This window comes from Lactuca sativa, chromosome 7 (assembly GCF_002870075.4).
Source record: "Lactuca sativa cultivar Salinas chromosome 7, Lsat_Salinas_v11, whole genome shotgun sequence".
Lineage (NCBI taxonomy): Eukaryota > Viridiplantae > Streptophyta > Magnoliopsida > Asterales > Asteraceae > Lactuca > Lactuca sativa.
Genome location: NC_056629.2, coordinates 91,854,060 through 91,926,148, shown reverse-complemented (window position 1 = coordinate 91,926,148; position 72,089 = coordinate 91,854,060). Strand labels below are relative to the sequence as shown.

The following is a 72,089-nucleotide window of genomic DNA, read 5'->3' as shown; positions in this document are numbered from 1 at the left end:
AAAATCATTGTTGGCTGCCATAGGAACTCAGTACCTACAAGGAGCTTAATCCATATTAGAATCCGAACTTTCACACATTGTGGCTGTTGGGACTTGAACCCTTGACAAACATGGAAAGGTAAATCACAATGTCCCCAAGAAAGGTGGTGCTCAGGCTTACAACCTAAGATGTCTCCTATGACCTATAACCAACCACTCATGTTGGGGCTTAATCCATCACCATGGTGGTATATAAGTGTGTGAACAACCACAAATTCAATTATCGTCACACAATCATACATAAATTTATATAACCAAGTTTCTAATTGGCTCATTAAAATATTAATACAATGTCAATTAAACAAAGTTGCATGAAATTCTTGCAAGAGAAAGGTGTTTTAATCGCATTTAAGGGGGCCTTCTCCCTCTCTTTCTCTCGTGTACCTACCTGTTCGGAGAGATTTACCCACTCATTCCGTTTTCCACTTGCATATGCGTTTCTAGCCTGCAGTATATAATGACATTGAAAGCTTAGCTTATATGCTAGAACATTAATGAAACCCCAAAAGCGATATAAAAAAACATTATTGCCTGCTCAACGAGGGACTTTTGGATTTCCCAATGTTGATTTGCGTTATGCCTGTACTTCTTATAATCGTCCACTTCACACACAAACAAATATCAAAATTACATCAATTATTAAACACACATAAATGGTCGGGGCTTCTTTTAAAATACTGAGCCTAAACCTAAGAAACCTAAAGTGGATTGTTGAATTTTCAGAAGCGAAACCATATTTATATTTTACTTACTAGGAATATGCTGCTTTTTTGCGGTGTCTTTTGAAGGATAGTCAAGTTTTTGCATGTGGGACCCTTTTTTTACTACCTTCACCCAACTATCTGGATCATGTAATGCACTCTTTCCTTTAGAGTCGCGAGTGTGTGACCCTTTTTTTACTATCTTCACCCAACTATCTGGATTATGTAATGGACTCTTTCCTTTAATTTCCCGAGTCTGAGTCTCTTCAGAGGAAGTTCCGAGGCCAATAAGAACTTCACGCCAACTCCTAAAAGAAAATCACAAACAGTCAAAGTAAGCTGCTGGACTACTTTTCACAACATTGATAAACATCAAATCTTGATTTTTTTTCCGATGACAAATAAATTCTAATAAACTGATTCACAAATCTCCATCTCAAAGCCATCCAAATGAAATTTTATTAACACCAAAATCATCTATATCAACTCAAAACACCGTAATATATTAGATGACGAATTAATTACAACCTCTTGAATGACATATTACCCTCCTCGAGATCACTATTAGATGATGACGCAATGTAAGAAGCCCCACCAAGTAACTGTAACAAAGGATTCATAGCCATAAGGATATATTATATAACACAAAAAAATTCATGCACTATTCTTAGGCATATTTAAAACCATAAGAATAAAAGTCATATAATTTTAAAGATACATAAAGAGCAAGTTACTTACAACGTAACTTTCTTTAAGAACATCTGTAACAACTCCTATGTTTGAGTTGTGTTGCTGTCTACTCTTCGAAAACTCAAATGAGGGCTTAATAGGAGTTAAAGCAGGCCATGTCTGAAGATCATTATTAGATGACAAAGGTAGGTATGACTTTCTACCGGGCTCCTGTCACAAAGGATTCATAGTCACAAGAATATATTATTAGATAAATAAAAACTTATCATCACCAATTTCCAAAAAATTCATGGTGATCATGTATCATTTCCAGGCACATGATTAAAAAGTAATATAACAAACTTACATGTATGCCACATTTTTCAAAATAAGCTCTGACAGGTTCAATCGTTGTGTTTGAGTAGTGATATTGTCTATTCTTGGAAAGTTCGGATGAGGGTTCACTTAAATCAGGCATTGCTTCCAATGTCTGAAAACAATATGAAAATTAATTGAGTGACGATCAAAGATGACTAGAAAATGAAGAAAATAACATATAGTTTCACTCACCTTCAGAACCTCAGCGAGTGCTACCTCATAGGAAGAATTCATTGATATATCTGACACTATCCTCTGTTTCTCCATACTACCAGATATATACGAAACATCAGAGTTTGAGCACGAAGCATCATTATCTGAGAAATCAAAAGAAGTATCTGTCCAATTATCATCGTCACTCAAAAGGGTCGTTGTATCTGTCAATACTGCAGCATCAGCATCCTCTTCTACTATGGTAGAGTTAAACAACACACTCTCTTCTGTTTTCATCAAACTGCTAAAAAGCTTAGATTCCTCAGTAGTCTGACCAAGTGTAGGGTTTTGGCATCCAGGTTGCTTCAAATTTGAAATTGGTTGGCTTTGTTTCTTGCCTCTTCTCTTATTGCTTTCCTTATGTGGATGACCCATTAAGAGAAATGTTTGTTTGTACTAACGGTTTGTATACACTGCAATTTATATAAATCCTATTTTTTAGAAACGAATTTTAATTCTATCATGTGTACGATTTAAAAATGAACGTGTAGGCCAATTCAAGTAATTCTGTGAATAGGTCCTACATTAAAATTTTGTCTTTTTGTCTAGACTTTCATATATAAAAGTATAGTTCACGATTTCCTACAAAAAGGTGCATATATTTCACTTCGTACTTGCCTTTTTATCCTAGATCTAAAAACAATTCAATAATAACTTCAATAAATAGCTAAAGTAACACCAGATCTTTTTATCCGAGATCTACAAAAAATTCAATAATAACTTCACTAAATAACTAAAGTAACACCAATCTTTTTATCCTAGATCTAAAAACAATTCAATAATAACTTCAATAAATAGCTAAAGTAACACCAGATCTTTTTATCCGAGATCTACAAAAAATTCAATAATAACTTCACTAAATAACTAAAGTAACACCAATCTTTTTATCCTAGATCTAAAAACAATTCAATAATAACTTCATTAAATAGCTAAAGTAACACCAGATCTTTTTATCCGAGATCTACAAAAAATTCAATAATAACTTCACTAAATAACTAAAGTAACACCAATCTTTTTATCCTAGATCTAAAAACAATTCAATAATAACTTCATTAAATAGCTAAAGTAACACCGGATCTAAAAGAACTGAAGGAAAAACTGATTGCACGAAAAACAATCAAAAATCGCTATTTTGGAAAAAAGATACTCACAGTCTTGCAAGAACCAAGTTGTAAAATCCCGAAGCCGGCTTAAATTACAGCGATCGTGTAGTGAATCGAAAGCAGAAATCAAAATGGTATTATCACCGGCTTGAATTACAGAGATCGTCTAGTAAATCCAAATCAGAAATCAAAAAGGTATTAATCACACTACTTAAAAACTTTATGCAAGTCGTTGATAAAAAGTTTTCACCTGAATCCGTGATTCGCAACTGATCATTCCACTTGGTTGAAAGCTGAAAACCAGAAAGTTAATAAGGCTCAGATTATTGACGATGATTACATGAACAGAAACGAGTGGTGGGAAGCTAAGAAGAGAAGAAGACGAGAGCGTCTTATGGGTTTCACCGGAGGTGAGGGCGGTGGAGACTGGCTATGGGGCGGCTAGGTCGCAGATAGAAAAGCGGGAGAGAGAGCAGATAGAAAAGAGGGAGAAAAGAGAGTGAGAGATGGTGTCGAATGTAATTGTGTTGGAGAAGAGAGGAAATAGAGAAATAGCGGGCTCGGCTCTGACTGAGTCTAACTCCAAATTTTCACGCCATGAAGAAGCTGAATAGGCACAAATAGTGTTTTTTATTTTTGTCTTTAATCGTATATCATTTTTTTTTGTTTTGTTTTCTATACTAAAAGGTATTATTTAATATATATTTTTTAACTTATATGAATCCTCAAATACTTTTAACAAATATTATTTAGTATTATTATATATATTGTTATTATATTTTAATATTATGTATTATTAAATTATAATAAAATTATTTATTTGTATATATATTATATATATTAGGAAAAGGCCCGTGCGTTGCACGGGTAAAAGTTTAGTGGCAAAAATATAAAAAAATAAAAATAAAGTGTCAAAATTATAAAGAAGTAAAAATAAAGTGTCAAAATTATAAAAAGGAAAAATTTGTTGAAACTTTAGTGGTAAATTAGTAAAAATAAAATATCAAAACTATAAAGAGGAAAAGTTGGTTGAAATTTTAGTGGCAAAATTATAAAAAAAGTAAAAATAAAGTGGTAAAATTATAAAAGAATAAAGAAAAAGGGTTTAAAGAAGTAAAAGTAAAAGTTTAGTAGCAAAAATATAAAAAAGTAAAAATAAAATGGCAAAATTATAAAAAGGAAAAGTTTGTTGAAACTTTAGTGGCAAAATTAAGAAAAAATAAAAATATAGTGCTAAAATTATAAACATGAAAAGTTTCTTGTTGAAACTTGTCATGCACAATTTTAGTGGCAAAATTATAAAAAAATAAAAATAAAGTAGTAAAATTATAAAAGAATAAAGAAAAAGGGTTTAAAGAAGTAAAAGTGAAAGTTTAGTGGCAAAAATATGAAAAAGTAAAAATAAAATGGCAAAATTATAAAAAGAAAAAGTTTGTTGAAACTTTGGTGGCAAAATTAAGAAAAAGAAAAAATATAGTGCTAAAATTATAAACATGGAAAGTTTCTTATTGAAACTTGCCATGCGCCTTAATATATATATATATATATATATATATATATATATATATATATATATATATATATATATATATATATATATATATATATATATTCGTCAATATCTATTAAATAAATCATTGGTATGTAATTGGTTAGAATTACTTATACATTGTATGATATATCTCACTTATAAACATGCTAGAATGTTTTAATTATTTTAAAATGTATTTAAATGTTCATATAAAGTTGAAAATTAAAGATTATATTATTCGGCATATAACTTTTAAAGTTTTTGGCTTTAGTTTTTAAGGAAAAAAAATAAAATAAAGAAAAAGATTTGTTTAGCACCACCAGCTTTTAACTTTTTAATTAAACAAAAAATTTTAAATTTAAAAGCTACTTCAACTAACATTTAATAAAAAACTCTTTTACATTTGAACAGATTGACTTAAATAACTTTAAAATAAATAATTTATATGTGTATGTTTTGGTAATTATCTTATACGAATAAATATAAATAAATTTTTACCAATTATGATGTATTTACTCTTTATTTGAAACAAAATATATCTTATACAATTAAATATAGATACTATAATTTAACAGCTATAACATCTTTATTTAAAATAAACTTATCGACCGATTTTATAAGTTTTTAATCCTCATCCATTTTGAACAAATAAATAAATATTTATTAAATGAATTTGTACACTAAAATTAATATCATACAATAATATTATTTTTTTAGAAAGTCAAAACACTTGTAATATATAAAAGATGTTTGGCATGAGTTCTTACAAAACTGAAAAGTCTTATTTACGTTATTTGTAAAAAAAAAAAAAATCACCATTTACTAATATGCATGGAAAAAAATTTAGCAATTGAGAAGATTAACCGATGCACTTGGTATTACAATTTGGTTGATTTTTAACTTTTGATAATTGTAGCATAGAAAAATTAATTTATCATCATTATATTTTAAATTTAGTTAATATTCATGTCTTTTTATGTAATTTATATATTTCAAAATCTTTCAGCTACTTGTGTCGAACACTCTTATACAAATAAAACCTACAACTTATAGCTATCAGATACTTTTGTCGAACACTGTCCTTTATACGAATAGTTAATATCAATTAATATTTGTATATTTAATACTATATTACAAATATTAATTAATATGTCTGAAATATAACTAGTTAATTTAAACAAACTAGAAATATATAGACTTAAATGAGATAGACTAAAATTGATAATCGAAAGTGTGACTTTATCTTAATGTAAATAAATAGCATAACACCAAATTTTGTATTATACTAATCATTTACATCAATATGGTAAAATAAAAATAATAAAAATAATAAAAAAAAGTGGAATTAAAGAAAAAAATGTACAACAAGTAAAAGTGAAAAATAATATCCAAGATGCCCTTAGGGTTAAACTTAAAGTAGGTATTGTAACATTTGAGCATGAATAAGGTGTTGTTTGTTTTTTCTGAGTCAAAATGGCTGCAGTCTGCGGACCACATCTGTAGACCTCTGTAGTAGAAGAGGTGGACCAAACGTCTACAGTCTGAAAAAAGAAGAATGTTTGTTTTTTTAACATCTGCGGGCTACTAAAACAAACTGAAATCTAAATAAACTTATTTTTTTAAACTTCAAAGTGATTTTTTAATATTTTTATGACTTTGTTATAAATAATTAACGAATCTAGATCAACTTTTATGTATTATTGTATAAAAAATAAATATAAAAATGATATGAATTAATGTATATATTTGATAAAAGCCAACTTTGGTTGCAAAGTTATAATAAACATTATAATTAGTGATCAAATTTATAATTAGATCAACTTTTATGTATTATTATATAAAAAATAAAAATAAAAATGGTAAGAATTAATCTATATATTTGATAAAAACCAACTTTTGTTGCAAAGTTATAACTAAACATTATAATTAGTGATCAAAGTTATAATTAAATCCATAAAAACATACTATAAATATTTTCTCGAGAAATTGACGATACTGTATTAAATAATGTTTTACAAAATTTAGCAAAAAAGTATAAAAATATATTTTGATTCTTTTTCATATTTATATAAACTTCAACGATTATTATTGTAATAAATATTTATTTATAAATTTGTCAAAAATATCATGTTTGTATCGTCGAACGTTTTTTTTTAAGTTTTGTAATTTTTTTTCAAATTGTTTATCATTAATAAAGTTGGAAAAAATATAAATTAAAAAAAAAAACTTTAAAAAACAAAGATGTATATGTTTTTTTAGGCTAGAAGATGTATGAAGATTTTAGAAAACTCTGGTCCACATCTGCGCCAAGAAGAGGGCGCGCAGACAATTTTAGGTCTGCAATCTTCAAAAAAACAAACAGTCTACGAAGGCTAATGTCTACGCGTGGTCTACGGTGCAGACAGAAGAAGTCACACAGATCTACAGACAAAAAACAAACACTACCTTAAATTCGCCATGAGATAGGTAGCCTTTAGAAAAATAAACCTTCATAACTCATCTTTTTGTGGACTTTTGCAAAAAAAAAGAAAAGAAAGATTAAAAGGCCATCATTACTAATTATAGTTCCATGAAAAACGTCATAGTATCTACAATTATCACGTGCAAGTCCTCCATAACCAAAATTAAAAAGAAAAGAAGATAAATGATTCTTGACGAAGACCACATGTCCACATCTGAAAATTCAGTCAGATCTATTTGTCAAAGCCATCAGTGGTTGGACCCAAACATGCACAAATCCAAGATTTCCATTTTTGCTAAAGCCTATTTTTTGTGACATTTTCTAATATATCCTCAATCCAGTGAATCGTACACTTTTGTATACTTTCTTTAATCAACTTTAAACACCATTTTTTAGTTTTCCTTATATTGATAACTTCATTAAGCATTCAAGTATCGTTAAGAATTCCATGACATTCGACGAAAGTTGTTTGCTCATCAGTCATCACTAACAACTTCATTAATAACATAAGAAAGTCTATTAGCCAGTAATTTGGCAATACTTTTTTCTACTTGCAACCATTAAGACTTATAAGACGAAAGTCTTAACATACAATGGCTCAAAAAAAATTAAAAATCGAAGCAATAAAAGAAATGTTATAAATTACATCTTTTACGAGTGTTCTTTGAATTTTGGAAGTCCAAACGCAAGACTAATAATATTGGATTTCATAATATCCCAAAACTGACTTATGAAAGTGATATTATCATATTTATACATATTTTTATGAGTTATTTAATTATATTTTAGTTGTATTTTGGTTTAAACATAAGGATTTTTGGTACTTATTTGCATAAATTACATATTTTAGCCAGAAAAAGATATTTTTGAAGAAAGGGACCAAAATTGACAAAACTGAATGTTGGAGGGTGAAGCTTGCAAATAAAAATTAAAGAAGCCTCAAAAGCGTGTTTCAGGACAATGACCGCCGCGTGGTAAACTCTGGCCCATGTTGTGGCATTTGGAAGAATCTCGATTAAAGAATATTACCTTACCGACTATGATAAGGAAATTATTTCCACGACGTGACAAGCATTTGGTCACGGCGTGTTGGCTAATTTATGATAAGTTTTCCGTCTTTTTAAAGGACGAATTAAAAGGCCAAGAAAAGGGAATTTTTAGAGAGAATACTTCTAGAGAAACCCTAGAAGACCTGATTTCGGCCACGAGGAAGAGAGAAGAAGAGTGGCTAGCAAGAAATCAACTCAAGCATTCGATTTACATGAAGTTTAGTTTAATTAACTATTTGATTAGTTGTTTTTCTATTACAATTATGGGCTAGTACATGTGCACTCACAAAAGATCCTTCGGCCATCTTGCAACCAATGAAAGTATTCAAGGTTTCAAACCTCTCTTGCTTAGCCTGAATTTGAAACATGACTCTCAATTGTTCAATCATTTCAAACGCTTCATGAAATTCAAAAGTCATAGTTGCAAGTATGATGCAAGCCACTTCATTCGAATCATTAACATGTTTCGCCCGAGCATCTTTCGATGCTTTGGGAGCATTAGTTGGGAGCTCTTATGGGATAGGTTCATCAAGGACATAGTCCTTTTTCTCAATCTTGAGGACAATTCTCAGCTGCCTGAATCAATCAAGAAAGTTGGGTCCTTAGTTTTTCTTTTTCGAGGATGGATCGGATGGTGAGTGATGAGGTGGTTACAGTTGGGGTAGTCATCTAAAAAATAATAAGATTCATTTTAATATCTTTGATATGAATTATTTTCAAAAATAATTACCCTTCAAATTAAATTTAGAAAAGCTAAGATCCGCATCACCCAAAATAACTTGAGGAGGCGACCCACTACTCAAGTGATTTTGTTGATCGGTAGGTTATGATAAATAATTACAACTCTTATGTAATTGTAACATCCTGTTTCTGATCATACGCGATTAGGGTTCATGGGCTGCAAACCGGGCATGAGGGAGTCTCGGGGTTGTGACGAGTTGCTAGGAGCTTAGGGCATCTCTTCACCTATCCGAGGGTATGAGGTTTTGTCACACCCCAAAACCAAGAACGGCGGAAACATTTAGGGGTGGAGGACGTCATATGAAGTATCATAATAGTGCAAAGTAGTAAACAAGCAAAAACATCATCCATTGCATTAAAAGTAAAGTTTTAATACATGTGTGTTCTTTCATTGTAATAAGACACCAAAATATGTAATCAAAATAAAAGACGAGTCTTGTCTGTGCTCTGTCTTCTCAAAACCTGGTCATCGTACCTGTCTACTGGTGACCTGAGAATACAAGTTATTTTGAAAGTGTAGATCAGCATAAAGCTGGTGAATTCATAAGTATTTAAGTGTCATTACTCTGATTTGGAAAGCTGTTATGAATGCTATGTAAATCTTTGAATGAATCATTTGATACAAGTGTGAAAACCCTAGAAAAACCCATATTTCCTACTAGTATAAAAGTAGTCTTCTACCAAGACCTGAATGTTTTGAAAGTAACAAAGATCGTTTTTCCCCAGAATGACTAATATTAGCAATATATAGTCTACCTCGTCGTTTATGTGAACATATCACAAAATAAAAGTAATAGGGAAAATATAATCATTTAAGTATTATCCTTTGGTACTAGGATAAACACGACATAGTAAATGCCGAATAGTATTAACCGTAGGCATCCGTAGATGTGCATTGTCCTCTATAGCTAACAACAGGGGTAGGAACGGTGAGTCCCATAAAGGTACCTTTGTAAAAGTATTAACCGTAGGCATCCGTAGATGTGCATTTACCTCTGTTGCTAACAGTTGGGTGTCGGAAGGGTTAGTCCCGTATAGTATCCTTTTGTACTAGGATAGATAGATCTAATCTACACGTATAATATGTAATAGTATCTCATCATATAGTATCTAGGTACAAGTATCCATGTAAGTGTATCCATGTAAGAGGATCCATGTAAGTGTATCTCTTCATATAGCATTTAGTATAGACTCATGAATGAACTGACTTCGGTGTAATTCCTTGTAATAGGAATAACGTTTTGTATCCCCTAAACTATCCATATAATAGTTTACTGGAATGTATTTGATGTCCAAGAAGGTTTATACACCCTTGCTACTCAAGAGTGTGGGAACTGAATGAAGGATGAAAGCTATCGTATCAATACATATATTTATGAACGATAAGTGTATAGATATGGTTTTTAACAATAAGTTAAAGAGGTTTTGTAAAACATTTAAGAGTTTTGAACAATAGATAATAATGACTTGATGTCATTTCTTAAAACATTTCAAAAGTAAATCATTTTGATAACAAAGTATATCAGTCAAAACCATTGTATTTATCACATTTTGAAGTATGTGAAATCAGTTGGATGAAAACACAGTTATAAATCACAAGCGATTGATTCTATAACATGTTTTTTTCTACTTGTATTCCCCCCCCCCCCATTAAAGCATTTAAAATCATTTAAAACATTGATTAAGGGGTATGAACTCACATATAGTTGGTGGTTTGGATGAACGGAAGATGTAGGATGCTAAGTGTCAAGTGAGGACTTGTACACACACAATGATCCTAGTTAACATATAATAAAACATATATGTATCTAATTAGTCATTTAACAACTAATTAACCAAGTTAAAACACCCTAAGACATGAAAACACTTTGATTCAAGTGTTATAGGTACCAAAGGGTTGCATCTAAAGGTTGTATGGCATGGCATTGGAGTTTATGGCCCAAAGACCACTCCTTATGGAGTTTACGGCCTAAGGTCATTGCCCCCCATGAGTTTACGGCCGTAAAATCATGGTACTAAGTTCCATTTGGTGATTTAAGGTCTTACAAGTCAAGATTGAACATCCAATTATCAATTCCAACCCTTAAGATGGCATTAAGGGCACTATAACACTACCTAGTAGAGTTTACGGCCTAAGGACCCTTTCCTTAGGTGTTTACGGCCGTAAACTATTATGGGGAGTTGTTTTGATTGTTGTTTAAGGTCTTAAACACTTCTAGGAAGGATCAAGGTTGGCATCCAAGGCATAGGAAGGAACTAAGGTCCAATTTACCACCTTGAAAGGGGTTTACGGCCCAAGATCATCCTTGGCCATAAACTCCTTTGTTATATGGTTTCTTGATGATTTTCAAGTGTTATTAAGATCATACTAAGCATACAAGAAGCTAGGGCAAGTGCACTTACAAGATAGGAGCTCGATTGGGTGTTTAAGGTCCAAGAACACTAGTGTGTGTTCTTGGTGTTCTTGGTGTTTTGAAGATCTAATGAAAATCAACAATTGAATGGATGAAATGATGTATAATGACTAGGAGATAGGTTATAACAACAAATCAAGTCAAGTAATACTTACATTTTCGGAAGATCGGGTGAAGAACGGTATGCTACTTGAGAGAGAATGGCTTTGGTTCTTGAGTTTGGAAATTAGGAAATGAAAGAATAGAGAGTAAACTCATGCCTAAGGCATGAGTTTGCGGCCCTAAGAGAGTTCACGGCCCAAACTCTCTTTGTTTGGCCGTGAACACCAATTCAAGGTGTTGATTGTTCCATTACATTCCCGATTAACTAGAAATCACTTCCTTTTATCCGTCCGATTCGTGAATAATTAATTAAAATACTCAAATGGACTTTAAACTGGCTAAAAATTAGCATAAAAGTATTTAACTTTTAATTGAAGTGTTGGATTGTAGAGTTCGTACGAATGAAAATTTCGGGTTATCACAGGTTTGTGGGAATCGGGGTTATGTCGAGGAAGCGATGACAGTTTGATGATTTGGCAAGGTAAGTCCTTTAGTTGAAATTGATTGTAGCGGAGTACGTTGGGCGTACGTGTATGTACGCTTAGTGTACTCATGAGCATGACATTTAAGCTGAGCCACCTAGTAAGCTGGGTGTACTAGAGGATACGTTGGGCATACTAGGCACAAAAGAAAACCCTAATTAAGAGGAGTATCCATATATAAAGAATGAGATGGCCTCATTCCTGGCCACCATCCTCATTCAATAAACCCCCCCTAAACCCTAATCCTCGTTCTTGAGCTTGTGTGTGACCATTGTGAGCTTATAAGTGTTATTGTGGAATTTTTGGAGTAAAGAAGGAGCATGGAAGAGAATAGAGATGGAGTCCAGGCTTTGGATCTGAGCTTTTCTGTGGTTGGAGCATCATTTGGAGGTATAAAGCTCAAAGCTTTCACATTGTTTTTGTTTTGTGCATGATATGGTCCATTTTAGGGCTTTTGGTCCCAAAGCTTGAGGCTTTATGAGTTGTTGCACTCCAGAGCTCAATATTTGTCCTTTTAAGTGTTTCTAGTGGTGAGGATCCATAAAAATGAGGTCTTGAACGTGAGAATCAACCCATGCATGAGATCTAAGCATTTTGAGTTAAGAGAATAAGAGTTTTATGTGTTTGTGACCTTATCAGCCATGCAAAGGCTTAAAGTCACTAACTTTATGGAGTAAGAGATGATAGGGAGTCCAGATTTGAGAAATGAGTTAAGGTCTTAACGGGTTAAGACCAAGAGAATGGACTAAAGCAAAATTGGACGTACGCCCAACGTAAGTTCCAGTACGCCCTGCGTACTGGGTTAGAGTCCCCGAGCAGTTTCATGCATGCATGAGTACGCTGAGCGTACCAAGTGAGGTATGCCCCGCGTAACTTCACTGTGGGCTTTTGGGTTGGATCTTATCGTGAGCCATGAGGGTTGGGCCTGAATCTTTGGGCTTGTGAATTAGAGACTACGAGCAGAGAAATATTATAATTTTGCCTTGGGCCTTGTGTTGGGCTTGCCATTTAGTTTTGAGAGCGGGCTTCGGGTGAGCCCATTTATTATTGGGCCTTGGTGGGCCCAATGGGTTTTAGGCTTTTAATGGGCTGGTTAGTGGTCTTCCTTTAGACCTATTGAGTGAGAGTCTGGACTTAGTTTCTATGACAACCGTCAAATTTTGGTCAAGTCAAAGTCAACTAAAGTCAACAAGTCAAACCGGTCAACTCAACTAACCCTTGTGTACGAGGGCTTACGTTATGTATTTACTAGACAACTCGCTATTCTAACGAGAGATCATAAATCGAAAAGTGCGTAAATCTAGATCTCCTTAACCTAAAACTGTGGTACGTGGCGAGCCAAACCGATAAAACAATGTTGCATACTCATCGAGAGTATGCAAGATCCTTAAACAAGGCTTAACGGGGTTTACGGACCTTGCATTGCGAAGCCGGACACTCACATTCGTCACACACGAAACCGCTCTCAATCGTTTTCACTCTATCTCTTCTTATCGAGAATCTCTCCCAAATATCTCTTTGTATGAGAAATCTCTCCAAGAATCTCAAATCTCTCCCAAATCTCTCTAAGTATGTGAAATCTCTCCTAAATATCTCTTTGTATGAGAAATCTCTCCAAGAGTGTCAAATCTCTCCCAAATCTCTCTAAGTATGTGAAATCTCTCCTAAATATCTCTTTGTATGAGGAATCTCTCCAAGAATGTCAAATCTCTCCCAAATCTCTCTAAGTATGTGAAATCTCTCCCAAATATCTCTTTGTATGAGAAATCTCTCCAAGAATGTCAAATCTCTCCCAAATCTCCCTAAGTATGTGGAATCTCTCTCAAATCTCTCTCAAAATCTCTCTCAACTTTCTATAGTCACTCGGGGCATCCCGACCCTCGAATTTGGCAGAAACAGCCCAAAAACGGAAGTCTACGCGAAAAACGGACTTAAGGAGCCGAAACCCCTCTTAGGACCCGAAAGTCCTCTTAGGACCCGAACCCTTCTGAGCCGAAGGCTGCTGAACCGAACCTCACTCAAAGAACCAAACCCGAAGGCTCCTGGAACCGAACCTCGCACATCACCCGAACCCGAACCTTCGGTACATTTCGGGTCTGATCACATTCGCTTCTGAGACCGAGCCTTCGCTTCTGAGACTAGGACCGAGCCTTTGCCTTCGCTTCACACTTTTGGTTCGCCTATCTCGCCTCCGGCTCGGCATCATTAGGGACCGAACCTCGGCCTAGGACCGAGAGGTCTCGCTGGAAGTCCTTTTTCTCCCGGTTTTCGACTACGACTTCTTTTTAGCTTCGTTTTTAATTGTTTTAATGTGGGATTTTCACCCAAAACCTTATTTTAACATATAAGGACCCTTAATTATTAAATTATCACGTTTTTAAGGATAAAACCTTATCCAAAAGAGTGGGTGAAGTACAAAGGTGGAGTGTTGACTTTCCTTTATTTTATGACACAAGCCACCTCCATTACCCACTCCATGTCACTATTCCCATCAGCCCTTACCTAGTCACTTCATTGTGCTTTTCCCACCTTTTTCCAACCCCACAATTGGTCAAAGGCTAGAAAAGTCTCCTCTCTCCTCGTTTCTCTCATTTTCTCTCTTTTCACCAAAAAGATCAAACTCTTTTCTCTCTCTTATTTTCCCTCTCTAGAATTCGAGATTCAAGGGCTGATCTTGGGTTTTTCCTCCACATTTGGTAAGCAAAATCCATTCTCTTTATGATTATTTCACTTCTTTCTACTCAAATCATGGATATCTTACACAAACTCCATCACATTCTTGTTAGATCTTCGAACCGTCAAGTGATTCTTCAATTGTTCTTGGGTTGAACACTTCTTCTCTCCATCATCCATCTTCTGAAATCACTCAAGGTGAGTTCATACCCCTGCATTTTCAGGTTTTCTCAAGTTTTTAGGGGGGGGGGGGGGGGGAATACAAGTTAAAACACCAAGAACATAACTAAACTTTTCTAACAGCCTTCATCAGAAAAGTTCAACTCCATTCACGGACTGTTTTGGACAACTTAAACATTTTAGTTTTCAAAACTGTTTTAGGTGCAAGTAGTTCCACTTCTTAGCTTTAAAATGACTACTTGCACATCTCCACACAATTTTTCTACAATTTATGGTGATTTTTACAAAACAGTCTGTCTTTTCAAACACAAATCCGGACCAGTCTGTGAATATGAGCATTTTAATACAAGTTAAAGGCTTCCAAAAATCATGATAAAAATTATGAGTAAACTAGACACAATTTAGGAACTCTCAGAATTTACAGATCTAGTTTTCGACTTCGTATGATTTTTCTATGATTGTTCTAAAAAAGTGCAGAAAGGTTAAGAGTTAGTTAACAGCTTCTAACTTTCAAAACACTTTGTAACATGTTGAGCAAAGTGTTAAATCTTTGATGACTTCATATATTACATGTATTTCTTGTAATGATATATTTATATAATAGGAAAATTAGTTACTGAATTTATAAGAATCCTCCATCATAACCGTTAGTACAGAACAAAGCAAGATAAACATAGCTATATTGTACTATACATTTGACTTACATAGAAAGGGTTCTTATACACCACAAATAAGCATACTAAACTATAATAAGTATAGTTAGGTTGCATATACATTTCAAACATTTTGATAAACTATAATAGGTATAGTTTATGATCATTTACATTACAAAAGGTTTTCACACGAATAGGGTACATTCCAAAGTACCGGGTTTTCACATAAATGGGGTACATTCCAAAGTACCGGGATTTATACAAAAAGGGGTACAAATACAAAGTACCGGGTTTTTAATTAAAAAAGAGGTACAGATACAAAGTACCGAGTTTTATACAAGAAGGGGTACATATATAAAGTACCGGGGTTTATACAAAAAAATGGTACAGATACAAAGTACTGGGTTTTCATATAAATGGGGTACATTCCAAAGTACCGGGTTTTATACAAAAAGGGGTACAGATACAAAGTACCGGGTTTTTAACTACAAATGGGGTACATTCCAAAGTACCAGGTTCACATAAAATAGTTGTTATGATATTAAAACTATATTTCATCTAGAATTGTTAGACTTCAACTATAATCGTTGAGCGTGTATGCTTGAGTCATATAAGAAATTAGTCTTGATTGGCTTAGAATTGGTGGTGCCCGCCTCATCTCCTGTTCCTCGTTGGGTTGTGGACCTAGGGCAGACCCACTATATTCAATGTTTTATCTAACTTAAATATTATATAACTTATATACGTTGGACGATTATAGGGGAAATCTACGGGTCATTCTAGGGTTCATTAACGCATCATATAGGAATATTCTGTTCACACTTAACTAAGAAAATATTGGATTTTCTGGAAATCAAACTCTATCGATTTTACAAGGAAAACGGTTTCTACTTCAAACAAAACTCTTATGAACTCACCAACTTAATTGTTGACACTTTTTCAAAACTACTTGTATTCTCAGGAAATCAATGAAACAGGAAAACTTCAGCGCTTTGAGGATGGGACGTTAAACCGTCAACAATTTATTTTTGTCATCATAATGTAATTGATTTTGGAACATGTAAACATATACTTTGGTGTAACTTTTTCAATTATATTTATGATGGTTGTATTTACTTTAAGCACTATTATATACGTTGTTGTGATACTGTACATGAAGTCCTCCACCCCCGGACGTTTCCGCCATCCTTGGTTTGGGGGTGTGACAGTTTCTACATGGGTTAATTGTGGTTTTGGCTCAAAGTTAGAGGCCGGTGCGTAGCAGCAATGTTATAGGGGTTGTTCATCATCCAAGGTGAGTCTTCTCACTATAGATTACCTAGAGTGGTACTTATGTGTGACCGGAGGGTCTTATGTGTTTACATTGAGTATTACATTATCCTGCTTTATGTTGTATGTTATGCATTATGTCTTTGTGATTTATGTTATGCGAAGCTTTATAGACCGTACCAGAGGGTCCAACGAACCGTGGGACTGGAGGGTCCCACTGAGACAAATTGACTGGAGGGTCTTACAATGATATAGCTTCGAGTGGATGATGAGCTGGGTGTGTGGTATTTTGGGGAACTCACTAAGTTTCGTGCTTACCGTGTTATGTGTTATGTGTTTCAGGTTTTCTCAGAATCGCGGGAAGGCAACGGCTCGATTGTCCACACCAGAGAAGGAGTTATGATTTGAGGATCCTGGATTATTATTTTTTTTAAAAAAAATATAGAGTTGTGTTGTGTAAATAAGTTAAATGGAGTTTTCATGAAACGTGATATGAGAATTATATGATTTTTTGTTAAAAGAGAAATTTGTTTGAAAATTTACAGTGTTACAATAATTCTTAGATTTATGGGATCCAAAAACATTACTTTGTTTTTATATGGCGTGTTCATCTCATCTATACCTCAAAACTCTTATGCTTAGGTGATCTTTATCACATAAGAAATTGATCAAATCATCCATTTAAAAAACATGTGAGTTATATTTCACAAATTGTTAGCTGATCTTTATCCCATAAACAAATACTAAAAACACCTTGACTATTTTTGACAACTCATATGAATAAGGTGACCCTAAAATCTATATGAACTACACAAAAATCCCAAGTGATTTTTAAATAGATTGCATAGATTTGAAGTTTTGTAAATAAGAGTTTTTATCAATATTTTATTATGAGTAAATTACTGAAATCATCCCTGTGGTTTGGTCAAAATTGCACGTTTGGTCCCTAACTTTTTTTTTTGTACTCGGATCGTCCCTGTGGTTTATTTTGTTACGTTTTTCGTCCATGTGGTTTGATTTTGTTGCATTTTTCGTCCCTTACATACATAAAGTTAGGGACCAAACATGCAATTTTTACCAAATCATAGGGACGAAAAACGCAACAAAATCAAACCACAGGGACGATCCGAGTGCAAAAAAAAAAGTTAGGGACCAAATGTGCAATTTTGACCAAACCACAGGGACGATTTCAGTAATTTACTCTTTTATTATTCTAGAATTTTAAAACATTTTGTATCATGAATATTTCATGCATAAAATATTCCATGGTATATTTAAAATGTTCCAAAAACCATAAGGTTGAATTTATTTCATATAAAATTTTATCGGTTAAAATTTTAATTCGACGTTATACGGATTGGAACCGGTTTCTAACTTTGTTAATAAAACAACCTTTTTATTATTAAGTTATGGAGTTTATATTAAGTTTAAAAATATTTTAAACTTTTTATATCTTTAAAAGTTTGGCTACTTTAGAGTTTTATAATATTTAAAACTCTTTTTTAACAAAAACTCAATTTTGACATATTACGTTGAAACTTTTATATAAAACTCTAAACTCCAAGTTTGATGTTAATTTTTTTGTAAAATTGTTTTAGCATGGAAAACATATTTTCAACATTTTATAACAACAAAAATAAACATTACAAGCATGCATTTTAAAATGTATAAACAAAGCCATTTTCTAGTAATATTTATTGTGAGCCATCACTACAAATATTAAGTCATTTCCTAAAGGACATATTAGGATACTTCAAGGTCTTCAAAAAAGCTTCATGTCTTCATAAGAACTTCAAGCTCCATCTTGTTACATTTTATAAAAAATAAAATACAACTAGTCTAAAACTAATTTATTACATATAAAATGAACAAATGAAATAATACATATTTATCTATTACATCATCATATAAATAAATAAATACCAACCACAAATGTCCTAATGGCTTGTTTATATATAATAATTACATATCAAACAAAACAACTCTTTGTTTTTTCTAAGACAACTTTTATATAACCAAAATGAATGAAAAATGGTTATATAAAAATAAACACTTTTAACAACAAGTTGTCAAAGAAAACAAATATGGACATTTCTTTAGCCAAAAAGAAATCCATGCTTGTTTTCCAAAAACCAAATATTATTATAACATAAAAATCATTCTAGCTTTTAAAAGATGGCTCTGATACCACTGAAGAATTTTTGATACATAAAAAGATAGTTTTTCACAGAAACCGACAACGGAAACTTTTAAATTTATATAAATTTTAAGCGAAGGAACAAAACAAACCATCAAGGATCCTTTTAAAGAGGTTAGAATGATGTTACAACAACCATAGGGTGTTTAGAAAATACAACATTTGTAACCTTTGGACCCTCTTGGATTTGGGGTGTTGAAGTAGATGGCAAGAACAAGGAGCTTGTCTTTAAGCCTTAAGCACTTAACTAATAAGTGTAAAAGGAAGACACAAAAGATGAACTCTAAAACCCAAGAACTAACTTCAAGTGAGAGAGAGGGAGAATGCAAGAGAACCTACAGTTCTATGCATGAAATAGAGAAAGATTTTTTTTCTTCAAATTTTGTGATAAAACAACTAGCCTTATATAATGTGATCATGTTGTGTATTACATGAAAGGTAATGAACAAAATGGGACATTATCCAACATGGGGGACAAGAATGTTAGAGGTTGACTTTCAACCTCCTTGCCATGATAACCTACGGTTTTAAGGACAAAAAAGGTCCATTGGATTTTCTAGTTTGTTGTTTAGTCACTTAATTAACTAGCTAGTTTGTCAATCTTTGGTGAAAGTGTCCAAAACTTTGTACATGACTTATATATCATACCATATGATAAATATATATATATATATATATATATATATATATATATATATAAGCTAGTTAGTCTTTCATTATTATTTTCATAAAACAATAATTTTTCTCTAATTAAATACAAGAGTTGAATTTATTTATTAATTATCAAATACTTAATAAATATTCAATAAGTACCAACTTGATAAAGGTGTGACCCTATAAGATCATATATTATTAGCAATGTCACTCAATAATGATTCTTGGATATATATATCCAACATAATCAACACCAAATCCTAATCTAAAACCTTTAAACAACACTGATTTTCAAGATGAAGTCCCAAAACCTAAAATCAGTCATGAAATCCCTACATCGATGCAAAATCCAGAGGGACTGAGATATAGAATTGAAATCCTAGATTTGTGTCCTATCTTCTTTCTCAACTCTTGTAAGCATTGCTTATCACCACCGAAGAAGAGAGAAGAGTTGTCAAAATTTAAATCTAAGAATGGAGTATAGATCTGAAATCTAGATGTAAAAAGGGTTGTTCATGGCATGCCCTAAATCACATATTTAAACTGAAAAGACAAGAGAGGACAACAACGAAGGGAGTTGGTTGTCGATAATGATACAAGGTGGTTTCCCAAATTGAGAAAAAGGACAAGGAATAGAGAGAGAGAGAGAGAGAGATGAAAATGATATAAGTTTTTAAAATTTATAATTAATATAATTTAGGGAATGCCAATAACAACTCCCTTCGCTTTCGTCATCTCTTGTCTTCTCTATTTCAATATGTGATTTAGGGCATGCCATCAACAACCCTTTTACATTGAGATTTCAGATCTATACTCCATTCCCAAATCTAAATTTTGACAACTCTGATCTCTTCTATGGTGGTGATAAGCAGTGGTTGCAAGAGTTGAGAAAGAAGATATGACACAAATCTAGGATTTTGATTCTACACCAATCCTTCTGGATTTTGTATCGATGTAGGGATTTCATGGTTGATTTTAGGTTTTCAGACTTCATCTTGAAAAGTTGATTAAAGGTTTTGGGTTAGGATTTGGTGTTGATTATAAGTTCTAGATTTTGGTTCTAATATTAGATTTGGGTTTGAGTTTCAGATTTTGGTTATTGTATCAAATTTGGTGTTGACAGGTGGTGGTTGGTTAAGGTGCCTACGGTGAAAGGAGATAGTTGTCTGAATTAAGAAAGAGGACAGTGAATAGAGAGAAAATAAGAGAGAATAGAGAGAAAATAAGAGAGAATAGAGAGAAAATAAGAGAGAGAGAGAGAGAGAGAGAGAGATAGATGAAATTGTTGGATTAGTGTCTAAGTCCATAACTAATTTGGTATGTACTTGACCCGATGGTGCATGGTCCTTTTGGGTTGCCTTCACCAAAGCAACTTGATAGGATGAATTATGGAGAGAAAGGATTAAATATGATTTATTAATATATTATGAGAATAATATATTAAAGGAGAAATCATATTGTTTAATTAATATTAGTCAAGAATTAATTAGTAATTAGTTTTGTGACTAAAAGAGATTAATTAAACTTAAGGGACTGGAATTGTAATTATAAGATAATTGCAATTTGGGCCATGGATTGCCTTTTATTATAAGGTGGACGAATTCTATGGGGGAAGCCCATATGAAGTCGTCCAAGGCTTTAAGAAAGGGCTCCATGGGTTGCTTAGGGCTTAAGCAACCAAATTAGGGTTTCCTTGTTAGATAACCCTAATAGCCTTACTATATATAAGACCCTTATGACTCAAAAACGTGGGGAACCTCTTTTCTAGGGTTAGAACACGTTTTGGGCAGCCTCCATCCTCTCTCCTCTTCATCCTCTTGCTTATGGTGTTTGTGAACCATTAGAGGAGTGACACTTGTGACTCTAAGCCTTCCAAAGTCAATTCAAGGAGGAATTGGGATTGTTATTGCTACATAACAATCAAGGTAACATTATAAACTTATTCTAATATCTAATATGATTACTTGTATGCTAGAATTAGGGTTTATAGTCTTGGATTCAAAACATGTACAATAGAGAAACCTAGATCCAAGCATTAGAGTTTGTATGAGCACATAGGATGTCTTATGACCAAAACCCATCAGTGGTATCAGAGACTAGATTGGTTTCTATTGTATTGATGCTTGATATAACTGGAAAATTCGATTTTTTGGATTCTGGAGGTTGGACTCGCCGAGTCCATGGCTGAACTCACCGAGTCCATGCAGACTCGACGAGTCCAAGGCCGACTTGACGAGTCAACTCGTCAGATAGGCGGATTTTCGGGATTTTTACCTATTATGACTTAGGATAACTGCCATAATTGTTTAAACTTAATAAAATTCGAATTTTGTTAATCCCTTATGATTATCCTTGTCAAAATAAAAGATTTTGGTCATCTAATTAGATAATTGTTACCTTATTTGATATATGTTAAGTTATGGAAATTATTTGATTATTATCTTGCAAGAATTTGAACTAGATCTAATTAGATAACCACCAATTATAGTTAATTGCCTTATTTGAATTATGTGATCTAGAATATTCTTGCCAAAGTTTGGAATAGTTTCAAATTAATCCCTTTAGGTTTTATATTTTAAATTTGAACCCAAAAGTTTTGTTGTTTTGAAATTTAAATAGTTAAAACCCTAATGTTTTGAAAAAGGTTTCAAAATTTGCCCTCAAGTTTTGGAATTTAAATTTTGATTAAATAGTTTAATTTTGATGTATATTTAAATTCTAAACCCTAATGTGTTGAAATGTTTCAAAATTTGCCCTCAAGTTTTGGAATTTAAAAGTTGATTAAAAGTTTAATTAGGAATGTTAAATTCTAAAACTAGTATAGTTTTGAAAAAGTTTAAATCACACCCTTATGGTTTATTAATTAATTAAGGTGTATAATTAATAGAGATTTAATAAATCCATAAAAGTTTAGGTTTACAATTTAATCGAATTAAAAGTATAATTGTTAAATTAGACCACCTAATATTTTAAAAGTATAAAATACACCCTATACTATATAACATTAAAAGTCTAACATTATATATATATATATATATATATATATATATATATATATATATATGTATGAGTAAAAGTCAGTCTTACCGTTAGTAGGCCTCATTCACGAAGCTGGTCTATAAGGGGTGTTTAAGGAAATTGCCTATAAAATGGCGATTGAATGGGTATCCACTCTTACCCACCGCACTCTTGACTAGTGGAGGGTCGTTAGCCGAACGGGTAGGATGGGACAAAACCTTCCATTATAAGTATAATGAAATATAAAAGTAACAAAATGTTTTACAAATCCCCAATCTTAGTTACTTAGGCAAAGTGAATTGATGCAATTCCATGAAATTACACTTTGTGCCCTTGCGAAGACGTTAGTGGAGCGTGTGTGGTTTACCGGCACACTAAATGGTTCTAAACAAAGGTTGCAAAGGGTGACTCAATGTTGGTCATAATTCGGTGGAGCGTGTGTGGTTTACCGGCACATCGAATAGGTGACTGTAACATGTGAGGGCACCATGTAAGTTTGCATGGTTATTCACACCCGCTTTGTGATCCTCGGCATCCCAGTCACAAAAAAGAGGGGCATATCGAGATTTAAACATGCCATTGAAAGTTCAATGAATCTCAAAGGATCTAGGAGTTTTCATAGATTTAAAACTTAAATTTCTTTTTCGTTTTTCATGGTGGAAATTAGTGAATTGTCATTCACTTACCTTCAAATATTCTGCAATTAGGGTTACGGCATCCCTCTCCCGAGTTGTAGAATATTGTGTTGGGTCCTAGCCTTAGTATCTCATTTGGGTGATTTACTAAGGACTCAATCAATCAACTAACTTGAATTCATTTTCTCCCGTTTTATAGATGTCAAAGTTCGACAACTATGGTCTTCCCAAATCCCGTGGAACAAGCATTCCACATGAAGATGATATTCCACGATTCGATCGAGGAACAAGAAACCATGCTTCACTTCCTCCTCCTCCTCCAATTATTCTCCCTAACCCACAAGTTTAAAAACTTGAAAAGTTCAAGATCACTCAAGCCCTTTTGGTAAGTAAACATAAAGAAGGAAAGTTGGTGTGTGCACACGTCCTAGGGATGAAGTCACACATTGATAGGTTAAGAATGTTGGGATTTGTTGTCTGTGAGGAGATGGTTGTTGATTGGGTTCTTCAGTCACTTCCTAACTCGTATAGTGAGTTCGCAAGAGAGTACTATATGATGAACCGCGACGTGACCCTTATAGATCTCACCTATATGCTTATTGCTGCTGAATCATAATGGTTTGGTGCAATAGAAAAACAATGTTGATTGGTGAATCTGCCTTCGAGAACTCTATGGATATAGACAATGGCAACGAAAGACATGCTATGATCGAAAAGTTTGATCATAAGAGAAAGGCGATGTTTGAAGTAGTTCCATGTCCTGTTCCAAAAGAGTCAATTTGCTTTTATTGCCAAGAGAAAGGGTATTGGAGACGAAGCTGCCCCATTTACCTAAGAGATCTAAGAGATGGGAGAGTCAAAACGTATGGCTCTGCTTTAGGTAAAATCCATTGACTAACTCTTTTAAGCTTCTATTCTAATACATAATGTGATGAGATTACAATTGATGTTTTGTAGGATCGAAGAAAAGAAAGGAAGCTTAAGGGAAGAAGTGAGCAGAATCTAACCGTCAAAGAATGGATTTCGATCGCATTTCTCGAAGATTAGATTCTTGAGCTACTACTTTGAGTTAGAATTAGATTGCTAAGAAAGATGTATTAGCATAAGTTTTTCAATGAGTTGCATTGTAAGGACAAAATTTTTCCGCAATAAAATAAATTTTGATTTTAAATTTTATTTATTTATCCTTACAATGGCATGTATGAAAAATTGATGTTAAAATGTTTCTATTATTAGCAATAATGAATTTGGTTCTTATTATGTTATTTATGGAAAGTCGAGAATTTACCAAATAGGGAGAGTTTCTCATCGCTCAAGTTTCAATTGGACGGAAATTTGGAATCATGCAACTTGGTTGCATGATAAATGAGAAATTTCATATTTGGAAATTAGACTAATTCGTTGACAAGGTGTCAATTGAAGGACTAGGAGATCGAGTACACAAAGTTGCGTGTTGATCAAGTCCACCATAAGAGTAACAAAGATATTCGTCATGATTTACTAAAGGCTTAGTAAATACGATTATACTTACAAGATTAAGTGTAATTCTGAATTGATTAAAGGGTTTAGATCAATAGCAGAACGAATAAGAATAATCAAGTAGGCAGAAAGATAAAAGTTTCTCCATTCTAAGAAGAAGGGAGAGTACCTTTTATGTTTTATGATAGGTCTTAATGATTAAGAACCATATCTCAATTGATCCTCTAAGTGAAGTCTTAGTACAATTGTATGTTTAAGAAGAGGAATCAAGGATTGAAGAAATGGTTAAATCAAGAAGTCAATCATACTTCGTTCCAATAACAAGTCTTAGAGTTAAGATTGTGACATTGAGTGAAAAGGATTAAAGGTTTATAACATTCATCACTTGTGGAAAGTTGTGATGTCTTGGATAAGACAAAGACCAACTAGGACCAAAGTTATGAAGTGTTTTGTCTTGATAGAAGCTACACTAACTCTTGAATATTTATTTGTCAAGAAATGTTTTGACAAGAGAATCTTATATGTCAAGGAGTCAGTGGGAGTCTTAATGGTCTTGAAAGGTTTTAAGAACAAATCAAATAAACCTTATCAATCATCACTAGCACACGAGTTGAGGTTTACAACCTATCGTGAAGACATTACTTTGTTTCTATGCCAATCCAATCGAGTTAATTATGCATGTGAGTTCTATGAGTTCTCATTTTGAACGCATAAAAGGAAAAGCACCTTAATCAATGAAAGTTACATTGATAGGAAAGGGTGAGCTGCTTAACTACTTGGAAGACATGGTGGGCAGCTGTGCTACCATAAGGCAAGAAATCAAGATTAAGAAAATTCGATCCATAAGAGTTTGAATTTGTCGTAAACTTTGGTTTTGAAACATTCACATGGATAGGAACAAGTACATTGTTTAAATCTAAGTGTCATAAGATTTCCTCCTTCATGAAAATGATTGTGAGGAAATGCTTTCACTAAGACAGATTTTAAGAAGATAGTGATTGTAAAATTACATTCTCGAATTCGATTATGGTTACGGTATCCCTTTCCATAATTTGAATTGTGAGGTTTGGCAATTAGTCTTAATTGTTTAGACACACATATGAACTATCAAAGGCAAATGTGTATAAGTTCAAGAAACCTTGATAAAAGATTATCAAAGCACTAAGTATTAGAAACATGAACTTAAGAAATTCAATAAGCATTGTTTTTCTGAAAGTTAAGATGTTTATGAATACATGTCGAAGCTAGTGGGAGCATAAGTGTTATGTTTTATAATAATCATCAAGATAGTGGGAGCATAAAAGTTATGATTGTATGATTATTAAGGCACGTATTGCAAGTTGACAATATTAATTATAGAAAACAAGAGTCATACTTTGCAAAGTTGCAATAGTTGAAGAGTTGTTTTGCTATAATTAAGGGAGAGAATATTATGCTTCATTTCAAATCTAAAGGTTTAGGTTGAGAAATGTTAATAAAATTAGTCAAAGGTACAAAGTGTGTTCTTAAAATTTCGATTATGATTACGGCATCCCTCTTCACAATTCGAATTTTGAGAACATAGCAAATAAAACATTATGCGTCGTGTCCCATACGCTTCGGGTATAGGATCGATTGCAAATGCTTTAAATGTTTGACCATTCTAAAATTTTCCAAATGTCGAGCACATTTAGAGGGAAAAAGGACTAGAATCGGTTTAGACTAAAATAATTAAACAACTATCAAAGGACAATCCAAGTTCGACAAGGATTGGTCGCTTGTGAATAGTTGGAAGTATAGTATTGGAAAATATGGAAATGTTTCCATATTGGATGGACCATATCGGCATCATTACGAATAGATAAGATTCTATTAAGAATGAGTTGTCATATGGAACATATGGAAGTGTGTCCATATTGGGAATTGAATATTGAGAAATCTATGACTAGATTAGAAACTTCTATGCAAAAGGATGTTCAAAGAAAGTACTTTGAGTGAGAAGACATCACATCTATGGAATTGTCTTGTAACAATCCCCGATAGAGGACTTTGTAATATCATTGGCAATAGTCTTTGTGACTTTGGTGCAGTGACATTACGAAAGGATAGTTGCATAAGAATGTTAGAATCTAGCATATTCTATAAGTAGCAAGAATTTGATATTCTTTCACTTATGGAAAAGGATTTGGAGTTGTGAAATGAGAATGATTGGAAATGTGTTCAATGTGATCTATTTCACAAAGTAAGAACCATAGGTAAACATTGTGTGCATGCTAGGAGCATGGGACAAGTGTTGTAATTCAAGTAAGAAGTTGATTACCCGAAACGACAAATAATGAGTAATCAATATGGTGATAAATAAAAGGCATTTTATTTATACTCAAAGGTTTGAGGCCATATGGGATTAGTATTATTCTTGTGTTTCACATTTGCATGTTTTGACTTACAAAATAATTGAGTTTATTAAGAATAATCGAATTATTCAAACGGGCCACAGTCGTTCATATGTTGGAAGTAGATATGAAAGAAGACTGTCGTGAATTGGTGTGTGGATTGTCTAAAGAGCATTAGACATAAGCAAATGTTTGCTGCAACGTTCATGAGTGCTTATGAATATGATTTGAGCATTGGATCAAACCCACGCTTACTTGGATCACTCCATGAATTGTATCACGAGTGATTGGTGAGACGATAACATCTTATATTCTTGAAACCGAGATGTGTGAGTTGTATCTTGCAAATCGGTTGCACATTGATAATATGTAAACGCACCAGTAACTTGGTGTTATAAAACATATTGTTGTGTGTGATTCGGTGCGTGAGTACAAGCAAGCATTGTATCAAAGTTTATCCGTTCCTTTTATCCAAGGTAGGATAAAAGCGATATCTTTTGGGCCCCTCGATGATTTAGTGATGACAAACGTAAATGCTCGGCCGGGCTAGGGCTAATTTGATTTGTTCAATTAGTCTGTCGTCATAAATCAGAATTCGAGAAGTAGTACAAAGAGAATTATTTGAAATCATATCTCATTTTTATAGTTCATTTTCAATGTTGAATTCATAGTAAAATACACCAATACGTCTTTCTTTTATGCTTTTGTTCATACACATCGACATGGATGCTTTTACTATGGCTTCATTCATAAACCAAGAACAAAGCTACTAAGAATAGCAATATATAAACGCCAATTAAACACAAAGTTTTTATTAAACGACCCATGAATAACACTAAAGCACCAGTATCCCAACCTCTTTAACTCAATGAATAACACTTAAAGCTTCAAGAATAGGGGCAACACCTTCAAAGGGAATTCACATGAGTACTCTTCATCATATCCATATATTTTAAAATTTAAGAACAGGAGAAGTACCTTCAAATGATTTTGCAAAATTCCAAATTAAACTTACAATTATAAATTCAAAAATAGGGAAGTACCTTTAAATGATGTTTGAGTAACCAATAAATATGAAAAACGAAAGGTTAAAGCCCTCTTCATCAAATCCATATAAAAACCTGAAACTAAAAAATCAAAAGCTTTAAAAATGAAATAGATATGTAAACTGTAAAGATAAATACAAACAAACAATATGAAAATACTGAAAAACGCAAGATACAAATAGAGGATACGAACAAAAAAAAAAAACTTATCCCCTATATGCATTTATGATATTTTCATTAATTTTAGTGACAATTTAGTTTAAAAATGCGAAGGGAATAAAATCGGAATAGAAGTACATTTGATATGTCAGGCTTCTCAAAGCAAATGTATAAAATATAGTAAATTACTAAAATCGTCTCTATGGTTTGGTCAAAATTAAACGTTTGGTCCCTAACTTTTTTTTGCATTCGGATCGTTTCTGTGGTTTGATTTTGTTGCATTTTTCGCCTGCATAAAGTTAGGGACCAAACATGCAATTTTGATCAAGCCATAGGGACGAAAAACGCAATAAAATCAAACATATGAATGATACGACTGTAAAACAACATGTTAAACAACATGTTAGAGACCAAACGTATAATTTTGACCGAGACTATTTCAGTAATTACTCTATAAAATACAAATCTTGTCTCCCTCTCTAGTTCCTAAGAAAGAATTTATCATCTTTAATCATTAACCTTTTGAACCTCCACGCACTTGAAGAACATTTAAAAAGCGTCTAATGAGCCTCATGTTTGTCAGGTCAATGCTGCAAAAAAAAAAAAAAAAAAAAAAAAAAAAAAAAAGCTGTTAGTTACCTCTGTTAACAAAAACGTTCAGGTGAGTTCTGGGTGAGGATCAAAAAGAAGGTAATATAACTATACATGGGGACTGATCCAACTTCCTTCTCAACCTTCGCCAACAGCTACATGGTTGTGGTGATGGCGTTCAGAGTGTGGAGGTGTTCAGGATGGACGTGGTCGTACTGCCTCATAGATCTAGAAACGACAAAGCAAAACCCTATAGATTGTGAGAAATCTCAGAAGAGAGAGAGAGTGTGTGTGTGTGTGTGTGTGTGCATCTTCTTAGAAGAAAATAGGCATGAGATGGTGGGAAACAGGGAAGGAAGGAACACAGGGAGAAGAAGTCAAAAGCAACCACTGTATCACACACTGTAGCGAACACTGGAGCTTGATGTGCTCTTATCTACAGTGTAATAACATTTTGACAAAGTTTAATTTTTATAATGCTTATTTTCTTAGCTGCTTTTTCTTAGGAAGCATTAGATTCAAATCGATTTTGTTGTTAAAAAGTATCCCATATGTGTTTTAGGCTAATACGATAAAAACGTTAGGGCAAAGAGAACGCAAATTGGATTTTCATCAGCCGCTTCAGGAGGAGAAACTACTGTAAGTTCCACCGCAGCCACCAGCATGACAAACACAAATCCGGATGTGCCTCTTTCCGAGGAGGAACTTGAGAGGAAGAAGAAGAAAGAAGAGAAGGTATCTCCTTTTACTCTTTCAACTCCACTCGATTCTACTTAGGCTTTCTGATATTAACTTTGTATGGAGTAGGAACTCAAGTTCATTTTGTTTTCTTTTGTAATCAGGCAAAAGAGAAAGAATTGAAAAGGTTGAAGGCTGCACAAAAAGCGGAAGCAGCCAAACTTAAGGTAATCTTAGATTGTTAAGCAGTATAGTAGTGAAACTGTAATAATATTTGTTTAATGATGAATTGATTTAATTTATACACATTTAAGGCACAACAAGGGCCTTCTATCTCAAAAGCCAGTAAGAAGAAAACAGTAAGAGCAGATGCAAGTGAAGAGAATCCAGAAGACTATATAGATCCAGAAACACCTTCTGGTGATAAGAAAAAACTTTCTCAACAAATGGCAAAGCAATTCTCTCCTGTTGCAGTGGAGAAATCGTTAGTTTTTCTATGAGTTCCTTTTCTTTTACAACATCATTTAGCTCAAATTTCATTGATAAATACTTTTATAAGTAATCTTATTCCTTATTTGTAATTTACTCATTGCTAGATGGTATGCATGGTGGGAGCAGTCAGGTTTCTTTGAGGCAAATTCCAGCAGCTCTAAACCTCCTTTCACTATTGTGAGTCTCTAACACTTAACTTGTGATTTTCTCTGCTATTTCATAAGTTTCAATAACTATTCATAAACAATGATGTTTCTACTTTCTATAGATCTTTTTAGTCAGATTGGTTTTGGGATTGTTGTTTGTATAAAGCCATTGATTGATGTAATTTGGTTATGGGTGTCTTGTTTATGTGTAAATGCAGGTTCTTCCACCTCCTAATGTGACTGGAGCTCTACACACTGGTCATGCTTTAGCTGCTGCTATCGAGGTTTCATGACTTACCCTCATCTTTTATGAATTTTACAATTCTTTCCTTTTTCCAATTTTATTTGATATTGATTATCATTGTAGGATACGATTATTCGTTGGAGGAGAATGTCAGGATACAATACCTTATGGGTGCCTGGAATGGACCATGCAGGAATAGCAACTCAGGTTCAGTTTACTTTTTAAGGAATAAATATTACTATCATTACATAAATTGTTAGTTTTCTTATGTTTATATAACAAAGTTTCATTGACAGGTGGTAGTGGAGAAGAAAATCATGAGAGAGAGAAAGATGACACGTCATGATGTGGGAAGAGAAAAGTTTGTAGAGGAAGTGAGTATGAGTTCACATGTTATATTTTGCTTTCAAAGTGAAATTATTTAGTATTTATCATCAATTTGGAAGATAACATGTTAAACTTAACTTCAAAGATGTTGTATTGTTTTGGTATGAATGATAGGTATGGCAATGGAAAGAGGAATATGGTGGGACCATATGGAAACAACTCAGGCGTTTGGGTGCATCTCTAGATTGGTCACGTGAGGTAAAACCTAAGGGGTGGAATGGAATCGCTCATTCCGATGGAATGAGAAAAACTGCTTGTTTTGTATTATGGAATCCAATGGACTATTCATGAAGGAATATGATATTCCTTCAAAATGATTGATTTTTCTATCCATGATGAAATAAAAAGTTACAATGCAGCCTGTTTTTATTATGTAATCTCAATGATATAAATCTTTTTTGAAAAGATTCGAAATATTAGTTAAACTACTTTTGTATTTCCAAAGATAACTATAAGATATATTTGATATCTATTTTATTAGAGGTTTTGATGATCTTTCATTATGTTTAATTTCTTTTATGTATAACAAGCTTATAAATTTTTGTTTAATAATGGCAGTGCTTTACCATGGATGAGAAAAGGTCAAATGCTGTAACAGAAGCTTTTGTCAGGCTTTACAAGGAGGGTCTTATTTATAGGTAATATTCACATCAACAAATTTCAATATCATTTCAGTCATCTTTGGTGTTTTTTCAAGGGTTTTGAGCATTTTCCCTCAAGTTTTTGTTAATTGACAACTCATTTTATAATTTAACTTTTCGGATACTCTTTTGCCATTTCTTCAGAGACCTAAGGCTAGTCAACTGGGATTGTGTCTTGAGAACTGCAATATCTGACATTGAGGTACACCATAAATCCTTTTCCTCAACATTTATATACATCGATTACTTTCATTTTACATTTCTACCCCTGCATTTTCATAGATGGACTACATTGATATCAAAGAGAAGACACCTCTAAAGGTCCCTGGGTACAAAAACATGGTGGAATTCGGTGTTTTAACCTCTTTTGCATACCCTTTAGAAGAAAATCTTGGAGAAATCATAGTGGCTACAACTAGAGTTGAAACAATGCTTGGAGATACTGCTATTGCTGTTCATCCTGAAGATCCAAGATACACTCATCTTCATGGAAAGTTTGCCTCTCATCCTTTTAATGGCAGAAGACTTCCTATAATTTGTGATGCTATTCTTGTTGACCCTAAATTTGGAACTGGTGCTGTTAAGGTAATAAAAACCCTAAACCCTAAAAACAATTTTAACTCCTATCTTTTTGTTGTTTTGATGATGTTAATGGTGTTTATGCAGATAACTCCAGCACATGATCCGAATGATTTTGAAGTTGGAAAGAGATATAAACTTGAGTTTATTAACATTTTTACTGATGATGGGAAGATAAACAGTAATGGAGGTTTAGGGTTTGTAGGGATGCCACGTTTTGAAGCTCGTGTTGCAATAACTGAGGCTTTGAAGTCTAAGGTATTTAATACCTTTCTTAACTTTTTGTCACACCTTAAAAAGACGCGATTACCCTTCTTATCTTCCTCATCAAATATGCATACAGGGACTTTATAAAGGGGAAGAAAAGAATGAGATGCGTTTAGGTGTTTGTTCTAGAAGCAATGATGTGATTGAACCTATGATTAAGCCTCAGTGGTATGTCAACTGCAATGGTATTGCTAAAGAAGCTCTTGATGCTGTAATGGATGAAAATAACAAGAAAATTGATATACTTCCAAAACAGTATGCTGCTGAATGGAAAAGGTCACCTTCTTGAGTTTTTCATTCTACCTTTAAAATTTGATATACAACATTTAAACTTTATTAATTAATTTTAAATTTGAATTTTTTTGATTTTACAGATGGCTTGAGAATATTCGTGATTGGTGCGTATCAAGGCAGCTTTGGTGGGGCCACCGAGTTCCTGCATGGTATGTGACATTGGAGGATGATAAACTGAAGGAGCTTGGAGCATACATGGATCATTGGGTGGTTGCTAGGGATGAAAAAGAGGCTGAAACTGAGGCTAAAAAGGTCTTTTCAGGGAAAAAGTTTCAATTGGCTCAAGATCCTGATGTTTTAGACACCTGGTTTTCTTCAGGGCTTTTTCCTTTATCTGTATTGGGGTGGCCTGATGATACTCAAGATTTCAAGACTTTTTATCCAACTGTTGTTCTTGAAACTGGGCATGACATTTTGTTCTTTTGGGTTGCTCGTATGGTGATGCTTGGGATGAAATTAGGGGGCGATGTACCTTTCCAAAAGGTTAGTTAAGTTTTTAAAACTGTAACATCAAAATTTCAAGGTAAAAAATTCATTTTTAATACAATCAAAACACCCAATTATTTTTTAAACGAACACTTAGAAGTATTTCATAATAAAAAAGTTATCAGAGTACAATCCCAAAATCACAAAGTTGCGGAAAAACAGAGGTGTATGTGTTGATCAAGCCGGGTCCTTCCCTTTTGATCCGGAAGTATCTGAAACCATAAACAATAAACCGTATGCACAAAACTTAATGAGTTCTCCAAAATACCACATATCATATATACAATAGAGAATGCTATGTGCCAACCATAATCTTGCTATTATGTTATGAGTCATATCATGGTTTTTCCTTGCCAAGTCGGGGCCAAAACCCTAGGTCTCACAGACAAGTGCCAAGAGCCACTTTGTGGTCGTCCATGCAAACATCACAAAGACAATAAACATACATTCTACAACTAACAATCTACTTAACTGCCACGGTCCGGTCTGAACCCTGGTCTTGCATACAGATTTGCCAGGAGCCAACTCCGAATCTTTCATACAATGCCAAGGGTCACCCCTTGGTATTTCAGCAATACATAAGCCAATGAGCCAACATTGATGTCTTCGATTCATAGATACAGTGAGGAGACTCACCTCAGATTGTTGAAACCCACACATAACTCTCTGGCTGCAAATCCGCTAAAATCCCCGTGCTATCAATCACAAAATATTATCCAATTAATAATTGGATCCCGACTCACAATAATAGTCCAAATTAGGGTAAAAGATCTTTTTACCCTTTCTCGAACTTAGTCCAAGGCCAAGGCCCAATCCAATTTTCCAAAAAACCCAAAATCTAAAATAATCACCTAAAGCCCAATTATGGCCCAATTATCCAAATTTGGCCCAAAACCTATCATGGGCCTAATTCGAAAGGGACCAAAATATCCATTGGTCAACTTTGGTCAAACTTCTAGTCAATGGTCAAAGGTTAAAAGGTCAACAAATCAAGAAAGCCCAAACAGACTGACTATGCCCCGTATATGTAGTTGGTACGCCTTGCGTACAACAAGTTGACCCAGTACGCATTGCGTACCAGGAGGTGCCCCACGTACGCACACTACTCACAATCTACTTAGAAAAGGTCTTAATCCCTTAAGCCAAAGTGTCCAATACTCAAAGCTTGTTACAAATCATGCCTTAATTTGTAAAGTCGTGAGCTTTTACATGGCTCAAAGGGTCCCAATCCAAGTTTTAACTTTACAACTTCAACAAAGGAACTAATACTCATACATGGGTAGATATTATCCATCTGTTCTAACCAAAACTTTATAGTAGTTTTGGTTAGAACAGATGTTCTAACCAAAACTTCAGCAACAATTCTCTCTTCCCTCGGCAATCCCGATTGTTCTTCCAAACACACTTATTCAGGCTACTGAAGACTAGTCACAACATCCTCGTACTAGCCCTTGGACCGACCCTGAGATAACTGAAGCCGGTGCCCCACTGCTCCTCCCCGGTCGTCAGGTAGTCGACCTCCTTGTCGTCCACCTGAACACAATGAAATTATAACGGGCTTGCTCCCTATGGGCAATCCCTGAAGACGTGGCCAAACCTGCTACACCCGTAGCAACCCAAATCACTGAACAGATTCCGACAACGACTCAGAGCAATCACGGAACATGCGGAGTCCGCTCCGCAAGATACATCCGTCTGAAGATCTCTCAAAGATTCCTCGACCTGCTGAAGGCATCTGACAACCCTTGCTAGCCCAGAAGACAGCAGAAAAACCAACCCGAGATCCAACTTATCACGCTCCCCAAGCAGTATAAATTTATGATACCCACCGGAAATGGCCGAATATAGCATATCCGCAAACATCTGGAGGAATCCTCACCACCTCCTCCTGAGTTACCCCGACCACTCTAAGAACATGATGCAACATTTTCTTCCAATCCCGATGACAATCCAAATCCTTGGAATGAAACTCCCTTGTGCAGTTTCCGCAATCATTTCACTGAATCTCGAACCTACTGGCCTCTCAAAGGCTGATCTGAACTCTTGGGTCTCTTCCCGAGACTCCCACTAACTGCACATAACCTGAACCTATCCTCTCGAGATACTTCCAACCGATTTTCCGCCCTCAGGCTCTGGGATCCACAATGTTCAGGGTCTCGCTTCCCGACCCACTTACTAGCTCAATCGTCACGGCTACATTGCAATAGCTGGCAATCACTGTTCCAAATCGGGCTACTAACTACCCCCAAAACATAGTCTCTAATCCTAGAAGTGCAATAGATCGCACGATCACTCCTTGCCTCCTGATACAAGAGATACAAGGCAAACTCCAAAATCCTGGCAGTTCTTCTGCTAGCTGGCTCACCACCGGAGCCGGGACCAATCCCTGGTCCTTCCCCTTGCGTGCACATCCGCATTCAGCACATCAGATATCCCCACGGTCCAATCGTGACCAAGAATTCTCCTTCCCAGGCTTCTTAGATTCTCCGAGACTTTCCCCGATTCGAGTATGGATCCTGTACTTTCAGTAGTACGGGCCCAATACTACCTTCCAGACCTACCCATACTTTCCTCCAGAATCATCCCGAGTCCTCTAAGTCACCTACTCCAATGATTTACTAAATGTTTGCTAAACAGCAACACAATATCCACCGAAGCACCTCCTAGGCTCTCCTAGGTTCCCAACCCACCCAGTCCTCAGTTGCTGAAAGATTCCCAGTAATGTCAACTAGCTACCTCATGAATATAGACACATATAGCAGAGATCAGATATTCCTTCAAGTAAAAGACTCATCCCTAGAACGGTTGGACTCAAACAAGAGCTGCGTAATAGGGCCAAATCCATCACTCTGAGATTATCCGGCCTGTACACATGTGACCTAGCATATTCACTTAGTAGCTAGCTCACATTGCTAAAAGTCCCACAAAGCACAAAGCAAGCAGCATTCGGACAACGGAAAAACTAACCAACATATTTCAATTAGACAATTCTAACTATACATATAATTCTCAATCGGGTGACTCCTGTCACGAATCTCATCCTAGGCTCACCCTAGGGTAATCTCCGACCCACAAGCTATCATAGAACATTCAGCCCACATACCACAACCCATGCTGTCCACTTTCACCCTCGCTGTCGGCTGCCTTTATGCATGCAAATTGTACACAGAACAGGAAACGAGTCCTAATCGTATACAATTTTTAAAACATACACAATAGTTACCAATATAAATAATCATTCTCATTCTAGCATGACATCCAGTATCTCCAAAGCTACAAGCATCACATATCAGGCCAATCTATCGTTGACTTCTCAGCACTAGCATGCATGTCTACCAACTCATACAACATATACAAGCATCTCCCCTAGCCCTAACTAGCATGCGATTCTCAGATTCATAAATCAAATCATAATAGATAACAACTGTGAGTATCCTGGGAAACTTACTTGAGCTCGACTGATTGCATGCACAACACCCTTTCTTGTCTTAGAAATTCTTTAGTTAAAACATTTTCCTTTTGAAAATTTGACAGATCCTCAGTTTGAGTTCAGACACACCCGAAAGTATGTCCAAATCCCTCAAACTCAGGCTTTGATACCAACTTGTAACAACCCAAATATCAAAGGTAAAAAAAAAAAATTCATTTTTATTATAGCCAAACATTTATATCATTTATTTCAATCATTCCAAAACATCGTTAATTAAAAGCATTTATCAGAGTTCATCCCAAAATCTATAATTACGAAAATCATGGGTGTGTACGCTGCGATCAATCCGAGCCCTTCTTTTCCAAATCGATGATTCCTGAAACAATAAACAAAACTGTAAGCACGAAGCTTAGTGAGTTCCCCAGAGCATACCCACACACAATCATGTATAACATATCATACTAGCTAATCAGCTATACAGAACGCATAAACCATGCAAGCCAACACATAGGGAAGCCCTGGAAACCCTCCAGGGTCTTACTCCGGGTTCCATGGGAACCCCCACATGGTCTTAGCCCAATGCCTTGGGAACCCCCCGAGGTCTTCGACCTAGGATGCCAAGGAAACCCTCCAAGGTCTTATACCTAAGTGCCTCGGGAACCCCCCGAGGTCTTTGACCTAGGATGCCAAGGAAACCCTCCAAGGTCTTACACCTAAGTGCCCCGGGAACCCCCTGAGGTCTTTCATGCAAGCACAATCACAAAGCATATAAATTCACAGAATGGCTAACACATATATATCGTAACACATAATGGGCCGGCCTTGGTGCCTTAGACCCATTGGTATGGTGAGGAGACTCACCTCGCACTGCAGAAGCTTCCCGCATGAAATCATTAGCTGCTGCCTCGCCAGCTTCCCGAGCTGTCACTACCAATCATATACCCAATTAGCAATTGGGTCCATAGCATAATCCTTAATCCATGCATTGGGTGAAATGACCATTCTACCGCCGGTCCTGTATGATTCAAAACTAAGGCCCAAACCCAAACCAAAAGTCGAACACTATAATGTCCATAAATCCATCATTAGCCCAATTTTCCAAATTGGGCCCAGACCTTTCTAATGGATCTTATACTAAAGCCCAATATTCTCCTTAGTCATTAATCCCGACCCAATTGGCGCACGAAGGCCCACAACAACCTAGTCCAAGAATTGGCCCAACCCGAGGCCCATAATGCGAAGTTCATTTCTATATTGGGCCACAAGGCCCAATAGGCCCAACTATTCCATTATTGGCCTAAAGATGCATTCAGGCCCAACTATCAGTAAATCCAGGCCCAAAACCATTAGGGCCTAAACGTCCGAAGTCCACAAAGGCCCAAGTCCTCCTGAGAGCGTACGCCCAACGTACCTCTTCTGTACATTTAGCGTACTGAGCAAATGGATTGTACGTGCCGCGTACTACATAGTACGCCCAACGTACAAACAGCTCATGCACAAAATCCATTAAGTGCTTAATACTTGATCCAATAAGTCCAAATCATAGATCTAAGCTATACTTAACGTCTAAACCCATAAAGTCACTGACTTGGTGACTTTGCATGCCCCAAACAAACCCAAACTCCAAAAATGGCATTCTACTTCCATAAAGGTGACCCTAACTCAAGCATGAACCCATTAAGACCATCAAGATGGCAACTTTCTGCCTTAGGGACTCAAATAGCATCAAGGGTGGCAACCCCAAGCCTAAAAAATGGATTTGGAACCATAAAGCTTCAACCTTGGGACCAAAAAGAAACCAAAACCCAAAAATGGTAGATCTAAGAGATGAATGATCAAGTTCAAAGCTTTATACCTTCATCAAGCTGAAAATGAGTCCTAAAAGCCAGATCCATAAGCTCCTCCTTAATTCCCTTCCTTGCAACAAGTTCCATCTTCTTGAAAATGGGCCAAATATCTCAAGAATGGACTCCATAAGCTCCAAAATGCCACCATGGTTGCTATATGATGATTTCTAGTGTTTAGAGGGGTGGAGGCTGAAGATATTAGGGTTTGGTTATGATATAAGGAGTTTAAATAGGGTCCAAGACCCTAAAATAAGGTTCTGATCTAACGGAATTACACCCAGCGTACTCCAGAGAACCTTCGCGACCACTCCTGGTCATTACGCCCAGCGTAATCCCTTTTTCCCTAGTATGCCCCGCGTACTCGGCTAAGCCTGAAACCCACGAAACTTCCGAAGGCCATAACTTTTTCGTTACAAGTCCGATTCTGATGATCCTTATATCCACGGAAAGGTGACGAGAAGCTCTACACTTCTAAAAAAGGTCAAACCTTTCTTAAGGCCTTCCGAACAAAAATCCATTTTCCACTAAAAGCCCGAACTGCCACTTTACCGAAATACGCCTAGGTTCCAAAACACGAACCGACACCCAAATCACTTCTAATACATCACCCGCACCCAAATGGGCCTAAATCCTACCTTTTCAAAGGCCCTAATCCTTATGATGACCGATATACGGCCCACACCCTCAGGCTAGGAATCGATCAGAACAGGGTGTTACACCTTGAGTATGCCCGGTGTACTCAAATGCCACCCGTGACCACTTCCTCCATTACGCCCTGCGTACATAATGATTACGCCCTGCGTACTCATCAAAGCTTCAAACACTTAAATTCCAAATGGCCATAACTCCTTCGTTCTAAGTCAATTTTCGACGTTCGTTATATCCACAGGAAGGTAACGAGAAGCTCTACACTTCTATCAACTCATCCTCGCTTTAAGATTTCCCGAGCAAAAACCCAAAATTCATAAAGGTCCGAACTGACAATTTACAGTTATACCCTTGGGCTCCGAAACGCAACCGAACTCTCGGATCACCTAATAGATACTAACCGCATCCAAAAAGGGTCCAATTATCTCTTTCCCCAAGGCCCTAATCCTTGTGACAACTAATATTCGGGCCATGGCCCCAAATAATAAAGCGATTTAAAACCGAGTGTTACAACTCTCCCCACTTAAATTGGATTTCGTCCTCGAAATCGCGCTTTAATAACACCCAGCCAAACCAGATAACCTGAATAGCCCATCCACAACTCTGATACAGACGGAAGGAACAGATCTTCACATATCTAAAGTTAACCCCCGATGAATAATCCTTACTACCTTGTCCGAAATCCGAAGTTCTGAAAACCTGTCTGACTCCCTAACAGACAACTCGCTGCGAATCACTGACCATACATTGTTGCAGAACACTCTTACTTGACAAAAGACTTAGATAATTCTTCGAGTAAAAGACTCATCTCTGCAACGGTTAGACTAATACGAGAGCTACACAGTAGGGTCGAATCAATTACTCTGAGATTATTTAATCCAAGCTGCAAGTGACTTAACATATTTACCGAATAACAAGCGACTCCACCTTCGAGTCCCAAATCATTAATACCTCATCGACTTATCTTGTTGCCCCTTAGCCGCTTTCCAAAAGCAACCGAGGCCTCCCTGGTCCCAACTTACCTTCCGAATAACTGATTCACCAGATTTCCACCCGGTTGCCGAGACAATTAGTCTTACACTGTCGCACCACGCGATCCAAACGAAGGCCTCATCTTGACAAGAATTGTCCCAGCAATCTTGCCACTATGGCTCCGACAACCTTTTCGATGCAATCGATCATAACCAACCATCTACCGACGCCACGAAATCCAATGCTAAAAGTGAATGCTACATGACCATCTGTAGTCTTATATCACAATCGGCCTCATACGACCCACCACTTCCTTAATTCCATGAATGTTGTGGCCTTCCCACAGTCTCACAACCTGACCCACTCTGGTCTAATCCCTATCTAAAGAAATCTACAAGCCACATCATAGATTTTCCATGCCTTCACAGCTACATAAGAACCGGTGAATGCTATGGTCCATTCCGCAGTCTTACAACACTCCTATACCACTTACCCATCTGGTGAATGCTACGGCTACCCCGCAGTTTGACATCACTCATATACCACCCGCCAATCTAGTGAATGTTACGGTACCCCACAGTCTGACTTCACTCATATCTTACCATGGCCACCGCCCATGCTCTTACCGCTCATCTACCAATCCATCTATGCTTATCCTGAGTCGAACACACATCAGACTATACCCCAATCAGGTGTTCAGGTCATGCTTCGAACCACAAAGCCTTAATTAGACAAGAACAGACAGAGAGGCTCTAACACAACTCTCAACCTGGATCCATCAATATGCCTGCTATCCATCACAACGAAGACGCCCACCAGCTGTTGGAAGTTTCATGAACTCCCAACTTACACAATTTTTCAATCCAGACGACTATTAAAGGCGTCTCCCCTTTCGACTGGGATGTGAAACAGCTGCTTCACTTCTCCCCCCTGTCATGTATTGGCTCTCTCTTTTCGCTGATAGAGGAGTTAGCTAGTTTGCATTCCTCTATCTTCATCTATAATACTAATAGGAGACAATCACCAACTTCATCACTGCCTTCACTCATCCTAGTTTCACTCCTAATTCGGCTTCTGAAAATCTAAACGATTCTCCCCCGCTTGGATTCGTCGAAGCTTTCCCAACCCACAAAATTTGATGGATTCCCAACCTATCCTACTTCCTTATAATTTAAACCGTCGACAACCTGCGCTTACCAATATTGGTGTTCCATCACTAGCCAATCCCAGTGACTACACAACTCTTGAAATCCAGATGAACACTCCTCGAAATCTCAGCAAGTCCGACGACCCTAATCGCTTCTCATGATACAACACCCAAATCCTTAAGTTTTTTATGCTGGTGACAAAGACCATAACCCTTGCGATAAAAAAATTCCTCTAGCACTTCCAGTGACCAACCAAACTCGTGCGACAACCATCACCATCTTCTTTCTAACGCTCATTCCTTAGCAACGGTGGTGATTAAACCCAAAGGTTCTTCCATAGACGACCGTCGATCTCACCCAATCAAATGCTAACACAACTGATCTCTGACTTCATTGGAGAACTATCCTGCTAATCCGACCAAAGACCTTCCAACGATACTCCTGGATTGACCACATCAATGTACCAGAACAACAACCAAACAAACTGAAACCAGCTCAGATCCGACCTACCACTGACTCATGGCATGCAAAATGGCATATAACAATTCTTGATGATATACCCAAACAATAATAGAGAACTAAACCAAAGATAATGCTTACCCAAACCGATATAAAATCCCAAAGCGATATAATTACAGATAATAATCAAGAAGAAGAAAAAAATAACATACCGGTAATAGCACATGCTGGAACCCTGGCCTCCCCTGACTAACATTGCAATGCTCGACTCCTCTCTGCTGGGGCTCCTGCCCTGTCCTCACGACCATCAGTGATCTTCAAAGTAACCGGAGCAGGTGCACTCACTGTTCCACCCTTCAACATCGGACAGTCGGCCTTCTTGTGGCCCACTTGGTTGCAGTGAAAACATAACGGGCTTGCCCCCTGAGGACAATCCCGGCTGACATGACCAACCCTTCCATACTTGTAGAAGTCCATGCCCCTAGAACAACTAACATCATCGTGCTGCTTCCCGCACGTGCTGCACTGACCCCAGCCCTGTTGGCCCCTCAATCGTTGATCGGAAGTCTTTGGTCTCTTCGCAGGACCCTCAACTGTCTACACATGCTCGGGCTCTCTCTTCCCCAGATGCTCCAAATCGATTTCACGCTCTCGAGCTCTGGAAATCATATCATTAAGGGTCTTACACCCTAAAATACTCACGAACTCCCTAATGTCATCCCTCAGCATATCATGATACCTTACCTTCTTCATCTCCTCATCCGTTAGATATTGCGGAACCAATAAAGCTCTATACCGGAACTTGGCAGTGATCTTTGCCATAGTCTCTGTAGTCCGACGAACATCCTGAAACTTCCTCGCCAACTGTTGAACCTCAATAGCTGGTGTGAACTCAGCCTTAAACCGGATCACAAACTCATCCTAAGTCACCGTATCTAGGGCTTCGCCTCTCAAAGTGAAGTATACATCCTCCCACCAATCTCGAGCTCTATCCTTTAGAAGACAGGGGGCAAATCTGACATTCGACCTCTCGGGCTGAAACTCATCTTGAACACGTTAGCCATATCTGCTAGCCATCTCCTACTGGAAATGAGGTCCTTCTCTCCAAAGAACGCGAGAGCTCCACAAGCACGGAACTCACGGAAAGAAGGAGTGCGAGCTCCAACAATAGTCATAACCTCAACAATAAATGCGCCCAGACGCTCATCCAAAATCTCCTAAACCCCTTCCTTGACCGTTCCAAAGATCACAGGAGTCTGCTCCATCATACTACGGGTAATCTCCGACGAGATGAACTCCCGCATATACTCGCTAATCGACTCGGTACCTACACCTAATTCGGAACCAGAACCTGAATCTCCTTCCTGAGTGCCCATCACCATACTGAAAAACAACATGAAAATGATGAGCGTATCCGAGGATCTTTATCCCACAGGTTTCTTAGATTATCCGAAACTTTCTCCGATTCGAGTATGGATCATGTACTTTCAGTAGTACAGGCCTAATATTACATTCCACACTTATCCATACTTCTAAGTCACCTTCTCAAACTGATACTCCAAATGATCGCTAAACAGCGCAACTAAACCCACTGAAGCACTTCATAGGCTTTCCTAGGTTCCCGACCTCACCCTGCCATAATCTGTTGAAGTACTCCCCATAATGTCAGTTAGTCACTTACTGAATAAAATCACATGCAACAAAACTTAGATAATCCTTCGAGTAACAAACTCATCCCTACAACGGTTGTACTCAGACAAGAGCTACGTAACAGGGTTAAATCCATCACTCTAAGATTATTTAACCTATGCAACATTTGACTTGACATATTCACTTGGTAGCTAACCCACGTCACTAGGAGTCCTACAAAGCACAAAACAAACGACATTCTGGCATAAAAAAAATCTAACTAATGTGCCAACTAATCAAGCCATTCTATCCGATTATTTGAAAACCATACTAGCATGCAATCCTAAAGCTTAACAATCAGGCATATGAAGACATCTCTCCTAGCATGAAATCCTGAGCAGATCCTTAGCCCTAAATTAGCATTCAATTCTCATAACATATAATCATAATAGACATGTATGAGTATTTTGGGAATCACTTACTTGAGCTTGGCCGATTGCACGCATCACAACCCCTGTGTCTTTACAAAAGTCCTATTAGAAATTTCTTTCCTTTTACAAAAATCTTTTAAAACACGTTTTCTTTTCAAGAAACTTATCAATTCTTCAGTTTAAGTTCAGTCACACTCGAGAGTATGCCCGAATCCCTCAAACCAAGGCCCTGATACCAATCTCAAAATCACAAAGTTGTGGAAAAACATGGGTTTATGCGTTGCGATCAAGCCGACCCTTCCCTTTTGAACCAGAAGTACCTAGAACCATAAACAATAAATCGTAAACACAAAGCTTAGTGAGTTCCCTCAAAATACCACATACCATACATACAATATATGTCAACCATTGTTTTGCCATTATGCCATGAGCCATATCAAGGTCTTTCCTAGCAAAACCGTGGCCAAAACCCTTGGTCTTACAGACAAGTGCCAAGAGTCACCTCATAGTTTTCCATTCAAGCATCACAAAGACAACAAACATAGATTCTACAATTAACAATCTACTTAACTGCCAGGATCCGAACCCTGGTCTTGCATACAAATTTACTAGGAGCCACTTCCGGGTCTTTCATACAATACCAAAGGCCACCCCTTGGTCTTTCAACAATACATAAGCCAATAGGTCGGCATTGGTGCCTTTGACCCATAGATACAGTGAGGAGACTCACCTCAGACTGTTGAAACCCACAGATAACTCTCTGGATGCAGATCCGCTAAAATCCTCATGCTATCAATCATAAAATATCATCTAATTAATAATTAGATCCCTACTCACACTAAGCGTCTAAATTAGGGTAAAAGACCTTTTCTACCCTTTCCCGAATTTGGCCCAAGGCCAAGGCCCAATCCAGTTGTCCAAAAATCCCAAAATCTAAAATAATCACCCAAAATCTAATTATGGCCTAATTTTCCAAATTGGGCCCAAAACCATCATGGGCCTAATCTGAGAAGACCCAATACCCTAAAGGCCCAAAATATACATTGGTCAACTTTGGTCAATGGTTGAAGGTCAAAAGGTCAACAAATCAAGAAAGCCCAAACAGTCTGAGTATGCCCCGCATACTTAATTGGTACGCCCTGCGTACAACGAGTTGACCCAGTACGTGTTGCGCACCAAGAGGTACACCCTGCATACGCACAATGCTCACAATCCACTTAGAAAAGGTCTTAATCCCTTAAGCCAAAGTGTCTAATACTCAGAGCTTGTTCCAAATCATGCCTTAATCCATAAAGTCGTTGACTTTGAGATTTTTCATGACTCAAGGGGTCCCAATACAAGTTCTAAGTTTACAACTTCAATAAAGAAACTACTACTCAAGCATAGGTTGATATTATCCATCAAGATTGCATTTTTATGCATTTTAGACCTAAAACGTCCAGATCTAGGGACCAAACTCTTGGAGCAAACTCATTCTCATAAAGGCAACCAAAGAGACCAAAATATGCCACAAACCACCCCAAACTAGATCCACCCAAAAGAGATGACAAGATTAAAACTTTTTACCTTCAATATGTTGCAAAAGATGAGTAACTTCTGGATTTCCAAGCTCCACTCCAAGTGATGATTCTTCAACAAGCTCCAATCTCTTCAAAATGCATAAAAACACTCCAAGATTCCTCACAATAGCTTAAGAACTCGAAGATGGTGGCTAAGGGTCGAGATTAGGGTTTAAGAGGTATGGAGGCTAATAAGAGGCAAGGCCCAATGGATAAAAGAAGCTTAAATAGGGTCAGGACCCTAAAAATTAAAGTTCAAGCTGAAGGTAGTATGCCCCGCGTACCCCTGAGTACTCCCGGCGTACTCAATTGCCACTCGCGACCACTTCATCCACTACGCCGCACATACTCATCGAAGCTCCAAACACTTAAATTTCAAACGGCTGTAACTCCTTCGTTCTAAATCCATTTTAGACGTTCTTTATATCCACCGAAAGGTAAAAAAAAATCTCTACACTTCTATCAACTCATCATCGCCTTAAGATTTTCCGAGCAAAAACCCAAAATTCATAAAAGGCCCGAACTGACAATTTACGGTTATACCCTTGGGCTCCGAAACGCAACCGAACTCTCGGATCACCTAATATATACTACCCACATCCAAAAAGGGTCCAATTCTCTCTTTTCCCAAGGCCCTAAGCCTTGTGACAACTGATATTCGGGCCACGACCCCGAATAATAAAGCGATTTAAAACCGAGTGTTACAAAAACTATTTCAAATATAATGCAATTTTAGAAAGAAATGAAAGTAGGATGCTATCTATAGATACAAAATCAAATGAAAGTATGTGGTTTTTGACTTATTTCCCGCTTTTAGCCATATATCATAAATTTATTTTTTGCCTGAAAAAGACCATGTATTGTTTCATTTTTTCCGATCTAGCCCTTTGTTATTTTTTTTCAAAAAAATTGTAAATTATGAGGGTTTTTCGAGAAAAACTAAAAAAATTGAGCGTTTATTTGGAAGCATTTTGAAGGTTGGTTTTTTTTTTTTTTTCAGAAAAAAGTACAAAGTTGAAGACTTTTTTGAGAAAAATAAAAAAATACAAGGTCTTTTTTAAGCAAAAAATAAATTTGAGGTTTAATCAGGAAAAAACACAAAATATAAGGTCTTTTTTGAGATTAATCCTTCTTTTTAGTTTAATCTAAAAAAACCTTATATTCTTTGTTTTTTCCGGTTTAAACCTCAAATTTATTTTTTGTATTTTTTTCCAAAAAAAGCCCTCAACTTTGTATTTTTTTTCTAATAAACCTCTCAACCTTCTAAATGCTTCCCTTACAATTAACAACTTTTTTTGGAAAAAAATGACAAAGGGCCAAATCGGAAAAAATGAAAAAATACAAGGTTTTCTTAGGCAATTTTTGAGGTTTAATCTGGAAAAAACATAAAATATAAGGTCTTTTTTGAAATTAACCCTTCTTTTTATTACAACATTGTACTTGCAAAAATATATCCAATTGTAGCAATGACAGTAAACTCACTACTATAACTGGGTAGATTTTTCAAAGTATAATGTAATATTAAGTACAATGCCTTAATAAGAGTTAAGTTGAAAGTAGAATTCAGTAATACACAAATTATGAAAATACAAGGCTACTTTTTGAACTTATGACTATATCTTAGCACAAAGAACATGATTTTGTTTTAATTATTTGACTGTTTTTTTAGAATTGAAACAAGATATTAATAATTGTTGTATATAGGTTTATTTACATCCCATGATTCGTGATGCACATGGGAGAAAAATGTCAAAATCTTTGGGCAATGTGGTGGATCCTATTGAAGTCATATGTGGAATTACCTTAGAGGGCCTTCACAAGAGACTAGGGGAGGGTAATTTGGACCCTAATGAATTAAAGGTTGCCACAGAGGGGCAAAAGAAGGATTTTCCTAATGGCATTCCAGAATGTGGGGCAGATGCCCTTCGATTTGCCCTTGTCTCATACACTGCCCAGGTACAAAAATACCAAAATGCCCTTATCATCTATTTTTGAGTTGTTTGTATTCAAACCAACATTATTCCTTATGCATAATTTCAGTCTGATAAAATCAATCTAGACATACAACGTGTGGTTGGATACAGACAATGGTGCAACAAACTATGGAATGCAGTACGTTTTGCAATGACAAAACTGGGTGACAATTATACCCCTCCTTCAAAAATAGACCCAAACAACATGCCCTTCAGTTGCCAATGGATTCTTTCAGTTCTAAACAAAGCCACATCAAAAACCATATCATCTTTAGATTCCTACGAGTTCTCAGACGCATCAACTGCAGTGTATTCATGGTGGCAATTTCAGCTGTGTGATATCTTCATTGAAGTAATCAAACCTTACTTCTTTGGTGATGATGCAGCTTCAAAGGCTCATGCACAAGACACTTTGTGGGTGTGTTTGGATACAGGGTTAAGATTGCTTCATCCGTTTATGCCTTTTGTTACTGAAGAGTTGTGGCAACGACTTCCTTCACCTAAGCATTGTGAAAGAGAGAAGTCTATTATGATCTGTGAATATCCTTCGGTTGTTGAGGTTAGATTTTTCAGTTGTAGTTGAAGGTAAAATGTTAGTTGTATATATAATATAACTGTTACTTTTCACTTTTTTACAGTCATGGAGTAATGAAAAGATGGAATATGAAATGGAGGTGGTTGAGTCTGCTGTAAAATCACTCAGATCAATTAGAGCAAACATGCCTGCACAAGAAAGAAATGAAAGGTGTGGCTTTATTCAACACTTTCACTCTTTATACATCAAATATCTTGAATGAACTGAATTATGTAGCATTCTACTTTCATTTCTTATTGTACTTTGAAAATAATTATAGCAATACAATGCTATATAATCAATTAGTTTTGCTAAAGTAAAATCTCTTATTGTGTAAAAAGTTGAAGCTACAATATTGTAAGAAAAAAAATAAAGTATAGATGATGAAAGCTCGTTGCTATTTCTTGTGTTTAGCTCTTTTTGAAAAGTTTTGCTCCTTGTTCAATAATTGTAGATATAGCAAAAAATAAAGTTTTTCTCAAAAAGGAATATTAAATTTTTTTATTTTTTTGGGGGACAGGCGAGCTGGCTTTGCAGTTTCTAGAAATGCACAAACTACAGACCTTCTGAGACGTCATGAAAAGGAGGTTTCAACCTTAGCCAACTTATCATCATTCACGGTATGTGAAAAAGACAAAAATACCCTCGGCATAAAAAACCTTGTAACATGTAATAATATCTCTGACATTTTGGGGTTAAAACTTAAAATTGTGTTTTCAGGTTCTGAGTGAAAATGATGCTGCGCCAGCTGGATGTGCAGTATCAGTTGTAAACCAATCACTTTGTGTTTATCTAAAGCTTCAAGGAGCCATTGATGTCAAAAAAGAACGTGAAAAGCTCAATACAAAGTTGACAGATCTACAAAAGTAAGCACTTGAATCGAAATCTTTCCTTCATTTCTTTGACTTTCTTTGTTAAGTAGTCAACAACATATGTATATTAGGAAATGATGTGTCTTCCATGTTTGACTTTGACCAGGCAAAGGGATAGTTTGAACAAGGCGATGAGTGCTAAAGGGTATGAAGAGAAGGTTCCGGAACATATAAAAGAAGAAAACATGGCCAAACTGACCATGTTAATGCAACAATTGCTGTCTTGTGAGGAAGCTACTCAGCACTTTGAACGCGAAGTGGCTGTAAGAGCAGAGATCTAATACAAGTCAACCCTCAGATACAATTTTGTGAAATTATTTGTATTTTAACCTTGTTATGATGACATTTATATACCATGCTCCTATTTTGTTGAAGCTTACAACCACTAAATATAAAAATAGTTTTCTTGCTAAGCACACCACAAGGTGTAGTAAGAATTGTAGTTTCTATGACACCCAAAAAAAAGGTGGAAGAACCACGGAGGACAAAGGCTCACTCTTGATTAATTTGTTTTTTGTATAAAAGATGAGAATGGCCTAGATGTTCTATATAATTGACAACAAGCTATCCAATATGCTAATCTAAATTTTAGGGTCCATCTATCCCTACCATACTTCTAATCCATCCATACCCCTTAATTGTTATCCTAATAATTAACTCATAATTATATTACTTTTTTACTAATAATTATTAGGCAACTATAAAACTATAAAGTAATAATGAATACTTTTTTTTTTTTATAATTTACTAGGTGTGAGACCCATGTATTACATGGGTTTATTTAAAAAAAAATATATAAAATTTTAACAATTTGAAAAGTTTGAATTTATAAGAAAAATAAGGAATCTTTTGAATTATTAAAATTAAAGAGGCTTTAATGTATTATATACATTACATATATAAACCATTTCTAATAAATACCTTACATATATATTATCTTACGTATTAAATATGGAATTTTAATTTAATAAAATGAAAAATACAATAAAATGACAAGTGGAAAATAGAAAATTTAAAAATGTTAGAAAATATCATGTGTCCAAATGAAGGAGAAGAGAACATGTGGCAAAAAAAACCTTCATTTATTATAGTAGATTTATACTAGGTGTGAAACCCGTGAATTATACGGGTTGATTTAGAGAGATTAAACGTTAAAGTGTAAATAAAAAATATTTTTTAATGTACAAATTTAAAATAAGGAAGAAACATATTTCTTACAATTTAATAGTATATATATGTTATTTAATACTTTACATATATAAGTATATGATTTTAATTTTAAAAATTGAAACAAACCAAAAATTGACAAGTATATAATATTTATTTCAAAAATACCACAAAATGATAAGTGTCAAAACTCATGAGAGATTCACATGTGGAAAAAAAAACCTTCATTTATTAAGGAGGATTATTTATATGTAATTAAAAAAATTAGGATATTTTTTTAAAAATTTTGGTGCATTTTATTAAAAAACTATATAAAAAACTAAAATTTTAGTTTTTATAAATGTCTTTTACTAATAAAAATGCATTAAGGAATTATAACAAATATAAACTTAGAGGACTTAAAATGCAACATCTTAAGATTAACTCTAAATTTTGATGGTATAAAGAGCTTCTTATCGCCAAAAACCCTACTAGGAGAGAGAGAGAGAGAGAGAGAGAGAGAGAGAGAGAGAGAGAGAGAGAGAGAGAGAGAGAGAGAGAGAGAGAGAGAGAGAGAGAGAGAGAGAGAGAGAGAGAGAGAGAGACGAGGCTCAAGGTAGTTTGACGCTCCGACGACGTCCATGGTTGTCCGACAGAGAGCAACATCAAGTTCGGTGCTTGAAATTGGCCTCTCTCACGGTGGTTCACAATTTTCTGACGAATGGTATAAGGCGGCCGACATGGTTTCTGGGGTGTTGTTCGTTGGTTCATAGTTCTCTCTCTCTGTCTCTCTCTCTCTCTAACGTTCTTTCTGGTAGATCCTGATCATGGTGGCTGGTGACGGTGGTTAATGACGGTTATATGTCGCCGATAGTGTGTTGAATGCAGTGTCCCTCTCTCGTTTTGTCTTTTTCTCACTCAGTGGTAAAATCCGACGATTAGTGTCCGACGACAGTGGAAGGTTACCAATAGTTGGTTAATGGTGGTGAGTTTATTGTTGTTTTGAATTTTTTGTGTAAAATTTTAAATGTAGAATGTCCTTAAAACTGAAAAAGGGAACAAATCATAGCATCGCATGCATTGGTTAATTGTCTTATTGTTTGCATCACATTATTTAATGTTTTGAAAGAGTATATTTTGTATGGATTGGTTGGAATTATGAAAATGTGTTATAAAAATAAATAGTATAAAATCTGGTATAAAACATATAATGATTGAGGGGTAATGATAGGAAAAAGTAGGTATAGACAACAGTACCTAAATTTTAAAGGGAAATTGAGTAATTTAACCATTTTGGGTGTTTTTTAAACATATAATCTTTTTTTATGAAATGACCACTTGGTCTGGAATATGACATTTCACAACATATTTTAGACTCATTTTCAGGTGGATAGGCCATTACCTTGCCTTCAGAATTTCCATTCCGAACAAATTGTTCGTGCTCCACATCGGGAATTTGAAATTCAAATTCCAGAATAGAATTTGAAAAAATCTGGACCCTTGACTTCATTTTGGATCTTCCTCCAACCTTCCCATTCAATTTCGACGTGTGACCCCGATCCTTATTCTGATCTCCGACATGCAACTCCGACATGGAAGAAGACCACTACGACCCCGTTATTTTACGGGTATGTTCTTCGCTTCAAAAACCTACTTTGCTTGTTTGTATAACGTGCTTATTCATCTATAATTACTGTTTTGGAATGCATATGTAACGACGTGAAAATTTAAAACAATTTTTCATTTTTAAAATGCATACTCTTCATTACATATCGTATAAAAATCTCTTTTATTCAATTACAAAGTACAACTCCATTATTAATCCAGGATCATCTTAACTCTTTCTCTGGTGTGTGTACAATCAAGCCGGTGCCGTCCCGTGATCCTGAGAAGAAAACATGAAACACATAACACATAACACGGTAAGCACGAAGCTTAGTGAGTTCCCCAAAATACCACATACAACACATATTAGCTACTCGAGGCTATAACTCTGTCTGACCTTCTAGTCAATGTGTCTCAGTGGGACCCTCCAGTCCCATAACTCTGTGGACCCTCTGGTCCTAACTCTGTGGACCTTCCGGTCCTAACTCTGTAAACTCTGAAACATACATAGCATAAATCACATAGAAATAATGCAGTGTATAACATCATATAAATAGCATAGAAAATACTCTATCACATAACTCTAATTACCACTCTAGGTAAAGTATAGTAAGAAGACTCACCTCAGATGATGAACAGCTCCTATAGATGTTGTTGATATGCACCGGCCTCTATCTCTGTGCCAAACCCACAAGTATCTCAATTAGGAACTAGGTCCAACCCCTTACTTATTAGGTCTAAAGATAGACCACCTACCAGCCCATCAATGCCCTAAACCCATTGGGCCCACCAAGGCCCAATAATAAATGGGTCCCCACACGGCCTAATTCCCCAAACAAAAACGCAAGCCCAAAGCACATATATATACACTTCTCTAGTCTAAGACTCTATTGCATGAGGTCCAAACTCCAGGCCCAACACTTCAAGGCCCAATAAAATGCTTAGCCAAAAAAAACCCAGAAGGAGTTACGCGGGGCGTACCCCCTTGGTACGCTCAGCGTACTCAAGCGCCTGAAACTAATCGGGGACCTCAACCTACTACGTTGCGCGTTCTGAGACTTACGCCCAGCGTAAGTCCTAGGCTTATCCTTTCTCTATTTTTGGTCTGAATAGGTTAAGACATAGGCTCATATCACAGATCTAGGCTCTCTACTGCCTCTTAAGCCATAAAGTCGGAACCTTTAAGCCTTTGCATGGCTATAAAGACCACCAACCTCTCCAAACTCTTAACCTCTTTCCTCATTAAGTCCTTAACTCAAGCTTGTCTTAATATTAACTACCAAGACTGGATTTTTACGAACTTACAACTCATAATACACTAAAATAAGGCAAATTCTAGCTTATGGAGGCCATTTGCTCATAAAGCCTCCATCTTGGGACCAAAAACCCTAAAATTTGGTCCAACAAGCACAACACAAACATGATAAGGAAAGCTCTGAGCTTTATACCTCTAGAAGAAGCTCTACACTCTGAAGAACTCAGATCCAAACTTGAACTCCAACTTCTATCCTCCACAAAGACCTTCTCTTCTTCTTATCCATCATAAAAAGGCTCTTTCTAGCTCAAAACACTCACACACAACTTAGAACGATGATGATGCTCTCTTAGGGTTTCCCTCTGAAGAATGGTGGCTGAGGATAAGGCCATAGCATTCCTTATATAGTGCACAAGTCTCATTTAGGGTTTTGCATCTGGTCTGACTACGCCCAGCTTAATCATTGGTACGCCCAGCGTACCTAGCAGCGTCCGCGTCCAAAAACATCCTACGAGTACGCGCAGCGTACTCCTTAGTACGCGCAACGTACTCGCCTGCCACACTCTTCTTTTATGGACTAAACTTGACAACTTGGAGAAGAAGAAAGGTTAAATATATACACCCAAATTCTCGGATGTTACAACATAGAACACCTCTGAAATGAACTGAAAACGTTCTGGAGTTTAAATTACAGATGCCATTGTTGCAGGACCAACCAAAAAGCAATTTAGATGCTTGGGTATTGTTAATTTATATTGAATTGTAACACCCGTTCCAGGTATGAACAATTTTTAAATATCAAACCTTATTTTTGGGTGGCCACAACGTGGTGGAGCTTCACCACGACATGACGGTATTGATTTGGGTCGTGGATTTAAATGACTCGCTACGGCGTGGCAGATGTTTTTAGAGAAACCCCCTAATCTTTGGGCTTTGGTCCCTATTTAAAGAACATTAAGGCTAGGGTTTTAGGATCATTCAGCCTCCATCACCCTCTCAAGCTCAGAAACCCTAACACTAGCCTCCATTGCAATTATGAACTCATTCTTGGTGTTTTTGGTGATCTTTGAAGCAGAAGGAAGCCCTTGGTGTGGTACTTTACCTTGAAAGCATCATCTACATCAACTAGCACATCTTCTGGACCTTGGTGAGTGACCAAGACCCAACCTTTTCCTTGCTAAGTTGCTAGATCTTTACATTTTTTCCCTTTTCTTCATGTCTTGATGGGTTTGAGTGGCGAGATCTCATAAAGTTTGCAACTTTATGAATCTTTAGGCCATTTGGAGTATTTTGTGCTTTAGGTCTTAATAGGAACGAGTTTTGTTGTCATGCATGGATTTTTGGCCTTTAACCCTCATTTTGACCTAATAGGAGTTCAAGACATGCATTGGACATGAATGTCTGAAAAGCATGAATTTTTATGTTAGTAATGATGCTAGAAACCTTTATGGAATTGTTGGACAAGAGGTCTTTAAGATTAAGTTCTTATTGATTAAGCCAACTTGTGTTTTTGCCATTTTTGGACCTAGGAGTTGAGATCTTTATCTCTTGGTGGGTCTTAAGGGATAAAGTTGGAAACTTTATCCATTTAGACCATAGAATGGACCAGATCTGAGCATTGGAGCCCTTAGAATCAAAGAAAACGTCTTAATCCATTAAGTTATTAGGAATCCAGTGCTCACGGCGTGGCCTTAAGGTGTGAAGAGAAGGTTCCAGAACATATAAAGAAGAAAACTTGGCTAAATTGACAATGTTAATACAACAATTGTTGTCTTGTGAGGAAGTTACTTAACACTTTGAACGCGAAGTGGCTACAAAAGTAGAGATCTAATCTAAGTCAACCCTCAGATGACTGACTGATCATCAAGGCATTTATTGGAACAATTAATTGATAATAGTCAAGTTATGTGGGAACCGATAGGTTTTGAGCATAACAAACAAAAAATCATATGTGTACATGCAACCCTAATTGTTGATCTATGTTTTCTCTAGTTGAACATACAACATTTGAACACCAATTTGGAAACCCTAGGAAACCTATACTATTTTCGAAATTAACATCTTGGGTTAGAAAACATACATTTGATTGTTATTGAAGAATAACAATGAATCCCTTGTGTTGTTGAAGCTTAGAGAGCAAGCACCACAAATGTCGCGTCTCTAATGGTTCACACCCAACACTAGCAAGAATATGATAGAGGAGAGTGTTGGATTAGGTGTCTAAGCCCATAACTATAATTGGTATGTACTTGAATTGATAGCAGCACAGTCCTTTTGGGTTGCCCTCAAACCTAGCAACCGGACAAGGAAATTATGAAAGGAGAGATATTAATTTATTATAAGATTAATAAATTAATATAAATGAATTTATTAATATATTAAAATATTAATATATTAATTAGAAAGCATTATGTTTAATTAATATTTAACCAGAAATTTATTAGAATTAATTTTGGGGTTAAAAGAATTAATTACAAAGTGCAGGGACTAGTTTGCAATTATCTAATAGTTGAGTGGAAGGCTCTAGAACCCCCTTGGAAGAGGGTGGACGAAATCTTTAGGGTTCCCCTAATAATTTCGTCCATAGGGGCTTGGATAAGGCCCTTGGGTTTGCTTAGGCCCTAAGCAAAGGATAACTAGGGTTTCCCCTAAACCCTAGATCCCTCAGCTATATAAGGAGCCTCCTGGTTCACATTTTGGTAACTCTTTCTTTTGAAGAAACCCTAAGGCCGAGATTTTGCATACTCCCTCTCCCCTCTCTCCTCTACTTTCCTTCTTGCTAGTTTGGGTGTGATTCCATTAGAGGCATTACACTTATGGTGCTAAGCTTCCAAGAAGATCAAGATCAAGGGAATTGTCAATTGTTTGCTATAACAATTGAAAGGTATGTAACTCCTAACCCTAGTTTGTTAATTTTGAAATTAGCCTCTCTCCTCTAGGGTTCTTGTTTTACAATTCAAAGTTGTATGTTCAATAATTAAAACATAGATCCAAAGTAGGTTGCATGTGAACTTAGGAATTGTTTTCTAGTTTATTTGTTTTACCTAAAACCCATCAGTGGTATCAAAGTCATTGTTTTGTTTTTAAATTGAATTGCTACAATTGTTGAATTTCAAATTAGGGTTTATAGCTATTAAACCCTAAAGGCCGTTTTTCGATTTTTAGGGTTATGGATCAAAGGGTTATTGAAAACCCTAGCCTCCAAAGAACCCTAATCGAAATTAGGGTTAGGGTTTTGAAAACCCTAGCCTCCTCCCTTGTGAATTTCGAAAATATGCTATAGATTTTTGGGTTTTTGTTTTGGATAATTGTTACTTGATTAGATTAATTGGATAATTATCCTTACCCTAAATTTCGAAATTTAGAGGGATAAGGATTAGGATTAAATTAATTGTTTAATTTAATTGGATAATCCTTACAAGATTTAATAAATTAATTAAAAGATAATTAATAGATAAATATTAAATCTAAATAATTGGTTTATTTAAATTTTAAATTTAATAGTTTAAATTTCGAAATTTATATAAACCCTTGGAGTTTTAAAATGTTTTAAAACACACCTTATATATATTATAATTAAAAGTTTAATATTATATATGTATAAGAATATGGTCAGTCAAATCGCTAGTATGCCTTATTCACGAAGCTAATCTATAAGGGGGTATAAGGAAACTGCCTATAAAATGGTAGTTGAATGGGTGTCCACTCTCACCCACCGCTTCCTTGATTAGTGGAGGGTCGTTATCAGAACGGATTTGATAGGACAACTACTTATCATTAAAAGTATAATGCTATTAAAGAAAGTACTAGAACATTATTTTTCAAAATCCCAACTCTAGTTACCTTAGGAAAAATGTGAAAAGTATGCTAATCCATGAAATTGCATATTATGCTTTATTGGTCGTTAGTGGAGCGTGTGTGGTTAACCGGCACACTAAAAGGCACTAATAAAGAGTAGTAATGGGTATCTTATAATTATCATTTTGATGGAGCGTGTGTGGTTTACCGGCACATCAATAGTTAAAGATAAAGACAATAAGGTTACCAAGCACATTTGCATGGTTATTCGCATCTAGTTTGTGATCCTCGGTATCCCAGTCACAAATAGTAGAGCATAATCCGAGATTAAAACATGCCATTAAATAGTTTTAATGTATCTTAAAAGAACTAGGAATTTCACTTCGTTTATTTTATCTAATGGTGGAATTGGTGAATCGTCATTCACCTACCTTATGAGATTTGAACTTGGATCTCGGCATCCCATTTCTAAGTTGTAAATCGTCATAGTTGGATCCTAACCTTGATATGATACCTTTGGGTTATTATATTGAGGTGTCTTGAAATCTAACTAAAACTATCTTTCTTTTCAGATGTTTACTCCTGGAAACACTTCTGCTTCTTCATCCTCCAACCACAACTTCTCTTTGCTCAACATTTGCGCTAAAGTCGTTATGGATGGCTCGAACTATAACAATTGGATGCGTAACACCAAGATGGCACTCAGATTTGAGGACAAAGAGTATGTCCTTGAAAAGGAGCTCAAAGAACTTGATGAGTCCAAAGCCACTCCCGAAAAATATGTTGCCTACAAGAAGCACCATGATGATGCTACCAAAGTGGCATGCATCATGGTTGCAACCATGTCCCCAGAATTGCAGAGGTACTATGAGGACTACTGGCCTTTTGACATGAACAAGGACCTTATGGAAAAGTACCATAAGCGAGCTCGTCAAGAAAAGTTTGAGGTAGTCAAGTCACTCATGGCTTGCAAGATGAAAGAAGGGGAATCGGTTGTATCTCATGTGCAAAGAATGCAACGCTACATAGAGCGTTTGGTCAAGCTCAACATTCACTTAGATGAGGAATTGGCCATTGACATGGTATTGAACTCGTTGCCTGATTGTTATGGTCAGTTTATTTTAACTTACCATTTGAACAACACTGAGCAGACATTGGCCCAATTGCACAACTTGTTGCAGACAGCTGAGGCAGGGATGAAGGGTAAAAGTATACCCTCCACACCTGCCAGTGCCCCTATCTTGGCCATTGGACAGGGAAAGGGGAAGAAGAGGAAAGGTCCTCCCAACCAAAACTGGAAGAGCAAGGCTCGAGTTGTGTCATCTAGTAATGGCCCAAAGGCTAAGCCCAATGGTTCCACTCCCCATGTTTCTGATCCAAAAGAGGCCGTTTGCTTTTACTGCAATCAAAAGGGGCATTGGAAGAGATCTTGCCCACAATATCTGCAGGACATCAAAGATGGAAAAGTGAAGCCATCTTCGGCAGGTATTTACACTATTTCTTCTAAAAACTCATTATCTCCTAGTTCATGGGTCCTTGATACAGGATGTGGTTTTCACATCTGTTCTGATTTGCAGGGGCTAAGGGAAAGTGAGGAGATAGAGCGAGGTAGGATAAACTTGATCATGGGAAACAAGAAGTCATCACCAGTAGCCAAGATCGGAGTTTATCAACTTTTGCTTAGTAATGATGTTAGATTAGACTTAATAAATTGTTGCTATTCGTCTGAGATGACGAGAAACATTATTTCATTTCATGCATTGTTCAAACAAGGTTTTAAATATTCTTTTAATGATTTGAATGGTTCAATTTCTGTTTATAAGAATGGTGTTTTTATGTTTGAAGCTTTACCTTGTGATGGCGTGTATGAAACAATGACTTGTGTTGCTAGCTTAGGAAATAGTGTACTTAATATTGACCTGTCTAATAGTGTAGACAAGCCATGTTTGTGGCATTGTTGTCTTGGACACATTAACAAGAAACGCATAGCCCAACTCCAAAAGGATGGAGTGTTGGAATCATTTGACCTAAAATCAGATGATATGTGTGAATCTTGTCTTTTGGGAAAGATGACAAAATCACCATTCACAGGGTTTTGTGAAAGAGGTGAAGGTATGTTGGATCTCATACACACAGATGTGTGTAGGCCCTTCAGATCAACCACAAGGGATGCTAATCGATTCTATGTGACTTTCACTGACGATTATAGCAGATATGGTTACATCTACTTGATCAAACATAAGTCAGAAACCTTTGAAAAGTTCAAAGATTTTAAGCATGAAGTCGAAAATCAATTGGGCAGAAAGATAAAGATACTTAGATCCGATAGAGGCGGGGAGTATCTTAGCATCGAGTTCAACGACTATCTGAAAGAATGTGGGATAGTCTCACAATTGACTCCTCCTAGGACACCACATTTGAATGGTGTAGCTAAGAGGCGTAATCGAACCTTGTTAGACATGGTTCGTTCTATGATGAGTCGTGCCTCGCTTCCTATTCACTTCGGGGGGTATGTTAGAGACAGCCGCCCACATCCTCAATCTTGTCCCTACAAAGAAGGTTGCCAAAACACCTCAAGAAATATGGACAGGGAAAGTTCCCTCGTTAGCACATATTAAATTCTAGGGTTGTGAAGCTTTCGTAAGACGAGAGACTCACGACAAGCTAGCAGCTAGAAGTGAGAAATGTGTTTTCATTGGTTACCCAAAGCAGTATTTTGGATATTTGTTCTACAGACCTAGTGAGAACGTGGTGTTTGTGGCTCGAAGAGAAGTCTTTCTAGAAAGAGAGCTCATATTCAAAGAGGACAGTGGTTGTACCATTGACCTTGAAGAGATTTAAGAGTCAACCAATGAAGGAACCTTAGATGACACTAGCACTCAACCAGAGGAAACAGTTCATGTTGAACCGGTTGATAAATCATTACCTCTTTGAAGATCCACTAGGGTGAGTGTGTCACTTGAGTTGTATGGTTTTCATATTACTTCAGATGGTGACACAGTCATAAGTGACAGAACACTGGTAAACTTAGATGAACCAGTCGCTTATAAGGAAGCAATGGCAGGCCTAGAGGCTTCCAAGTGGAAAGAGGCAATGGACAGCGAGATTAAGTCCATGTATGACAACCAAGTTTGGAATTTGGTTGATAGTGCACTAGGTCGGAAGACGGTTGGGTGCAAATGGATCTTCAAGAAGAAGACAGACATGGATGCGAATGTGCATACATTCAAGGCTCGACTGGTTGCAAAAGGTTTCACTCAAACCCCAGGGGTTTACTATCATGAGACTTTTTCGCCAGTGGCTAAGATTAAATCTATTAGGATATTGCTCGCCATAGCCGCCTTTCATGACTATGAAATCTGGCAGATGGATGTCAAGACTGCCTTCCTTAACAGGAAGTTGGCTGAGGATCTTTACATGAGTCAGCCAGAGGGTTTTGTTGATGCAAAGTTTCCCAATAGAGTATGCAACCTTGAGAAATCCATTTATGGATTGAAACAAGCATCTCTCAGCTGGAATCTTTGCTTCCATGAGAAAGTCAAAGAGTTTGGTTTCTCTAGAAGTGAAGATGATTTTTGTGTGTATATCAAGGCTAGTGGGAGTATAGTAACTTTTCTGGTGTTATATGCCGATGACATATTACTCATTGGTAACGACGTTCCAACCTTGAATGAAGTTAAGTCTTGGATTGGAAAGTGTTTTGCCATGAAAGACCTTGGAGAAGCCGCCTATATTCTTGGGATTAGAATATCGAGAGATAGAAAGAAGAAACTAATTGGACTTAGTCAGAGCACATACTTGGATAAGGTACTAAAGAGGTTTAGTATGGAAAATTCCAAGAAGGGAGAGCTACCTATCCAGAGCAACACAAAATTGAGTAAGACTCAATGCCCGAGTACAGATGAGGAAATAGATGACATGAGTCGTGTACCTTATGCTTCCGCTGTCGGATCGATCATGTACGCCATGACATGTACTCGCCCTGATGTGGCATTTGCTTTGAGCATGGTCAGTCGCTATTAGGGAAACCCAGGTAGAGCTCATTGGATAGCCGTAAAGAATATACTCAAGTATTTGCGAAGGACGAAGGACTGGGTCCTTGTGCTTGGTGGCAATGATACTTTGAGAGTAGATGGTTACAGTGATGCCAGCTTTCAGACGGATAGAGATAACTTCCGTTCTCAGTCGGGCTGGGTATTTTTACTGAATGGAGGAGCAGTTACTTGGAAGAGTTCCAAGCAAGATACGGTGGCTGATTCTACTTGTGAATCAGAGTACATAGCAGCAAGTGAAGTTTCGAAAGAAGCGGCTTGGTTGAGGAACTTCATCGGGGATCTCAGAGTTGTTCCAACCATCTAGGAGCCTATGGAACTGTTCTGCGATAATGAAGGAGCGGTTGCCTTAACAAAGGAACCGAGAGATCATGGTAAAACCAGACATATTGACAGAAAGTACCATTTCATCAGACATAAAGTAGAAGAAGGTCATCTTATAGTGAAGAGGGTGTCATCTGAAGATAACCCCGCAGGTCCCCTCACAAAGGGTCTGAGTAGGGCTAAGCATATTCAGCATGCTCGGAGCATAGGACTGAAAGATGATATTAGTTTTAGTAGTTAGATTAGTTTTGTTCTGAAACTTGTAACAAAGTAAATGTAATTGACTTTTGGTGATTAAATAATAAAGTATTATTTATAAGTTTGGCTTCTACCTTTTGTCAATTGTTTATTATTGTGTTTCATTTTTTCCTGTTTTACTTCCCGAATAATAAGATTATTCAAACTCCACAGTCGCTCGTACTTTTGGAAGTAAGTAGTGAATCAAAGACTGTCATGAACTGGATTGTAGATTGTCTAAGGATAGACATGGCAATAGATTTGCTACAACGTTCATGAGTACTCAGAAATTGAGATTTGAGTATTGAATAAACCCTCGCTCAGAGTATTACTTCATGGAATTCATCATGAGTAATACTGAGACGATAATATCTTATAATCTTGAAACGAAGATATATGAGTTGTAATTTACAAGTTGGTCATGCATTGGTGATACAAAAACACATCAGTAACTTGGTGTTATAAAACGTATTGTCATGTATAATTTGATGAGTAAAAGATACAAGCATATGAGTCAACGTTTATTCGTTCCTTTTTCCCTAACCGGAAAAGCGATATTTGTGGGCCCCTCGATGATTTGGTGTTGACTTATGTGCTAGGCCCAGCCAGGACTAAATTGATGTGTTCAATTATAAGTCCTACATCATCACAAATCAGGAATCAGGAAACATAGATTCTGGACAAAGAGGTTGATTACAATCCATGTCTTTTGTCTAGGGATATCTAGCAGAACGAAGGATTATATGATCACTTATCTTAGGACATGTAACTGACTGGGTCAGAGTTCGGCAGCAGCTTTTGGAAGCTACAATTTGCTGGTCAAATTTAGAATTCATACTAGCAATTATAGTTACAGACTTATCCAAGTGGGAGACTTTTGGATTAGGTGTCTAAGCCCATAACTATAATTGGTATGTACTTGAATTGATAGCAGCACAGTCCTTTTGGGTTGCCCTCAAACCTAGCAACCGGACAAAGAAATTATGAAACGAGGGATATTAATTTATTATAAGATTAATAAATTAATATAAATGAATTTATTAATATATTAAAAGATTAATATATTAATTAGAAATCATTATGTTTAATTAATATTTAACCAGAAATTTATTAGAATTAATTTTGGGGTTAACAGAATTAATTACAAAGTGCAGGGACTAGTTTGCAATTATCTAATAGTTGAGTGGAAGGCTCTAGAACCCCCTTGGAAGAGGGTGGACGAAATCTTTAGGGTTCCCCTAATAATTTCGTCCATAGGGACTTGGATAAGGCCCTTGGGTTTGCTTAGGCCCTAAGCAAAGGATAACTAGGATTTCCCCTAAACCCTAGATCCCTCAGCTATATAAGGAGCCTCCTGGTTCACATTTTGGTAACTCTTTCTTTTGAAGAAACCCTAAGGCCGAGATTTTGCATACACCCTCTCCCCTCTCTCCTCTACTTTCCTTCTTGCTAGTTTGGGTGTGATTCCATTAGAGGCATTACACTTGTGGTGCTAAGCTTCCAAGAAAATCAAGATCAAGATCAAGGGAATTGTCAATTGTTTGCTATAACAATTGAAAGGTATGTAACTCCTAACCCTAGTTTGTTAATTTCGAAATTAGCCTCTCTCCTCTAGGGTTCTTGTTTTGCAATTCAAAGTTGTATGTTCAATAGTTAAAACATAGATCCAAAGTAGGTTGCATGTGAACTTAGGAATTATTTTCTAGTTTATTTGTTTTACCTAAAACCCATCAGAGAGAAGAGAGGAGACTTGAGAATTTTGGTTACTCTTCTAGGGTTTCTAGGTGGCCGAAAATATGAAGGGGTAAGGCCCTTTATATAGGTGAGGTAGCTTAGAGTCGAAGCTAGGGTTTCAGGAGGAAACGCTAAGTCCTTAGCTTAAGGACCAAGCAGCCCAAGAATCCCCATCCAAGAGCCCTTGGACGAAAATTTTAGGGCCTTCCTAGAAGTTTTAGTCCAACCTCTTCTAGGGAGGTTCTAGAGCCTCTTTACTCAGCTATCCATAAATTGTCAAACAGCCCCTGTACTTTTAATTAATTCAATTAATCCGAAAATTAATTCCAATTAATTTCTGATTAATTATTAATTAAATAATATGATTTCTAATTAATATATTATTTTCATAATACATTAACAATGAACTATCTCACTTTATTAATCAAATAATAAATTCAACCTCTCTTTAAAAGTCATCATGTCCGGTTGCTAGTTTTGAGGGCAACCCAAAAGGACTGTGCTACTATCAATTCAAGTATATACCAATTATATTTTGAGCTTAGACACCTAATCCAACAGTCACCCACTTGGATAAGTCTAATAAGTATATTTGCCATTATAATTTCTAAATTGATTAGCAAATTGTAGCTCTCAAATTCGTTGTCGAACTTTGACCCAGTCAATTACGTGTCCTAAGATAAGTGATCAAATATTCCTCCGTTCTACAAGATATCTTAAGTACATGAGACATGGATTATAATCAATCTCATTGTCCAAGTTTTGTTTCCCGATTTCTGATTTATGATGACTGAAATCAGACTATTAATTGAACACATCAATTTAGTCCGGGCTTGGCGAAGCGCTTTAGATGTCATCATCAAATCATCAAGGGTCTCATAGATATCACTTTTTTCGTTAGGGCAAAAGAAACGGATAAACTTTGACTTATATGCGTGCAGTATTCACTCATCAAATCATGCACACCAATACGTTTTATAACATCAAGTTACTGATGCGTTTACGCATTATCAATGCACAACTGACTTGTAGACAACAACTCATATTTCTCCATTTCAATAATATAAGATATTATCGTCTCATAATTACTCATGATAAAATCCATGAAGTAATTCTTTGAGCGTGGGTTTATCCAATACTCAAAATCCCCATTTTTCAAGTACTCTTGAACATTGTAGCAAAACCATTGCTATGTCTAATCTTCATAGACAATCTACAATTCAATTCATCACAGTCTTAGTTCGCTACTTACTTCCAAAAGTACGAGCGACTGTGGAATTTCGAATAATCAAATTATTCAGGAAGTAAAACATATGAACTAAACCACATTAATAACCTAACTAACTATGGTCTCAAAACTATTGAATATAAATAAAACCTTTATTATTTAATCACCATATTAATTAGAATTTATTCATTTTATAATGTTTCGAGTAATCAACTAAACACTTGAATTAAACTCCAGTCATGTCATGTTATAAACATGCATACTAAGTCTCTCTATGGCCCTTCCTTTGTGAACAGATCGACTGGACACTATTCCAATGATGCTTATTTCACAATACCAGATTCTTGTTACTACTAAATGTGTTAGAATTCCAACTTTCTATGTAATATCATTTTGTGATATCAAGGCCTCAAAGTCATAGAGACATTGCCAATCATATTACAAAATGTTCTACTGAAACTTTGTTACTTAAAACAATTCCATGGTAACGAAGTCTCAAATTCAAGATACACTCCTTGAACATCTTCCTTGCATTAAAGTTCCTAACTCACATGAAGATTTTATCATCAACTTCCATTATGGAAACATTTCCATATTCCCATATGACCATCAATTTTGATCAAGAATCATCCAAATCTTAAACATGTCACTATGATCCTTCCAACCAATATTTTACTTCCAACTGTCCACAAGCAACCAATCTTCAGTAAACCTCATAGTGTTATTGACAGTTGTTTAACAACTTTAGTCACATCCAGTTCTAGTCCTTTTCCCTCTCAACGCCCGAGGCATTTGGAAAAATCAGAACAAGTGAATATTATAACATATGTAATCAATCCTATATTTGAAGCATATGTGATTCGATTCATTATGTCTTACATAAAGACCTGATATTTGTTCAATCTTTTGCTATACTATTTCCATATATCGAATTTCCTATGTTGAATTATTTCAACATGATATTCATATATGTCAAAGCTAAGTCATATTAAACCCTTCAATCTAAACTCTTAGATTTGAACCGAAGTATGAATGCCCTCTCCCTTAAAATGCCCTCTCCCTTAAATCTTTCTATAGCAAAACAATTTCCAAACTTTGCAACTTGCAAATTAGTAAAATTTGTTTCCTATAAATAGAATTGTTAAATGGCAACACTTAGCATAACAATTATGCTCCCACTAGCTTTGACATGTACCCAAAAATCAATTGGACTTCTAGAAATCAATGCTATTGAATTTCTTACTAAAGTTGTAACGTCCCAAAATTCAAGACTAAAAATTTCTTTTAATAAAACAGTACTTAAAGCAAAATCATCAATCCAAACATAATCAGAGTATTAATTTCCAAAAAACATGTTCATTATCAGAGTAAAACATTCCCAGGCTATCTAATCTATGGTGTGTGCCATGCGATCACCCCGAGCTCTTCCCTCCGCTACCGGAAGTACCTGAAACCAAAACTGAAAACCATAAGCACGAAGCTTAGTGAGTTCCCCATCCTACCACATACCATGCATAACCACATACTGCACATACTGGGCCATGCCTGCTATTCTAGGCCTCGCCCCCTGCCTCGGGCCTCGCCCGCTACAACGGCCCCGCCGCTCCAGGCCTCGCCTGGCTTTGAGCCCCGCTTGGATACAGATCTGTTTCACTTAGGCCTCGCCTGTCATTGGGCCTCTCCCTCCAACAAATACTAACACATAAACATATTGCAACAGATACACACTAGCATACACTACCGAATCCTGTTCTAAAGGCCTCGCCTATCTTGGGCCTCGCCCATGTCCTGCAACTGGTGAGTCATGGAACCCCGTCAACACTCCTACTGGTAGTGAGATACGGGCCCATCCCACACTCACTCTTTCCCTAACTTGGGCGTCGCCCCTGTTCTGCTGCTAATGAGATGTGGAACACCATCCACACTCTGCTATTGGTGAGGTGCGGGACCTCGCCCACACTCACCTCAATACCCGACACATACATGTATCACACAAACAACAAGTATAAACTATCATATAACCTAAAGTTACCGGTTCCTCCATACCAATAGCAGGTGTGAATGGTCTCATCATTGGTGTTGTTGTTAGGGTTGTTGCGATTGTTGTCATTTTCATTTGGCTGACGATTCTGGCATGGATAAGTTCTACAGAATTTGGCAGTGTGATTCTTTCGGTTGAATTTGTTACAATGCATCTCCCGGCAAGCTCCATTATGATGGAATTTGCACTGGTTGCATTTTGGAAGGTTTCCAGCATATGGTCTCCTGGTTGCTGGTGTAATAGGGGTCATGGTCGCATGAACAGCAACAACATGTTGCTTCCTTGAGAACCCTTGAGTGGGTTGTCCCTTTCTCTTACTTCCAGGATTTTGCTTCCTGCTCTTAAGCTTGGGGTTTGGAGTTCCTTGATAGGTTGTCACTTGTTGGTTTCCATGTGTTGGATTAATGTCTAAGTCCATAACTATAATTGGTAAGACTTGACCCGACCCGGCATGGTCCATTTGGGTTGCATACCATCATGCACTTGGATAGACTATAATGAGAGAAATAAGACACTTATGGTTATTAATATATTATAAGTTCTAGTATATTAATAATAAGAATAATAAGATTATTTAATTAGTATTGATCAAGAATTAATCTAGGATTAATTAAGTGATCAAAAGAAGACTAATTAAATATATGGGTTGATTGTGTAAATCGTCCATACTTGTATAGTGGGCTAAGCTCCATGGATAATCAAGTTGGGCTAAAACCCATAGGATGGTCCATGGATGCTCCATGGTGTATTTGTACCCATGGATCCAAGGAAATGGAAAGTCATGACAATTAGGGTTTACCCTAATTGTAACACTATATAAAGATCTTATTCTTGACAAAATTGGTGACTAGAATCACACTAGTGTGTGTGAAGAAAGGGCTAGCCGATTTTGATGAGTGTAGAATTCTCTCAAGTCATTCCAAATGTTTTGATGATTGTGATTCCATTTGAGGTGTCACACTTGGGGCACTAGGCACTCAAGCTTCATGAAGACTTTCTACATCAAAGAGGTATGTATTCTATCTTGCTATAGTTATTGTTTTGTATGCTAGATTAGGATAATACCTTGGAAGTTCTTATTTGCATGTATAATAGAGAAAACATAGATCCAAGGTATTTAGGGTTGCATGTACACTTAGGAGTGTTAGAATGCTCAAAACCCAACAGTGGTATCAGAGCCTAGGCTTGCTTTCTCTTATACTTGTAATTAAAAGTTGAAAAAAGTCGAAAACTTGCTGCCTGACGAATGGACTCGGCGAGTCCATGGGGGGGACTCGGCGAGTTCATGAGTATCTTCAACCTACTCGGCGAGTAGGTTCATGCAACTCGGCGAGTAGGGTCGACAGAGTGCAGATTTTCGACTTTAGTTGCTGGAAATGGATTGGAAACATTACCCTAACCTGTTTTGGTACTTGAAAAACTTGTTTTAGCTGGTGTAATGTTTTTGCTAATTCATTTACAACAACTAGTTATCAAAATTACAATGTTTAATGTGATTTTGATTCTTGAAAGTGTTCATATTCATGTTCTTGTTCATATGAAGTTTAGATGATCATAGGGATTATTTGTAACCTATATGGTAGTTTAATTCTTGATCATAATGTGTTTTAATGGAGTCCATAACTTGTCCTCAAGTTATGGAAAACCAAAAGTCTCTTGGATTAAAAAAACCATTAAAAGAACACAAGAGTTAGAAAAAATGAAAAGTCCTCATTTTATTACTCTATTAAACTCATAAGTTACAAGAAATGAAAAGTTTTGAATAGTTTCAAAACTTGCCCTCAAGTTTTGGAATTTGTAAAGTTTTCACTTATGAATACTTTAATTCCAAGTTAGCCCTTAGAATTTTAAAAGTTAAAATTCAACCCTTATACTTTATAATATTATAAGTTAATAATATATATATATATGTATAAGAGTAAAGTCAGTCTTACCGCTAGTACGCCTCATTCACGAAGCCAGTCTATAAGGTGGGTATAAGGTTGTTGCCTATAAAATGGCAACTTAATGGGTGTCCACTCTCACCCACCGCTTGCTTGACCGGTGGAGGGTCGTTAGCCGAACGGGTTTGACAGGACTATAATCCTCCCTTAATTAAAAGTATTAATGATAATACTAAGTAACTAAACTCTTAATAATACCCAATCTTAGTTACTTAGGAAAAATGTGAATAAGGTGCTAACCCATGAAATTACACTTTACACTTTGTCTAAGTCGTTAGTGGAGCGTGTGTGGTTAACCGGCACACTAACTTGGACTTAACAAGGTAGGTAAAGGGTGACTTAATATTTATCATAGTATCGATGGAGCGTGTGTGGTTAACCGGCACATCGATTGAGGGGTAATTTATTAAGGGTACCAAGTGATTTGCATGGTTACTTCACACCTTGTTTTGTGATCCTCGGCATCCCAGTCACAAAACCTGAAGGGCACACTCGAGATTGAAACATGCCTTTGAAAAGTTCAATGAATCTCAAAGATCTAGGAGTTTCAAAACCAATTAAAACCTAATAATACATTTCGTTTATCTTGGTGGAAATTGGTGAATCGTCATTCACCTACCTTCAAATACTTTATAGCTTGGATTACGGCATACCTCTTCTAAGTTATAAAATAGTTTGTTGGGTCCTAGCCTTAATATTTCATATTGGGTGTCATATTAAGGACTTAAGATCAACTATCTTGAATATCTCCCAAAACATGTCTGGTTTAGACATTTATGATCTTCCCAAATCTCTTGAAACAAGCTTTCCTAATGAAGATGATATCCCATGGAAATCATACTTCATTCACCTCTTCAAATTATTCTCCCTAACCCACAAGTTCTTGAAAAGTTTAAGGTCACTCAAAGCCCTATTGGCAAGGCAAGGTCTAGGTGTGATCACATCTTGGAGATGTAGTCACATATTGACAAGCCGGGAGAGTTGGGTGTCAAAGTCTTGAGAAAGTTGGTGGTTCAACTACTTTCTAAGTCACATAGTGAGTTCTTTTGGAACACCTATGAAACAGACTATGACAAGACCCTTAATGATCTTATCTATTTGTTAAGATCAACTTCCTTAAAACTTTATGGACATTGACAATGATGACATTGGACATCCAGAAAAGCATTCTCTTCCCAATGGAAAGGGATCGGCCATAGTCAACTCGGTTGACCAAATGGTAAAGAGAAAAGCTAAGTCTGTGATAGTCTCGTGTACCATTATCAAAAGGTCCATATGTGTATATTGCCAAAGGAAGGGGCATTGGTTGCGAAGCTGCTAAATTTACCTAAGGGTGTTAAAGTCAATAAGTTTGACTCTACTTCAGGTAAAGTCCACTATCTAACTTTGTTAAGTTTCTATTCTGAGATTCTTGATACATGATGTGACTGGGTCACATGGTGATGTTTAAGAATCAAAGAAAAGTGAAGAAACTTAAAGAAAGAATATGCTGAATCTGATGGCGTAGATGGATTTCTATCGCATAGTTTGAAGATCGGATTCTTGAGCTACTTCTTAGGAGTTATGAGATATTGCTTAGGAATAGGTAACAACAAGTTTTCATATGGATTGTAAGGATAAGTTTTCCGCAAAGTTTAAAATAAAAGAAAAATTTTTGATTTTATTTATTTTAAAATATCCTTACAATGGCATTTGAGGAAAAATTGTTGCTTATATGATTCCATTAAGAGCAAGAGTGGAAATATGAAATTGATTCTTTCATTTGTGGTAATGTCTAAATTTACCAAATAAGGAAAGATTCTCATCACCCAAGTTTCAATTGGACCGGAACTTGGAATCATGCAGGTTGTATAGCATGATGAATGAGAACTTTCAAGTTTTGGAGAAATTAAGACTAATTACTTGTTCACATGGATGTGTGAGTCAAGTAAAGGACTAAAGGATCGAGTACACATTCTTGTGCACTGATTAAGTCCACCATAAAAGTTTGATAAGATTATTCGTCATAGTTTACTAAAGCTCAGTAAATATGATTATACTTACAAGCTTAAGTGTAACTCTGAGACATTGGAAAAAGGTTCCAATGTATGACAGAGCGAATAAGAAGAATCAAATTAGGCAGAAGGATAAAAGTTTCTCAAATCTGAAAAGATGGGAGAGTACTTTAGTATCAGTTTTTGTGATCATCTTAATGATTAAGAAACCATAGCACAATTAGTTCTCTAAGGAAGTCTTAGTGCATTCTTATGACTAAGAAGAGGGATCTTGAATTGTTGAAATGGTTAAATCAAGAAGATGAGTCATACTGCAAGTCTTAGAGTCATACTCCAAGATTGTAATTTGAGTGACATGTCTTAAAGAAGGTTTAAAACGCTTGTCAAATGTAAGAGTAAAAGTTTTCTACTCTTGTACATTTGAAATTGGTAAGTTGTGATGTTTTGGATAAAACAAAGACCAACTAAGGCCAATTGTGTGAAGTGTTTGTCTTGATTAGAATCCGCACTATCTTTTGGATGTTTGACAAGGGAGTCTTATATGTCAAGAGGACAGTGGGAGTCTTAAAGGTCTTGAAAGTCTCAAGAACTAATCAAGAATAAACCTGAAGTTCTTCACTAGCACACGACTTGCGGTTTACAACCTATCGTGTTGAAATATTCTATGCCCATTCCAGTTAAAGTTGGCTTTGCATATGAGTTCTTAGAGTTCTCAATTAGTTGCACAACAACTTGGAAGCAATGGTAGGCCCTTGAGCTGCCAGGTGGCAAGAAGTTAAGATTGAGTTCAATCCATATGGTTTTGGATTTGTCATTATCTTTGTCTTGTGATTATGGTTTTGACAAATTCATATGGGTAGGAACTCATACACCATATAAATCTAAGTGTCATAAGGTTTCTCTCCGATTCATGAAAATGATGGTGAGGAAACACTTTCACTAAGTAGATTTTAGCTAGATAGCAATTGTGATATTTGCATTCTCAAAGTCGTTAGTGGAGCGCGTGTGGTTAACCGGCACACTAACATGGACTTGTGAGAAGTGGCGAAAAGGTCTAAACATTATGATTACGGCATCCCTCTTCATAATTGTTTAGATACACAAGTGTGCTATCTAAGGGAAGGTGTATGATTTTGATAAAGTCTTATCAAAACAATCTAGTATCAGAAATCTGAACTTTGGTAAGAAAGTCAGCTGATTTTTGAGTACATGTCAAAGCTAGTGGGAGCATAAGTGTTATGCTAATAATCATCATGTTAGTGGGAGCTGGTATCAAAGTTTCAATTGGGAAAAAGTTGTTTTGCTATAATTAAGGGAGAGGAAATTATACTTCATCTCAAATCTATAAGCTTAGATTGTGAGGTTTTAATCATTTAGTCAAGGATATATATATATATATATATATATATATATATATATATATATATATATATGAATTTCATGTTGGAATGGCTCAACATAAGGAAATTCTGTATATAAGTCCATTATTTGCGTTCTAAAATTCGATTATGATTACGGCATCCCTTTTCATAATCTGAATTATGAGAACTTGGCAAATTGAAATGGAAATGTTATAGCAAAGGATTGGTTTAGTCTTTATGTGAGACATCATGAATCGTGTCCCATATGCTTCGGATATAGGATCGATTGCATGTGCTATAATCATCCGTTCTAAAATTTTCCAAATGCCTGAGGCATTAAGAAGGGAAAAGGTTTAGAACTGGATATGACTAAAAGGATTAAACAATTGTCGAGGACAATCTAAGGTTTACCTAAGATTGGTTACTCAAGGACAATTGGAAGCATAGTGATAATTCTGGAAGGACCATATTGACATAATCTGCAAGGAGGCAACTCCTGTTCAGAAGTGATAAGTCAGAATGGAATCTGGAAATATTTCAAAGTTAGAATTTTTCAATCTGTGTAAGATTAAGGAAACTTAGTGCAAGAAGGATGTTTCCAAGGAGTTGATTTCCTTTGGAATACTCTGTAATGATTGTTGTCAAGTCTTTCTGACTTTGTGCATAATCATTACAAGAGGATCAGTGCATATAAGTTTAGAATCTAACAGATTTCAGTAAATGGCATGAATTTGGAATTCTTGCATTTGCAGTAAGGATTTGGGAGTGTGAAAAAAGAATCATTGAAGTTATGTTCAATTGATCTA

The 72,089-nt window shown here is 36.1% G+C and overlaps 2 protein-coding genes and 1 long non-coding RNA gene across 7 annotated transcripts in view; 1 reads left to right on the top strand and 2 right to left on the bottom strand.

Moving 5' to 3' along the window:
- Positions 1–3,688, bottom strand: part of LOC111883723 (uncharacterized) — a 4,604-nt gene extending 916 nt beyond the window's left edge. The window contains exons 1-10 of one of the 2 annotated variants that reach the window (XM_023880046.3): positions 3,354–3,688; positions 3,152–3,269; positions 1,980–2,413; positions 1,777–1,899; positions 1,479–1,640; positions 1,269–1,342; positions 792–1,048; positions 571–641; positions 428–484; positions 39–182 (exon numbers count right to left, since the gene is read on the bottom strand). In XM_023880046.3, coding sequence (XP_023735814.2) covers positions 39–182; positions 428–484; positions 571–641; positions 792–1,048; positions 1,269–1,342; positions 1,479–1,640; positions 1,777–1,899; positions 1,980–2,375 — 1,284 coding nt within the window. In that variant the 5' untranslated portion in view covers positions 2,376–2,413; positions 3,152–3,269; positions 3,354–3,688. The remainder of the gene's footprint in view (positions 1–38; positions 183–427; positions 485–570; positions 642–791; positions 1,049–1,268; positions 1,343–1,478; positions 1,641–1,776; positions 1,900–1,979; positions 2,414–3,151; positions 3,270–3,353) is intronic. The other variant, XM_023880047.3, reaches the window with a different exon arrangement.
- Positions 3,689–27,630: 23,942 nt separating this feature from the next.
- On the bottom strand, positions 27,631–29,063 carry LOC111883710 (uncharacterized). 4 transcript variants are annotated; one of them, XR_002847509.3, is made up of 4 exons: positions 28,924–29,063; positions 28,738–28,808; positions 28,057–28,140; positions 27,631–27,919 (listed from the first exon to the last, which is right to left on the bottom strand). It is a non-coding gene; the product is annotated as an uncharacterized LOC111883710 (long non-coding RNA). The 4 variants fall into 4 exon arrangements; XR_006184770.2 differs by having other exon boundaries at positions 28,057–28,134; XR_006184771.2 differs by lacking the exon at positions 28,738–28,808 and having other exon boundaries at positions 28,858–28,996.
- On the top strand, positions 28,937–48,978 carry LOC111883709 (valine--tRNA ligase, mitochondrial 1). Its single transcript, XM_023880034.3, has 21 exons — positions 28,937–29,252; positions 29,372–29,544; positions 29,652–29,714; positions 29,802–29,971; positions 30,084–30,156; positions 30,344–30,409; positions 30,493–30,576; positions 30,666–30,743; positions 30,871–30,954; positions 31,315–31,394; positions 31,542–31,599; positions 31,680–31,982; positions 32,064–32,234; positions 32,320–32,519; positions 32,618–33,020; positions 46,851–47,102; positions 47,187–47,678; positions 47,758–47,864; positions 48,214–48,313; positions 48,414–48,559; positions 48,672–48,978. Exons 2-21 carry the CDS (start codon positions 29,473–29,475, stop codon positions 48,844–48,846), a joined length of 3,177 nt encoding a protein of 1,058 aa, XP_023735802.1. The 5' UTR covers positions 28,937–29,252; positions 29,372–29,472; the 3' UTR covers positions 48,847–48,978.
- The last annotated feature ends 23,111 nt before the right edge of the window (positions 48,979–72,089 follow it).

Excerpts from the sequence above, each read along its gene's own strand:
- LOC111883709 (XM_023880034.3), top strand. The coding sequence starts at position 29,473 with ATGACAAACACAAATCCGGATGTGCCTCTTTCCGAGGAGGAACTTGAG. Across the intron at positions 30,744-30,870 it reads GAGAAAAGTTTGTAGAGGAA|GTATGGCAATGGAAAGAGGA; the intron begins GTGAGTATGAGT and ends TATGAATGATAG. Across the intron at positions 32,235-32,319 it reads CTGAGGCTTTGAAGTCTAAG|GGACTTTATAAAGGGGAAGA; the intron begins GTATTTAATACC and ends ATATGCATACAG.